The sequence below is a fragment of the Dreissena polymorpha genome, chromosome 15 (assembly GCF_020536995.1).
Source record: "Dreissena polymorpha isolate Duluth1 chromosome 15, UMN_Dpol_1.0, whole genome shotgun sequence".
In the NCBI taxonomy this organism is placed as follows: Eukaryota; Metazoa; Mollusca; class Bivalvia; order Myida; family Dreissenidae; genus Dreissena; species Dreissena polymorpha.
The window spans coordinates 39,633,086-39,705,174 of NC_068369.1; the positions used below are offsets into that span (position 1 = coordinate 39,633,086).

At 40.5% G+C, this 72,089-nt stretch overlaps 2 protein-coding genes across 2 annotated transcripts in view; both read left to right on the forward strand.

Annotated features, from left to right (window-relative positions):
• Window positions 1–19,171: 19,171 nt before the first annotated feature.
• Window positions 19,172–23,563, forward strand: LOC127859700 (FMRFamide receptor-like). Its single transcript, XM_052397207.1, has 3 exons — window positions 19,172–19,211; window positions 21,890–21,912; window positions 22,355–23,563. The coding sequence occupies exons 1-3, from the start codon at window positions 19,172–19,174 to the stop codon at window positions 23,561–23,563; spliced, it is 1,272 nt and encodes a 423-aa protein (XP_052253167.1).
• A 28,748-nt stretch (window positions 23,564–52,311) lies between these two features.
• The window catches only part of LOC127859701 (amiloride-sensitive sodium channel subunit gamma-like), a 21,166-nt gene continuing 1,388 nt past the window's right edge, over window positions 52,312–72,089 (forward strand). The window contains 11 exon segments of the mRNA XM_052397208.1: window positions 52,312–52,324; window positions 54,490–54,703; window positions 55,032–55,231; window positions 56,053–56,092; window positions 59,498–59,758; window positions 60,391–60,484; window positions 60,640–60,656; window positions 60,910–60,929; window positions 67,367–67,530; window positions 67,750–67,895; window positions 68,150–68,215. Of these exon segments, the coding sequence (XP_052253168.1) occupies window positions 52,312–52,324; window positions 54,490–54,703; window positions 55,032–55,231; window positions 56,053–56,092; window positions 59,498–59,758; window positions 60,391–60,484; window positions 60,640–60,656; window positions 60,910–60,929; window positions 67,367–67,530; window positions 67,750–67,895; window positions 68,150–68,215 (1,235 nt within the window).

The window sequence follows — 72,089 nt, forward strand, 5'->3', positions numbered from 1 at the left end:
GTCTATTTCAACAAACCCGATTATTTTTAAGTTTTAAAACGAAAAAAAAACAACGGATTTCTACCTTGTAACCACCAGATATATTCTAATTGGCATGGATAAAATTTAATCTATAGCCTTGTTAGCAAGTAATCTATTATTTTTCAAACGGTACCGATTTTAAAACCGAAAGTAGGATTTCTATACGTATACGTCCATTTCGCCAAACGCGATTATTTTTAAGTTTGAAAGCGCAAAAAGACGGATTTCTACTTTGTAACCACCAGATATATTCTAATTGACATAGATAACATAAAATCTATTGCCTAATTAGCAATTAATTTATTATTTTTCAAACGGTACCGCTTTTAAAACCGAAAGTAGGATTTCTAGACGTATACGTTCATTTCTACAAACGCGATTACTTATATGTTTTAAGCGCAAAAAAGACGAATTTCTACCTTGTAACCACCAGATATATTCTAATTGGCATAGATAAAATATGTTTCTTATTTATACTTAAATTTACTATACCAAATAAGTGGCGTGGCTTTAGATACCATGCCGCACAATCGCAGTATGATGCCACATTTTATGAGATGTCTCCTAAAATACAATTACATCTCAGGGGTCGTTTAGCATTCATTTGAATTGCCAATCAAAGATTCAATAAACAATTTGGATAAGAAAATCTCGGCAAGTCAGTGCATTTATTTTACACATTTTATCCAAAGCAAGACAAACTTTTCACACCATTATAGAAGTGAGGATTCGGGCCAACTTGTTCAGTTCGATCAAAGTTTTAAGAAGTCGTATCACACTCTAATGATTGATCATGGTGTTAAAATGCAAAATCGCAATCTCGCGATTAATCATACTGTTAAAGAATAGCACACTCTGTAATTTGACAATAATATTAAAAGGGTAGAAACATTCCCTTTTATTTTTTCATAATATTGATATATTGAATCACACTTTTGATTTGATCAAATATTGAAGAGAATCGCCCCATTTGATTTAATCAGTATATTGAAGAATCGAATCTTACTCATTGATTTGATCATAGTATTGAAGGATCAAAACACATCCTTTGATTTCATCATAAGATTGAAAGATCATAGAATGACACTCTTTAGTTTGATTTAACATACCAAATCAAAGATTTCGTATCTCAAAATTAAAATACTGTATAAAATGAAACTTTTTGATTCCATCTTATAATAGAAAAAGGTTATCGCGCTCTTTATATTGATCAAAGCATTGAAATCAGTTTAAATGACAAATCGTTACACCAAAATATTCAAGAATTATCGATAATGTCATCACAGTATTATACTACTGACTCGACGTGTTTGTCTTGTTTACAGTATTGAAATAGAACGGATCAGCAGTAGTTCCTTTTAATTTCTACCCCTGATTTGATTGGCCCGAAGTGACCATACGGGAGTTTTTTTTTACAGTTTCAGTAATTTTCAAAACAAGAACACGCTAAATTAGTTGTGCAAGTATATTTTTCCTCCGTCTAACAATTATGTTATCAAATGTATTGCATATATGCATATTTTTATACAATTAATACTAATACGAATTGTAGTCCAAACACATGGTATACACTTAATACATAGTCCATGTCACGTAACGCCACTTATATCTGCTTATATAAATTATGTAGTTCCTCTTTGTTTGTTTATAACAAGAAAACAAAATAAAGGAAATTTTCGTCACGTACACGTATACATAAGAATATAAACGACACCAGTAATTGCCCAGGTAATTATACTATGCATACCTTGAAACGCGAACATTAATTCTTGAGCTTTGATATAACCTAGTTATGTGGGTTTCCACAAGACTTGGCTCTGTGTTAAATAATTGTAAAAGTGTACTTATGTTTAAAATGTAGTTCCTACCGACATATTTTGTTTCGATAGGGCGTACTACTCGGTATACCATTTGTTTCAATTTAATATAGGCCCATATAACCTAAATTCCGCAATACATTTTTTAGAATACTATTCGAAAGTCTCTTCTATTGGGGTAGGTTATATGCAGGGACTATAACGTTGTATATTTACTTTATAACATGTGTATATTTCTATGTGTGATATATATAATTACAGTATATATGCGTATATGTATGTATATGTATTTATTTGTGAATGTATGTGTATATCTATATATAATATACATTTCCGCTCTACTAAATGCAAATGTTGTACAATCTTTTAGCATGTTATTGTAAGAATCGTTTACCACTCGATTATATGCTTACATGTTATGCCAACCAATTGTGCACACACCATTGTTTTGCATGCATTGCAATATATATGTGTCAGGGGCCGGAGGCCTATATCACAAATAAAAAAACTTGAAACTTGAAACTTATACTATTTCCTCCCAAGGCGCCATACTATACTATTCCGGTAGTTTGTGGTTCACTGTGCACATAAACATCATTTACCGTTATGGTGTCTTTACGTAGAGTTGACTCATTCGAATTTCTTTCAATAAGTATAATTTTGTCGCATTTGTTAATGTCTTCGAAGCCAGACTGTGTTATCGGCGTTTATCGATTGCCCATTCCGTCTCTAAATTGCCGATTTACTTAAAAGACAAACAGCAGTGACCCTTAAGTTGTGTGCAACGGTTTGTTCTGCATTTGAAATAAGTTACATGATTGCAAAAGAAAAATACAAATACAGAATAATAATATACACAACCACCAAGCTATTTATCGCATAAACTCCGATATCGACATGTTTATTTATAGCATAAACTCCGATACCGACATGTTAATTTATAGCATAGACTCCGATACTGACATGTTTATTCTTCTAATGTATGTCTCGGAACAAATAACGTGTTCTATGTGTTCTATTGATATTTTTTTCTTTAAAAGATTTGATCTTACAAAAGTAAAGACCCTTTACGATGTTCTGCAGAAAACCGATCCTCACACAGTTTATCACTTGATACCTGCTGAACAGAACATGTTACGGTTTCTTTTCTGCTCAGTTACTTATTTTTTTAACGATCGCGAAAAATCCATCCCTCTTTCGGGTGTATTGGCGGAAATTTTTTCTCCACATTTCATTCGACATAATCAAAAGTACACAAAGACCTAACATGAATAAGACGACAGTTTCGAATAACTTATATTCTCTAGTTCGAAATCAGAAAGTATGGCCGTGCTTATAAGAAAAAGCCGTCGTCCGCAAACGACTGGAGTGGTCGTAATTGCATCCAACTGAACAGAACATGTTACGGTTTCTTTTCTGCTCAGTTACTTATTTTTTTAACGATCGCGAAAAATCCATCCCTCTTTCGGGTGTATTGGCGGAAATTTTTTCTCCACATTTCATTCGACATAATCAAAAGTACACAAAGACCTAACATGAATAAGACGACAGTTTCGAATAACTTATATTCTCTAGTTCGAAATCAGAAAGTATGGCCGTGCTTATAAGAAAAAGCCGTCGTCCGCAAACGACTGGAGTGGTCGTAATTGCATCCAACCTTTTAGCTGGAGCCGCCGCTATAGTATCGGGATATGTGTCCGACGATTTCATGCAAATAAGACATCGTATACAAATATATGTTCTCTTCAATCTGCGTCACCCGCTTGCTGAGATGATTTATTTACCATTTCATGACATTAGAGCGCATGGCGCGACAGAAACACATGAGCATATCGCAGCATATCGCAAGCCGTGGAAGGAAGCATTCAGTTAAGCCGCTTTATCTCAAGTATGGCCAATATGCTTTGCAGTGATTAATGTTATATCGCATGATTGATGGAAGCTCCTGGTAAACTCTCAAGCTTTCCGCTGAATTGACTTGTTTCGCCTGGAGAAATAAGACAGTCTTGGTAATGGATTATAAAAGAACAATTGAGAAAGTGTGAATTGTTTCCCTTAGGTTAATCTATTAAATGTTATTTACTTGTATACTCTCAAAATATATGTGGAATTTCCCTACTATATTTTCAATCTGTTTATTGCAAGGAATAATATATTTTTTTGTAATGAAACACGTTAATAAGCCTGCACGATGGCTTAAGTAGTGTAACAACTCGGAATGTAGTTACGAATTGCCCATTTTCTTTATTGTACTATTTTCATGTATTGTTTTCATCAATCTGTACTTTTAAATTGAATCTTAAGATATTTTTTGTTGTATTTAAAGTAATATTTAGGAAGAACGGCCAATCAGTTACTTGTTAAATTATATATTAATTTAGTAGGTGTATAATGCTGCACGCGATCTTTAAATGATAATACACACACATACACACACTATTTAATTAATGTTTGGAATGGGTATTCTTTATTAAATGCTAATATTAATGAGTCTATTATTTTATTACTTATCGATTTAACTCTTGAAAATCAGCATACTTATTATAACAATTATTCACGTTAATACTTATTTTCTTTTATGTCTTCTTTTCTGAGCAATGAGTTACATTTTTTTCTTCAATTAAAATCATAGACGATACATCACTGCTATGGATATGCCGATATGCCGTCACAAATAGTGTTTGTAACGCGTGATGGAGAGTATTATTATTAAACTAACAAATTGTAAGTTAAAATACATTGTATTTTATTGTTACCTGTTAAATTATTAACGTTTGCGTTAATCATCTGTTAGTTTACACATCTGATGTAAACTATTTATTTAACTAAATTGTCTTATCTAGATATATTTATTTATTTATTCATTCATTCATTCATTCATTTATTCATTCATTCATTCATTCATTTATTCATTCATTTATTCATTCATTCATTCATTCGAAACATACAAAAAATTATAACAGCTTAGCATAGACACGAATTTATAAGAAAGAATTATAGAATTTGTGAGAATGTTAGCTGGTTTATTTGAAGTAAAAATTTACTGTTTTATGTAATACATGCACAGTTATTATTTCCAGGTTGTTGTTTGAAGACCTTATTGATAATAAGACAACCATTGTTTCGGTGGTGATGATGATGGTGTTGTTGATGTTGGTGTTGCTGATGCATATGTGAAACACTGCATACCTGAAACACTGCATACCTGAACCAATGCTTACCTGATCAACTAAATGCCTGAAACACGGCATACCTGAAACACTGTATACCTGAAACACTGCATACCTGAAACACGGCATTCCCGAACAATTGCATACCTGAACCACTAAATGCCTGAAACACGGCATACCTGAAACACTGTATACCTGAAACACTGCATACCTGAACCACTGCATACCTGAAACACTGCATACCTGAACCACTGCATATCTGAACCACTGCATACCTGAAACACGGCATACCTGAAACACTGCATACCTGAAACACTGCATATCTGAAACACTGCATACCTGAAACACTGCATACATGAAACACTGCATACCTGGAACACTGCATACCTGAAACACTGCATATCTGAAACACTGTTAACATGAAACACTGCAAACCTGGAACACTACATACCTGAAACACGGCATACATGAACCACTGCATACCTGAAACACGGCATACCTGAAACACTGCATACCCGAAACACTATATACATGAACCACTGCATGCCTGAAACACTGCATACCTGGAACACTGCATACCTGAAACACTATATACATGAACCACTGCATAACTGATACACTGCATACCTGAAACACTGCATACTTGAAACACTGCATACCTGAAACACTGCATACCTGAAACACTATATACATGAACCACTGCATAACTGACACACTGCATACCTAAAACACTGCATACTTGAAACACTGCATACCTGAAACACGGCATACCTGAAACACTGCATACCTGAAACACTGCAAACCTGAAGCACTGCATACCTGAAACATTGCATATCTGATACACTGCCTACCTAAAAACACGGCATGCCTGAAACACGGCATACCTGAAACACTGTATACATGAAACACTGCATACCTGAAACACTGCATACCTGATCCACTCAATGCCTGACACACGGCATACCTGAAACACTGTATACCTGAACCACTGCATACCTGAAACACTGCATACCTGAAACACTGCATACCTGAAACACTGCATACCTGAAACACGGTATACCTGAACCACTGTATACCTGAAACACTGCATACCTGAAACACTGCATACCAGAACCACTAAATGCCTGAAACACGGCATACCTGAAAAACTGTATACCTGAACCACTAAATGCCTGAAACACGGCATACCTGAACCACTGCATTCCCGAATCACTGCATACCTGAAACACTGCATACCTGAACCACTGCATACATGAAACACTGCTTACCTGAAACACTGCATATCTGAAACACTGTATACCTGAACCACTGCATACCTTAAAACACGACATACCTGAAACACTGCATACCTGAACCACTGCATACCTGAAACACTGCATATCTGAAACACTGCATACCTGAAACACTGCATACCTGAAACACAGCATACCTGAACCACTTAATGCCTGAAACACGACATACCTGAAACACTGCATACCTGAACCACTGCATACCTGAAACACTGCATATCTGAAACCCTGCATACCTGAAACACTGCATATCTGAAACACAGCATACCTGAACCACTAAATGCCTGAAACACGGCATACCTGAAACACTGTATACCTGAAACACTGCATACCTGAACCACTGCATACCTGAAACACTGCATACCTGAAACACGGCATACCTGAAACACTGCATACCTGAAACACTGCATATCTGAAACACTGCATACCTGAAACACTGCATACATGAAACACTGCATACCTGGAACATTGCATACATGAAACACTGCATATCTGAAACACTGTATACATGAAACACTGCAAACCTGGAACACTGCATACCTGAAACACGGCATACATGAACCACTGCATACCTGAAACACGGCATACCTGAAACACTGCATACCTGAAACACTATATACATGAACCACTGCATGCCTGAAACACTGCATACCTGAAACACTGCATACCTGAAACACTATATACATGAACCACTGCATAACTGATACACTGCATACCTGAAACACTGCATACTTGAAACACTGCATACCTGAAACACTGTATACCTGAAACACTATATACATGAACCACTGCATAACTGATACACTGCATACCTAAAACACTGCATACTTGAAACACTGCATACCTGAAACACGACATACCTGAAACACTGCATACCTGAACCACTGCATACCTGAAACACTGCATATCTGAAACACTGCATACCTGAAACACTGCATACCTGAAACACAGCATACCTGAACCACTTAATGCCTGAAACACGACATACCTGAAACACTGCATACCTGAACCACTGCATACCTGAAACACTGCATATCTGAAACACTGCATACCTGAAACACTGCATATCTGAAACACAGCATACCTGAACCACTAAATGCCTGAAACACGACATACCTGAAACACTGCATACCTAAACCACTCCATACATGAAACACTGCTTACCTGAAACACTGCATACCTGAAACACTGCATACCTGAACAACTGCATACCTGAAACACGGCATACCTGAAACACTGCGTACCTGAAACACTGCATACCTGAAACACTGCATACCTGAACCACTAAATGCCCGAAACACGGCATACCTGAAACACTGTATGCATGAACCACTGCATGCCTGAAACACTGCATACCTGAAACACTGCATACCTGAACCACTGCATACCTGAAACACGGCATACATGAAACACTGCATACCTGAAACACTGCAAATCTGAAACACTGCATATCTGAAAAACTGCATACCTGAACCACTGCATACCTTAGCCACTGCTTACCTGAAACACTGCATACCTGAAACACTGCATACCTGAACCACTGCATACCTGAAACACTGCATACATGAAACACTGCATACCTGAACCACTGAATACCTGAACCACTGCATAACTGAACCACTGCTTACCTGAAACACTGCATACCTGAAACACTGCATACGTGATACACTGCATGCCTGAAACACTGCATACCTAACACTGTATACCTGAAATAATGCATACCTGAAATAATGCATACCTGAAATAATGCATACCTGAAACACTGCATACCTGAACCACTGCATACCTGAAACACTGCATAACTGATACACTTCATACCTGAAACACTGCATACCTGAAACACTGCATACCTGAACCACTGCATATCTGATACACTGCATACATGAAACACTGCATACCTGATACACTGCATACCTGAAACACTGCATACCTGAAATACTGCATACCTGAAACACGGCATACCTGAAACACTGCATACCTGAAACACTGCATACCTGAAACACGGCATACATGAAACACTGTATACCTAATACACTGCGTACCCGAAACACTACATACCTGAAACACTGCATTCCTGAAACACTGCTCACCTGAAACACTGCATGCCTGAAACACTGCATACCTGAAACACTGCATACCTGAAACACTGCATACCTGAAACACTACATACCTTAACACTGTATACCTGAAACACTGCAAAAATAGCTGCGTATCTCGCTATGAGTGAAAAAGGTGCACAGATGGTCGCAATGACTCAATATTTATGTCATTCAGCGTAGTTTGTTTTTGACACAATACAGTTAAAATATGAATTTGTTTCAAACTTATTATCATTTACATCTTTAAAATTTACTTATGCTCAGATTTAAGCTTATTTTTATGTATGTAACTCAGTGTCTTAACATGAAGTATTTAAGCAGAAGTACTGAGATCTATCATTATACAGTTGAACCTGTGCTAAGCAGCCATTCAAGAGAGGTTACCACTCTTGGTTGGTACACTAAAAGTATTATCTTCATTCAAAGCAACATACGCCAAAAGGAAAACAATGACAGTCTTCTAAAGTAATATACATGTATATGAACGTTAATATATTATACTTACGTGTACATTAAGTTACTAAAATATATTAAATATCATGTTAAGCTTAGCTAACCAAGTTTATGGACTGAAGTTTTATAAAACATCATTTTCAGATTATTACAACAAAGATTATTTATGAGTTACACAAACGTGTATTTCTAACACATTCATCATTTTTCCATGAACTTTATTAACATTCGATTTTTGAATATTTTATATATTATTTTTATGAAACGATACAAGATTTTTTGTTCAACTTACGAAATGATTAACATTTTTACACAGTGCATACAGAATTATAAGCCAAATAATAAGTAATCAAGTGAAAGTTTGTATTTTGATGTCAATTGACTTGGATTGTGCCAAATAAGACGGAAAACTGATGCATGGGACAATCCAAAAATTAATTTTGTAAAATAAAATAAAATGTGTCCGCCAATCCGCTGTGAATTCGCTACCAGATCCTCTGGATCACCCACAGCCTCTCGAACATTCCATCACAGGCTGAAAACGATAAAACGATATAAAACTTTATATCTCTTCTGTGCAGTTAACACTAAATAGTTGGAAACTAGAAAAGAACATAATTAACACAGCCAATTATCACTGCAGATATAAGCACTTGATTAAAGATAAAATATGTCATGCATGTAACTACTATTATGCATGTGATTTATAACGCACGTTTCTAGAATCAAAAATGGCGCTGAAACATGTTTTTTTTCCTGTTTTTTGATATAATATGAATTCGTCTATCATAACATTTTGAATATTTTGTCAACTGCATTCATGTGGTGGTTAATTATTAAAGAAGTGTAAAGAAAATCTTAAATAAAGCATCAAACAATATATTTGAATTATCAAGCACTTAAAATGTTCGATACTACTTGTTACCAGTCATATCGGTCTCCTACGTGTTATCAGTAATATCGGTCTCCTGCCCGTTATCTGTAATACCGGCCCCCCCTGCTTGTTATCACTAATACAGATCTCTTGTGTGTATTCGGTAATATCGGTCTCCTGATTGTTATTTGAAATACCGGTCTCCTGCTTGTTATCAGTAAAACTGGTCTCCTGCGTGTTATCGGTTATACCGGTCTCCTGTGCGTTATCGATAATACCGGTATCCCGCGTGTTATCGGTTATATCGGTATATTACGTGTTATAAGTAATACCGGTCTCCTGCTTGCTATTGGTATTATCGATCTCATGTGTGTTATCGGCAATACCGGTCACCTGCTTGTTATCGGTAATACCGGTTTCTTTCCTGCTTGCTATCAGTAATACCGGTCTTCTGCTTGTTATCGGTAATACCAGTATCCTGCGTGTTATCGGTTATACATGTCCCCTGCTTGTGATCGGTAAAGCCGGTCTCCTCAGTGTTATCGGTAATAAAGGTCTCCTGATTTTTGTCGGTAAAACCGGTCTCCTGCGTGGTATTGGCAATACCGAATTCCTGCGTGTTATCGGTAAAAATGGTATCCTGCTTGTTATCGGTCTTTTGCGTGTTGTCGGTAATACCGGTCTCCTGTGTGTTATTGGTAATACCCGTCTCCCGGTTATATCGGGTTTTCTGCGTGTTATCGGTTATATCGGTCTCCTTCTTGTTATAGGTAATACCGGTCCCCTGCGTGTTATCGGTAATAACGGTGTCCTGCTTGTTATTTGTAATACCGGTCTCCTGATTAGTATCGGTTATACCGGTCTCTCTCCTGCTTGTAATCGGTAAAACCCGTCTCCTACTTGTAATCGGTAATACCAGTCTCCTGCTTGTTATCGGTACTACCGGTCTTCTGCATTGTATCGGTAATACCGGTCTCCTGCATGTAATCGATAATACAAGCCCCTTTCTTGTTATCGGTAATACTGGTCTTCTGCATTGTATCGGTTATACCGGTCTTCTGCTTGTTATCGGTAATACCGGCATCCTGCTTTTAATAGGTAAAAAAAAGGTCTCCTGCGTGTTATCGGTAATACCGGTCTTCTGTATTGTATCGCTAATACCGGACTACTGCTTGTAATCAGTACTACTTGTCTCCTGCTTGTTATCGGTGATACCGGTCCCTTGCGTGTTATAGGCAATAATGGTCTCCTGATTGTTATCAGTAATACTGATCTCCTGCTTGTTATCGGTTATACCGGTCTCCTGGTTGTTATTGTTAACACCTGTCGCCTATACCGGTCTCTCTCCTGCTTGTTATCGGTAAAATCCGTCTCCTGCTTGTTATCGGTAATTGTTATACCGGTCTCCTGCTTGTTATCGGTTAAACCGGTTTTCCTGCGTGTCATCGGTAATAACGGTCTCCAGCGTGTAATCTGTAATACCGGTTTTCTGCTTGTTATCGGTTATACCCGTCTCCTGATTGTTATCAGTAATACTGGTCTCCTGCTTATTATCGGTTATATCTATCTCCTGCTTCTTATTTGTTATAACGGTCTCCTGCTTGTTATCGGTAATACCGGTCTCTCACCCGCTTGTTATCGATAATACCGGTCTCCTGCGTGTTATCGGTAATACCGGTCTCCTGCTTTTTATCAGTAATACTGGTCTCCTGCTTATTATCGGTTATATCTATCTCCTGCTTCTTATTGGTTATAACGGTCTCCTGACTGTTATCGGTAATACCGGTCTCTCACCTGCTTGTTATCGATAATACCGGTTTCCTGCGTGTTTTCGGTATTACCGATCTCCTGCTTGTTATCCGTAGTACTGGTCTCTCACCTGCTTGTTATCGGTAATAACTGTCTTCTGAGTGTTATCGGTAATACGGGTCTCCTGCTTGTCATCGGGTATACCGGTCTCCTGCTTGTTTTCGGTCATACCGGTCTCTCACCTGCTTGTTGACGATTATACCGGTCTCTTACGTGATATCGGTAATACCAGTCTCTTGCTTGTTATCGGTAATACCGGTCTTTCTTCTTCTTGTTATCGGTAATACCGGTCTCCTTCGTGTTATTGGTAATACCTGTCTCCTGCTTTTTATCAGTTATATCGGTATTCTGCTTGTTATCAGTAACAATCATGCCCTGCTTGTTTTACGTAGTACCAGTCTCCTGTGTGTTATCTGTAATACCAGTCTTCTGCTTGTTATCGGTAATACCGTTGTGTAATTGAAGAAGAAGTTATTGATAATTCTTAGGTTGTAAAAGATTGATCAACATTGAAAAATATGGACGCAATATATCATAATCATCATACAAACATCACCGTTGTGGTAAATCATCATACAAACATCACCGTTGTTTTATTCAAAGCCTCGCATCATTAATAAATGTCGAACAAGCAACCTGTTTTTTCTTCTTCTCATACCCTTTAAAAAATAAATAAATATATGCGACAAATGTATTTCAAAACGAAAGGGAAGAAATTAAATGCAGTTATTCTTGTATCTTTGCGCAGTGGTATAACATAGGGAAAACAATAGGACAATAACCTGTTATCCTCTATATATTCAAAAAATATTCTTGTGAAAGCCTACAAAGTTGGCCGTAGGCAAAATCACATTATTGAAATAACGTTTTGCTCTTGCTCCGAAATGTTAATTTGACAAATACAATTACAAATAATTTAGTATTAAAGATCGAAACTGTACATGCCCGGGAATCATACAAAGTATAGCAAAATCAATTTTATCAAATCTCGCCTCTGAAACTACAAAGTCTCAAAGCTCTGATTATTGGTTTGGTACATCAAATAGTTGTCATGATTGTAGTAAATCGGAAATTCTCGCGTTATTTTCCGATGTCTGCCAATGTCAGAAATTCATCGTATAGACAATCCCAGAAATTGAAACGATTTTATTGAATATATGTATATGAAAATAGCTTATGTTATTGATATGATCATCAAATTATAGCTCATTTTATATGATTAATAGAAACAAGGTTCATCTGCATTCTTTTAAGAAAAATACAACTCAGCATGAACAATGTCTTGATTGTCATTGTACCTGTCATTTGAAGGTGACGCGTGATACCTTACATGTGCAGACATGCGGTGTCAAGGGCATAGACATAAACTCTTTAAAGCAACACATCGCCTCTCATTGAGCGAATGCGTTCGTGCCTCTTTAGCAGATGATTTTTTTTCAAGAACATTACAGCACGTAATTTATTCGTGTTTTTTTTTCGTGAATTAAAACTTATTGAGAAAATTTAATTATGACATGTTTGGTAAATATGGAGTACATCATTGGAGCTATTTAAAATTATTTAAGGCTTCAGCTTTTTCTAGTTGAACAGTTTTATCGAAAATTTAGATTTATTATGAAATCTGTTTAGTTAATACATTTAGTAAATATTGATAACACAAACAAAGTTGATTTCAGGCTATGGACTTTAATCTAACCTATAAAATGTTATTTAAATAATACGTTTGAAATAGAGGTATAGGAAACAGCTGATATGTACATTTCAATAAAAAAAGACTGACATCTTACACAGTTTTGCTTATGAATAACTCCGTTACTTATTCATTTAAAATTACAAAATTCATTTCGGCGAGATTTTGTATTAGCTTAAGAGCGATAAATACAAAATATTAATAAATAAATCTAAAGTTTTAGACTTAACTGGAAACTAGTACATACTTAAATGAAAAAAGTTTGCCTGTACATGAACTCTTACAGAGTTTCGCTATTAAATATTTCCGGACCAGTCTAAGTTAAAATAAAAAAAACTTCATTTCGTCTATAGATTCTTTTATAATGACGCTTAAAGGGGGAAACATTAGTAACGAAATAGAACTTGTCTAGACAATCAAAGATATGTACCATTCAATAAAATCGTCTTGAATCTTACAATATTTCTTTCTTAATATCACCGGAACTATATTAGCACGGCATTTATAAAGATCCTATAGGTTTAAACAAAGGTAGACATCTAATTTTCCATAAAATATACATCGGCCTTAAATCTTTGAAAGTTTCGCAATTAATATATCAGGGACTATTTACGCTTAAATCACAAAGTTTAATTCAGACTTCAGATGTTAATATAACCTGTAAAATTATCCATGAATAATTACATTCCATAGAGACAAATATAGAGAATACGTGGTTGGTGCCAAGATGGAAAAAGTTTATCCGGTGAGGCTTTAAAAAAGGAAATATTTTTCTTTTTCGGGCCGAACCGGATAAGCTTTCTCCATCTCGGCACCAATCATGTATTCGATTTATCATGCTTCATGCCGTTGACACATTTTATCAAACATAAGAATAAACATAAATTTTAGGCAATTCAATAAATTAATTTTTGGCAAAGGCATTACTGTAAAGTGTGCTTTGAAAAGCTAACTCAGCCTAAAACATTACGTATTGTCACTGAATATCCTTGCAGGGATACATATTTTATAAAGCTATCGTGTATTTTGTTAATTTAACTTCTATTCATTAATGATGTGATATTTATCGAAACTTTGTTTCATGTTTCACTTGTTTTCAATCCTTGTGTGCGAATTCATTCAAAAATGTTAATGGAGAGAAGCGCTAGTACACTATGATTACGCTGTAATCTACCAAATTTTTCAGTACCGTAATGACAGCGGGTCACGTGATAGCCAATATGGCGGCGGTCAATTTATCGATCATGGAATTATCGAAGTGAGTAATCACGTGGTAGCTAAGATGGCGACGTCCATGTCGAGGCATGTATTTTTCGCCGTTTAGTATCCTTTATTGCCTGTATTAATTTTTAAAATACCGCTCACTTTTCTGCAACATCAGCAAGAAAGTGATTGCGTTTATTTCGTATTAATAATCGCTCTATATCTCGATTTTACTAGCTACGAATTTCTTGGCAGTGTGCCCTTATTACAGCTCGATTGGTCATTGTCAGTTCGGGTACTACTTACATGTACCCCGGGTACGCTTAAGTATACTTACATGTACCCCGGGTACGGTAAATATACTTAAGCGTACCCGGTCGATATTAGACTGTACCCGATTTGTATTCCCGCCCAAAATCCGAGGTCGTAACACGCGCTACCGATTATCTTAAAAAAGCTTCTCTTTAAAAAAAAACTGCATCGACATGCTTTTTGAGTATGAGTTTCGATAATAAAGAGGCCATTTTAGAAAAAATGGACATAAATATGAATATAATTTATTTTTAAAAAAATTGCCGACAACGACCGATTTAGCGTTGAATTTCCCGGGTACATTTTAGTATATTAACCGTACCCGGGGTTTATGTAAGTATACTTACGAGTACCCGGGGTACATGTAAGTATTACCCGAGCCGACAATTACCGATCGAGCCGTATTACAGCTCCACTAAAAAATTCGCGAGAAGTAAAGTCTAGATATAAACCGAATTTTAATACTAAATAAACGCTAATCACCTTTTAACTAATATGGTTGAAACGTGAACGATTTAAAAATCAAACAAAAGTAATATAGGGTATAAAACGGCGAAAAATAACTGAATCGGCATTTGCGTCGATATCTTTACTATCACGTGATTTTCCTCTATGGTATTGTCTATTCGGGTGTATAAGGCAACATTCGGCGAACACCGATATACATCGTTTGCTCGTAAATGTGTCATTTCCCATTAAAATAATTAATTTATTCATGATTTATAGCGTACTTTGTATTGTATTAGATTTCCTGGATAACTGGTGGCTAAAAAAATGGGCACATTTTTTTTAAATACATATTTTAAACCTTCACTTTATTTCATTAAATGGACATTTTCACGTTTTGGTAGAAAGACAAAATCAATTTCTTTTTCAGATTCTCAAATTTTCGCTGTAGTTATGATATTTGTGAGGCAACACTAATACTCAACATTAACCATGCTCTAAAATTTCCATTCTAGCCAGCTTTTGACGTTTTTTTTAATCCTGAAATTATAAAGCGTTACAACGCGAAACGATTGAATAATTTGGAGAGTGTTGTTGTTGTTATATTTTCTGACACTACGAGGATTACTTATATAGAGTATAAAATACGTAATTATTGTATGAGTACGGATGGCCGAGTGGTCTAAACTTTAGACATTTACCCCAGGGATCAGTGGTTCGAGTCCAGTTGCGGGTTACCTTTTTTCTTTCTTTAATTGTTTTCTTATTTTAGTGGAGCTTTTTAAGATCCAATTTTAACATTTATCAATTAACCATTTTATTTATACGTAATATAAAGAATTTAATGACAAACTTCAATACATGCCAAAATATGTGAAAAGGTTCCTTTGCAAAATTTATCATCAAACATCTTGATTTACCCTTTTTTTTATACATTTACATGTTACACATTTAAGTAGTGTTTTTTTTTATTGCACGTGTATGTTTTCACTCACAGGCTCGATGTATGCACACCGTGTTTAGTGATTTGACGTTGACTTCACCGATCGACGAACTTGACACAGCAGAAGGATTTACCAACGGCAGGGGTTCGTATTTTCTTTAAATAAAAGTAAATGCTTAATAATGCGAATGCGTAATAATAACCGTAAAATAATCGTATGTTTTTCGGTACACAGTTAAATCCCGAGTGAAATAAGCAACTCTGTGAACACGAAAAACAAAATTAACATAAATTGTTTCATCTATTGATAGTTTACGATTAAAGACAATGGTCATTATATGTAAGATTCCATGAGTTTATATTCCAATTTTTATATTTTTAAAACTCATTCATTACAGATAATGGGGTGTTCAAAGTGATCAGGATATTTACATTTAGCAACGACTTTCGTAACACAATCAATTGAAGGCAGTCACAATACGCGTCACGGTCAGCTTTAAAAAACACGTTCACGTTTCGGTAAATTGACAAAAAACTTTTTTTTTCGGATTTGCAAATTTTCTTTGCAGTTAAGCTATTTGCGAGGCAACAATAATACTGAACATTTTCCTTGATCAAATTTTTTTTTATCCTTTTACGATTTAAAAACCAGAAAATTATACAGCGTTACAAAGGCGAAACGATTGAATAATCATGTTCTATTAATATCGTTATATTTTGTTACACTACCTGGATTGCTTGTAAAAAGTGAGAAAAAAAAAACAATAAAGTATAAGAGCACGGATGAACGAGTGTTTAAAGCGCTAGACTTTGCTCCCAATGGCCGGTGTTTTAAGCTCATGTGTGAGTAACATTTTTGCTTTTTTAAATGTTATTCTTGTTTTATGCTGGAGCTTTTAGTGCCGATGTTAACATTTATAAATTTAAAGCATTTTATGACACATCTCAAAACATCCAAAATCTGTGAACAAATCCCGATATGACTGCGTTTGCCAAACTTATATTCAATATTCTTAACAAACTTCAAGAAGTCTGCGATGAATTTATTCAATTTATTGAATTTACGATAGCTTCCCGCGGAAAATATTATCCGCGTAATCTGGGGTCAGTGAAAACCAGTTCCAATGAAATCGTCGCTCATTACAAGAAGTGAACAAGTAAAATGATCGCTAACCCCAACGCAATTAAACAGGACGTACTATTATTGAATATTCGTACATGTAAGTATACTTATGAGTACCCGGGGTATATGTAAGGAGTACCCGAGCCGACATTGACCAATCGAGCCTCACTTTCAAACTTAAATGTTCATGGCAACGCAAGTTTAAATTAAACATTTCACATTTGAAAACAGTACTGAGTGGGTGCCTTAACGACAATTTTATTGCAATGTTGACGCCTTTAACTTAAAAGAGTCCCTTACATTTGTATATATTTAAAATGTTTAGTTAAACTGTTTAATTTGTATAAAAGAACCAGTAAATATATAATAAAATAAGTATTACCTTAAAAAGGACTGTGAGTTTAAAAAAGGATCCCTAGTACACCATAAATTAAGAAAGGGTGAAAGTAGCGTGATTTTTAAACCCTAACTAATGCTCGATTGGTCATTGTCGGCTCGGTTACTACTTAAATGTACCCCGGGTACTATGAAGTATACTTAAATGTACCCCGGTAAGGAAAATATACACAAAGGTACCCGGGAATTTTAACGCTAAATTTTTGTTGTCGGCTTTAAAAAAAGATTATGTGTTTATTTATGTCAATACTCTGTAAAATTGCCTCTACATTATCGAAACTCCTACTAAAAAAGCATATTGAATTTGTTTAAAGAGAATTTTTCGTGTTTCGTGGCGCGTTTTAAATACAACATCGGATTTGGGGCGGGAATAAAACTCGGGTACAGTATAAATTGGCCGGGTACGTATTATTATATTTTCCGTACCTCAGGTACATTTAAGTATACTAAAGAGTACCCGGGGTACATTTTAGTAGTACCCGAGCCCACAATGACCAATCGAACTATAATAGGATGACAAACGTCTTGAAGAGGACATACAATTAAACACCTAGTTGAATTATTTGACCCCTTCATGAACATACAATTTAACACCTAGTTGAATCATGTAACCCCTGCATTACTGCACCAATTCATATCATGTTGTTGGGTGTCATCTTAAAATTATGATCCAACTATACATTATCTGATCACAAACTGGCCACCTGTTCGTGTTAGATTATGATCTAATAGTTTATAAGGCAATGTTTCTCAGCAATACGAAAGCTTGCAGTTAAAATGTAAGAACATTACTCCACACATCAATCCTCAGGCCTTGAACTATAATAAAAGGGTTGTTTGTCATTAGCGACACGTTATCAATATAAAGTCACAAAAGTTTTATGTACCAACTAGTTTTGTATATCATAATTGTATTATTGCTTTATATATATAATTAAAGGAAATATATTATTCTTATCTATAGACAACGATTTTAGAGTCCAGTGCATTTATCTTGTTAAACGGAGATTCTGTTCTGGTTTTGTGTATGAGGTTTATAGTTGGACTTCGCCACAGTTTGCATAATCGGAAATATGGAATTTATTCCGTTGAGTGAGAGTGAAAGAATAATAAGTTTGAGGGATGTGGAGACCTGAGGTAAAATGTAAGAGTTTAGGGAGAGAAAGAAGTGAGAGGAAGGAATCGGAGACATAGTAAATAAAAAAGAGTTAGGGAGGATGGGAGAGTAAATCATAGAGGAGAGAGAGAGAGATTACCTACAGAGATGAGTGAGACAAAAGACAGGTCGGAGGGAGGGAGGGAGGGGTGAGATGGGGGATGAGTGGTGGAGGAGAGAGATAGAGTGAGAGAGAGAGAGAGAATAAGAGAGAGAGATAGAGAGAGATGATAGATAGACTATACGCATCGCGATCTCTATAGATGATAGCATCGAGATATGAGGATCGCTAGCGGAGCTGGTCCCTTCACTTAAGTGGTATAAAGTGGTATTTGAGGATGATCCTAATGGAATAAAAGCGAGAATAATATGAAAGACATCGGGCTTCCACGACCAGTACCCCATGATGGTGGGCTCATAGAGCCCGGATAACTCCGCCTATTGGGCAGAGTTCAAATATTCGCAATAGCGGGTGCACTGTGAGTAGCGCATCCGTAACTCTTTGGTAGCCTTTTTATAGCATTTTGCTATATTATTTGATTTAGTCCTGGTTTCTCAACACATCTGTAGACTTAAATAAAGTCAGCACTGCACATTAACTATTTCATCATAATTGTGTTTGTATATTAAAATGTTTTAAAAGTTCACCTTACAGACTTTTGTATTTCAGTTACTATATATAATGATCATAAGTCTTGCATTTGCGAACAAAATAACCTTTTGTTATACAATGTACATGATTAGTTGTGAAATGCCCTTTTCACGGTGCTAAATATGCTTGTGTCTCTTTTTATGTTATACTGAGCTTTCAGTGGCTAGTGGTAACGCACTGGCATCGCAACACCTTGGGTAGCAGTATCGAGTCCGAACCACAACTTAACCATACGTCCATTGTATATAATATCGCATACCCCTCCCCGGCTGACCCAAGAGCTTATGCACTGTAAATGCGTTACGGTTGAAATTTACATAGCATGCGTACATTTACGATAGTTCAAACCTAAAATAAATTAAAAAATACTGTGTCTGAATTACTAGTGTTATGTTGTTGTGTGTAGTATATCGACTTTGCTTTAAGGACTTACTCGGCAGTTTAGTTTCACGCAAATTTGTTTTTACTGTAACACCGGTTGCGCAATATGTGTTTTCTTTTTCGGATGGTCGTTTCGAATGGGATGTATGTCAAATAAGGGAATAACGTCAAGACATAACGTATAATGAAGCAATGACAATTGATACGCAATGTGTAGCCCCTAAACTACACAATACGAATCAACCATCTTCCCTAAGACCACACAGACCTTTTTATCGCGTGAATGTAACGGCGAGCATGAGTCTCGTGACGGATTAAAGTCGATACACCCTTACCATTGAACATCTTTGTGTTGCAAGTAATACTCGTTTAAAACGGATAGCTTTCCTTAGAATGAAGCACATTGGTATTGAATCATCATATGTTTGAAACATGTCGTACAAATATATTTGATTACATTTAAATCATAGTCAAAATCTTTATATACATATAATATTTGCTTAAAAAAATCGGAACACTTTTATCATTTTAATTTATCAGACAACGGCTTAAGGTATCAACGTCCATGAAGTGTTGTTTGAGACCATTTACTACATGGAATACCTGATGAATTAAAATCATTTATCCACGACGTCTGGACTAATTAAAACATTAATCATTCGATTGATATTGTTTTAAAAATGAATTTGCAGTCAAATTGAATCAGTATGTATAATATATTGTGAAAGGAATAGAGGTTGTTTTTATCAATTTCGTCTTTAATTTACTAAATTTTTATGCTATTACCTTATTTGTTAAAAGAATTATGCTGAAATAGGCTTGTTGTTCAAGTGCTAATAAAAAATTAATAACACCGATGACTCATGATTTTTATTTTACTTTTCTATCCTCAAATGATGGTTCTAGCTAAATACCAAAAATTATCTAATTCTAGATATAACAAAATTTCCATTAAAACTGCAGCATACGTCCTTAAATTGAGTGTAAATTGAATATTTCATGAGGACGTGTCTGAAAGGCATGTAGTTGTGCTTGGAACGATCGTATTAATCTGTGATCATATAAACCATATCAGACGTATTTATCACATAAACCCATCTGTTGTTAAGTTGTATAGTTTATTGACATCAAGATTTTAATTTGAAATTATTAATATATGCAAACATGTACATGCAGTCTTTTCTATACACAATCCCTTTACACATGCGACTGAATTGAAACTGATAGTTTTCTATACATCTCTTGAAATACGTATATTTATCACTGTTTAGTCATTGATATTGTAAATTATAAGATTTCTTTGACACTTTTTGTATTGTTTGTGCTAAAAGTATGACACATGTACCGTAGTAAATGATAAGAAACAGTTCCTCAATGTCTTTCAAATGCTTAAGTTTTTCTCTTTATAAATATACTGACACATTACATTATTTTATTTATGATTGTATGCATTAAAGACGATTTACATATGTATTAGTCTTAAAGGGGCCTTTTCACGTTTTGGTAAAATGACAAAATAACAAAAAATGGTTCAGATTCACAAAATTTCGTTGTAGTTATGATAAACCAGTATTACTGAGCATTAACCATGCTCTAACATATCCATTATATTATGCATCTTTTGACGATTTTAAAATCTGAAAATTAAAAAGCGTTGCAACGCGAAACGATTGAATAATAAGGCGAGTTCTGTTGTTGTCGTTGTATTTTGTGATACTACGAGGATTGCGTATATAAAGTATAGAATACATCACTCATTGCATGAGCACGGATAAGCGAGTGGTCAACGAGTTAGACTTTTACTACATGGGTCAGTGGTTCGAGCCCGGTTGAGGGTTACTTTTTTTCTTACTTAAATTTTATTCTTGTTTTCTTTTACTGGAGCTTTTTAGATTCCATGTTTACATTTATCAATATACAGAATTTAATGACAACCTTCAATACATGCCGAAGTCTGTGAAAAGGTCCCTTTAATAAACGGTCTTTCATGTTCTGTTTTAATCTGTCCATTACAATGGCACTACTTTGTTATACAAATACATTGTATATTTCAGGTGCCAGGGTGCTGATACATGCGGTACACAGTCGCTATGTTATAGTCCCCGCATTGATTGAAACTTGTGTTAAGTTCTAAACAACCACTGCTGCACTAAACGCCAAAAACAAGATATTGGTCATTTTAAAACCCTTGATACAGTTAGAACAAACTATTCTTTTATGGACAGTTGTTCAGATTGTTAAAAAGGTGGATTCCTTGTTAAAAATACGGAACAAACGTCTGCTGATGTTTTTTTATATTGACTTGGTGCATCTATCTGCTGTTAACCATTGGCAATTAATGTCGCATGGAACGACTATCTTCACTGATATGGCTACAAACACTAGTGTTAGTCCTTGCTGTATTCAACATTATAACGACTATCTTCACTGATATGGCTACACTCACCAGTGCTAGTCCTTGCTGTATTCAACATTTCAACGACTATCTTCACTGATATGGCTACAAACACTAGTGCTAGTCCTTGCTGTATTCAACATTTGAACGACTATCTTCACTGATATGGCTACAAACACCAGTGCTAGTCCTTGCTGTATTCAACATTTCAACGACTATCTTCACTGATATGGCTACAAACACCAGTGCTAGTCCTTGCTGTATTCAACATTTGAACGACTCCAGCACGGGAGACGCGTTTTATGACGCAGCACAATTTATAACCGGATTAATTATTTACCCTGTGTTATGCTTTCCGGGAATTTTAGGTAACATGCTGTCACTGATAGTTTTATTTCACAAAGACATGTCTACATCTACGAACGTGTACCTATCAGCACTCGCCATCTCGGACACTGTGAAACTCATAAACGACCTTCTTTATTTTGTCGTCATCTTAATGAAACAAATCCAGGCAGAAAATGCAGGTCAAGTGATGTCGCAGTTATATCCCTATGCACATTACATATTCAATTTTGCTGTATGTGTCACAGCATGGCTCACAGTATCGATTGCAATTGAACGCTATATATCTGTGTGCCATCCGACTCGGGCAAAGTCAATTTGTACAATATCGAGGGCTCGAAACACCAGTATTTCTGTGTTTATTGTAATGCTAGTTTTAAGTGTTCCATCAGCGTTAAGGTATCATGCAGTTCGAATAGAGGATGTGTCAATAAACGTTACATGTTATAAAGTGGAACCGACAGCTTTGGGACAAAACCAATCATTCATGAAGCCATATACTTGGATTCAAAATCTATTCCGCTCAATAGTACCCTTGGTGGTTCTTATATTTCTAAACGCAAGGATTATACGTGAATTGAAGCGAGAGCGGGTAAAAGGGAAAACATTGTCTGGACGGAATCGTATAACATTGATCATGATTATTATAATTATCGTGTTTCTTGTATGCATTACACCTGATGCTGTGATGTCGATGTTTTTTGGATTTGGATACGCAGAGGAAAACAATATTGTTAAAGGTATCCGAGAAATAACCGACTCCTTGCTAGCAGTGAATTCGGCGTTTAATTTCGTTCTGTATTGCACACTGAGTAAACAATTTCGAGATACATTCTGTAAAATATTTGGTGTTAAAAAACTGCTTGCGAGTCCGGCGCCGGAAATGGACCGGTTTCAACAGGTAGTGGTTCAGAACGGCCGGACACAGTTACAGACATCCGACCTCAATGACCTACAAACAATGATTTTACAGGAAACACTAGTATAATCGACCATCAATTGTAGCAGTAGTAGTAGTAGTAGTAGTAGTAGTAGTAGTAGTAGTAGTAGTAGTAGTAGTAGTAGTATTAGTAGTCATCATCATCTTCATCATCTTCATCATCTTCACCATCTTCATCTTCACCACCATCACCATCATCACCATCATCATCATCATCATCATAGTCATTTCATTTTTAATATCATCATATACTACTACTACTACTACTACTACTACTAGTATTTGTTGTTGTAGTAGTAGTTGTAGAAGTTGTAGTAGTAATACTATAATAATCGAGGTTTTGTCGTCACGTGCTTGTATGTTTTGATATGTTCAACTTGTTTTTCGTTGATAATTTTTGGTGCCAAAGGAGACTGTTACTAACGCGCATTATTAAATTCGTTACGTTATATTGTGTTTTTTTGCTGCTTGAAATAACAGTAATTCAATTTTTAGTGATTTACATCTTTAAACGCTAAGGTTTGCAAATGTTGTTTGTTATCTTTGATTATTAGGACTATACTGATATAATAAATATATTGAGCATTTATTAACATAATTTATTTATTTAAAGGGGCCTTGTCACAGATTTTGGCATATATTGAACTTTGTATGTAAATGCTTTATATTGATAATTGTAAACCATGGATCTTAAAAGCTTAAGCAGAAAACAAGAATGAAATTAAAGAAAGTAAAAAAATAACCCTCAACTGGGCTCGAACCACTGAGCCATAGAATTAAAGTCTCTCGCTTAGACCACTCGGTCATTCGTGCTCATACAATGAATGGTGTATTTTATACTTTATAAATGCAATCCTCGTAGTATCACAAAATATAACGACAACAACAGAACTCTACAAATTATTAAATCGTTTCGCGTTGCAACGCTTTATAGTTTTCAGGTTTTCAAAAGATACAAATAATGGATATTATAGAGCATGGTGAATGTTTCCACACGAATATCATAACTTTAACGATAATTTGCGAATCTGAAACTATTTTTTATTTTTTATTTTGTCAATTTACCAAAACGTGAAAAGGCCCCTTTTGATCATTATTTAATGTTTAAATAAAAGCCAAAATAAAACATATTTATTGAAAGTTAAAACGCATGAATGTCTGTATACAATTATTACAATATGTAAAATAGGATTTATATGATTTATTATCTTCCTTTTCCTATTATTCACATTTACTTTTTCTGGGAATTCTCTTTTTCTCCAACAAGGCTGAAAGTTGTTTTGTTTGGACATCATCACAAATTAGCATGATGCTAGATTCTCATCAGCCATTCGATATAAATGTTTTTTTAATTGTCAATTTACTGAACACGCTTGCATTTGCCAAGGCCCTCTAATGGACGCAAGTGCTCTGATACAACCCGTTTTGTAATAAAAACCCGAATTGTAATAATTTTTACAAAGTGGGTTGCGATGCATTATTACATATCGGGTCGACAGTAACAACCCGTTTTGTTATAAAAAACCGAAATGTAATTAATTTAACATGTCCATTAAATCAGAAATACAGATTTGTTTAGAAGTTATTTTCATGTTTACATTAGTTTTAGAGTAGGTATTTACTGTTCCCCCGACCTTTGTTCTTATAGACTCCATCAACAAATCATGAATGTAATAATTTATTACAAAGTGGGTTGCGATGCATTATTACATTTCGGGTCGTGAGTAACAACCCGTTTTGTAATAAAAACCCGAAATGTAATAAATGTTATCATGTCCATTAAATCAGAGATACAGACTTTTTTAGAACTTATTTTCATGTTTAAATAAGTTTTAGAGTAGGTATTGACTGTTCCCCTGACCTTTGTTCTTATAGACTCCATCAACAAATCATGAATGTAATAATTTATTACAAAATGGGTTGCGATGCATTATTACATTTCGGGTCGAGAGTAACAACCCGTTTTGAAATAAAAACCCGAAAAGTAATCAATTGTACCATGTTCGATAAAGTCCCAGATACAGTCTTGTTTAAATTCATTTTCAAGTTTAAATTAGTTTTAGAGTAGGTATTGACACTGTTTAGAGTAGGTATTTAGAGTAGGTATTTAGGGTAGGTATTCCCCCGACCTTTGTTTTTATAGACTCTATCAAAAAATCATGAATGAAATAAATTATTACAAAGTGGGTTGCGATGCATTATTACATTTCGGGTCGAGAGTAACAACCCGTTTTGTAATAAAAAAACCCAAACGTAATAATTGTTATCATGTTTATTAAATCAGAGATATAGACTTTTTAAAACTTATTTTCATGTTTAAATAAGTTTTAAAGTAGGTATTGACTGTTCCCCCGACCTTTGTTCTTATAGACTTCATCAACAAATCATGAATGTAATAATTTATTACAAAGTGGGTTGCGATGCATTATTTTATTTCGGGTCGACAGTAACAACCCGTTTTGTAATAAAAACCCGAAATGTAATAAATTTTATCATGTCCATTAAATCAGAGATACAGACTTTTTTCAGAACTTATTTTCATGTTTAAATTAGTTATAGAGTAGGTATTGATTGTTCCCCCGACCTTTGTTCTTATAGACTCCATCAACAAATCATGAATATAATAATTTATTACAAAGTGGGTTGCGGTGCATTATTACATTTCGGGTCGAGAGTAACAACCCGTTTTGTAATAAAAACCCGAGATGTAATAAATTTTATCATGTCCATTAAATCAGAGATACAGACTTTTTTAGAAGTTATTTTCATGTTTAAATTAGTTTTAGAGTAGGTATTGAATGTTCCCCCGACCTTTGTTCTTATAGACTCCATCAACAAATCATGAATGTAATAATTTATTACAAAGTGGGTTGCGATGCATTATTACATTTCGGGTCGACAGTAACAACCCGTTTTGTAATAAAAACCCGAAATGTAATAAATTTTATCATGTCCATTTAATCAGAGATACCGACATTTTTAGAAGTTATTTTCATGTTTAAATTAGTTTTAGAGTAGATATTGACTGTTCCTCCGACCTTTGTTCTTATAGACTCCATCAACAAATCACGAATGTAATAATTTATTACAAAACGGGTTGCGATTCATTATTACATTTCGTGTCGAGAGTAACAACCCGCTTTGTAATAAAACCCCGAAATGTAATCAATTGTACCATGTTCGATAGAGTCCCAGATACAGTCTTGTTTAAAATCATTTTTAAGTTAAAATTAGTTTTAGAGTAGGTATTGACACTGTTTAGAGTAGGTATTTAGGGTAGGTATTCCCCCGAACTTTGTTCTTATAGACTACATCAACAAATCATGATTGTAACAATTTATTACAAAGTGGGTTGCGATGCATAATTACATTTCGGGTCGACAGTAACAACCCGTTTTGTATAAAACCCCGAAATGTAATAAATGTTATGGTGTCAATTAAAGCAGAGATACAGACTTGTTTAGAAGTTATTTTCATTTTTAAATTAGTTTTAGAATAGGTATTGACTGTTCCTCCGACCTTTGTTCTTTTAGACTCCATCAACAAATCATGAATGTAATAATTTATTACAAAGTGGGTTGCGATGCATTATTACATTTCGGGTCGAGAGTAATAACCCGTTTTGTAATAAAAACCCGAAACGTTATAAATTTTATCATATCCATTAAATCAGAGATACAGACATTTTTAGAAGTTATTTTCTTGTTTAAATTAGTTTTAGAGTAGGTATTGACTGTTCCCCCGACCTTTGTTCTTATAGACTCCATCAACAAATCATGAATGTAATAATTTATTACAAAGTGGGTTGCGATGAATTATTACATTTTGGGTCGTGAGTAACAGCCCGTTTTGTAATAAAAACCCGAAAAGTAATCAATTGTACCATGTTCGATAAAGTCCCAGATACAGTCTTGTTTAAATTCATTTTCAAGTTTAAATTAGTTTTAGAGTAGGTATTGACACTGTTTAGAGTAGGTATTTAGAGTAGGTATTTAAAGTAGGTATTCCCCCGACCTTTGTTCTTATAGACTCCATCAACAAATCATGAATGTAATAATTTATTACAAAGTGGGTTGCGATGCATTATTACATTTCGGGGTGACAGTAACAACCCGTTTTGTAATAAAAACCCGAAATGTAATAACTTGTACCATGTCCGATAAAGTCCGAGATACAGTATTGTTTAAAGATATTTTCAATTTTAAATTAGTATTAGAGTAGGTATTGACAATGCAACAGACCTTAGTTCTAATATTTTTTCATCATTTCGGTCCTTTATATTGCAATTGCCTAACTTACCTCAGGATGATGAAACACATTTACATGTCATAATTGAAAACTATAATTTACGCTCGATGTGTACCAAGTAATGACTTTAATAAAAACATAACAGAAACCTCAAATACATGTATCTGAAAGTAACAGGCAATTAGTACTACGTTAAGAATGGAAGTTTGAAAGATGCCTTCAGTGTGCAACTCAATAAAATTCACGTCAAGGAAAACGTAACAATGCAAAAATTAAACAATTAATGATCGTATTATCAATTTGTAGCACCGATTACAATTATTCGCTAGTCAATGCGCGACAACGTCGTGTAATCAATAGCTTTTAATAATATTTTATTAAAATCGTTGTATTAAAACTTTGATATTTACAACCTTATATGTTTTTTTTTGTTCAACTTAACCTTAGTAAAAAATAACAACTATGTTTGTTTGATTAAGGCCCTGCTTTTGCTGAATCAAGGATAATAATAATATAACATCCTAACATTTAATCAGTGTTCATTATTATTTTTATAATGCAGAAGCATGTATAATTATGCAATTAGAGTAACATGTGAAGTTTACACGAGACCGACTGTATACATAACTAAATGTTCACTGGCCCGACGTAATGTTTCACTTGACCTGAACAGTCAGTCTAGTAGTCATGGCGTCTGTTTAAGTACGATATGTTTAATAAAACATATGAGCCGCGCTATGTGAAAAGGGGGTTTAATGCATGTGCGTAAAGTGTCGTCCCAGATTAGCATGTGCAGTCCGCACAGGCTAATAAGACACGACACTTTCCGCCTAAACTTGATATTTGCTAAGAAGAGACTTTCTTAAAACGAATAATATCATAAAGGCGAAAAGTGTCGTCCCTTAATTAGCCTGTGTGGACTGCACAGGCTAATCTGGGACGGCACTTTACGCGCATGCATTAAACCCCTTTTTACAGAGCAAGGCCCATTTCTATTGTATGTAAACCGCTATGTAGCTAAGCTTACTCAAACAGGAAGATCAATTCATTAGTCTTCTATACATGTCAGTGTCAAATAAACATTATTATATATATTTAACTAAATTTTAAATAAAAATGGCATACGAAAAGGATACAACTCAAATAACTCGAATGAATATTTCTTTTAAAAGTTAATTAGTCTATAACTAATGCTCTATGGAGAAGTCAATGAGAGGAAGGTATCTGTTTTATAAACGCTTTACACAAGAAAAGGCCTCATATTTTCTCAGGCGGGATAAGATAATACAAATATTATATTCATGATAATAAATTAATTTGCTTTTTTTCGTACGAATTAATGTGTTTTCACAGTTATTATCCACAATATTTTTTTATTCGTTGTGTTTCGCTAAGATAATCCACAGTGGAACACGCATTCTAGAAGATATTAAAAATAATACTTAATTAATTAAACTTAATTATTCACATACTATTCTGTTTCGTATGAAATGATTTTGGTACCTTTGACGCAGTAGTGGAAACTGTGGGTCTATTATAATATATCGATACTGACGTTTCATATCGGAATGACGCAGTTGTGAAACATGCCGCCAAGAACATTTAGTATTATACAATACACGTAGTATAAAATATAAGTTGTTAATTTTTGTATGTCTATTAAAACAGATACAATAATAAGTGAATCGTATTAACTATGCTTATTATTTCCTTTTGCCTACTGTTAAAAATATTAAGGTGATCGAATGACTGTATTGGATAGAGTAAAAGTAATCAACTTGTGCGATTATTTTATATTATGTTGACTATTTGTAATGAAGAAGACCAATTCTTTGTATAATTTTCAAAATTTGAAAATGTAATTGTATTGTTTATCATTATCAATTAGAATATTCTAAAGGTAATTGTTTTGTTATCATTATCATTTAGAATATTCAATTTACATAAAAGAGACAGCAAACATATGTTTAATGCTAAATGATTAAATAAATCTACTCATTATTTTTTGTAATTTAAGCATAAGCATTACGTAATAATGTTACTTACGTAAGTCTGTGTAATTGGACAATTTTGAAATTGTTAATTGTAACCAGCATTGAAAATATAATCGATCATTTAAACAATGAGAACTTTTTTTGTAAATGAAATTCACCACCGAAATTATATATTCATTATGTAAATGACTTATTGATTCTATTCTTTGAATGATTTTGACATGCTTTTTTTTTTTTTTGTTTTACCCACTATTTGTATACATCATTTGGTGTTGTACTTCTCAAATACATGTACCATGTCTTTGCTATCTCAAACACATACTGTGTATAGGCTATAAATTTGCAATATGCTATTTAATGTCGAATAAATGTTATGTTATGTTATTTTGAACATAGAATTGACCAAAAAGGCTTTTTAACAGATTTTGGCATGTTTTGAAGTTTGTCATTAAATGCTTTATAATGATAAATGTAAACATAGGATCGAAAAAGCTCCAGTAAAAAAATCAAGAATAAAATTTAAAAAAGGAAAAAAGTAGCCCTCATCAGGGCTCGAACCAGTGACCCCCGGAGTCCTGGAGTACAAACCAAATACACCGCTCGGCCATCCTGCCAAGTATGCATGAGTGACTTTTTTTATACTTTATATAAGCAATCTTCGTAGTTTCACAAAAGTAAACGACAACAACAGAATTCTCCAAGTTATTCAATCGTTTCGCGTTGCAACGCTTAAAATTTTCAGGTTTTTTAAATCGTCAAAAGATGCATATTATGGCTATATTAGACCATGGTAAATGTTCAGTATTACTGTTTCCTCACAAATATCATAACTCAAACGAAAATTTGCGAATATGAAACAACTTTTTTCAATTTTGTCAATTTACCAAAACGTGAATAGATCCCTTTAAGCAACAAAACCACATCAATGGCAAATTTATCTGTCTTCAAATATATAACGAACTTTTCATATACTAGAATGTCAACTTTTTTTTGGGGGGGGGGGTATATAGGAGTGAATTTGTATGTCAGTCGGTCTGTTTGTCTGTCGGTCTGTCCAAAAGCGTTTAAAAGGGCTGTAAAACAGAAACTAACATACTTGTTAATAAATTAATTGTATTCACTAAAATATAACTCGAAAAAACACCAGATTCTGCATATATCCTGACACTTATTCCACTGATCGAGTGTGTACGTTGGCCGGGGTGTTGGTGTGTACGTTGGCCGGAGTGTTAGTGTCTACGTTGGCCGGCGTGTTGGTGTGTACGTTGGCCGGCGTGTTGGTGTGTAGGTTGGCCGGGGTGTTGGTGTGTACGTTGGCCGGCGTGTTGGTGTGTACGTTGGCCGGCGTGTTGGTGTGTACGTTGGCCGGGGTGTTAGTGTGTACGTTGGCCGGAGTGTTGGTGTGTACGTTGGCCGGGGTGATGGTGTGTACGTTGGCCGGGGTGTTGGTGTGTACGCTGACCGGGGTGTTGATGTGAACGTTGGCCGGGGTGTTGATGTGTACGTTGGCCGGGGTGTTGGTGTGTACGTTGGCCGGGGTGTTGATGTGAACGTTGGCCGGGGTGTTGATGTGTACGTTGGCCGGGGTGTTGGTGTGTACGTTTTGAGTAGGTATTGACTGTTCCCCCGACCTTTGTTCTTATAGACTCAATCAACAAATCATGAATGTAATAATTTATTACAAAGTGGGTTGCGATGCATTATTACATTTCGGGTTGACAGTAACAAACCGTTTTGTAATAAAAACCCGAATTGTAATAAATGTAACTTAGTCAGACAAAGTCCGAGATACAGTCATTTTTGAAGTTATTTTCAAATAAACATAAGTTTTAGAGAAGGTTAAACTCCATCCAAAAATTATTAATGTACTAATTTATTACAAAGTGGGTTGCGATGCCTTATTACATTTCGGGTTGACAGTAACAACCCGTTATGTAATAAAACCGAAATTATCCGATGTCCGATAAAGTCCGAGATATATATTTGTTAGAATATTGTTTCATGCTTAAAAACACTTTAGAGTAGGAATTGACTGTTCACCCGACCTTCGTTCTTATACATTTCATCAAACAAACAAATGTAATAAATTATTACTTGGTGGGTTGCGATGCATCATTACATATCGGGATGACAGTAAAAGTAATTCAAACGATATGCGAAAATATTTTCATATTTAAATATAGCGACTGTCCAAATTATTTACGACGACATACATGCGTTTTCAATCTGACTTAAAAATTCGTCGCTCATTGTGCATATATTTGTAAAGCGTCTGTACTTTCAGTTTCTATTATGATGCGAAAAATACAAATGTCTAAGAGAGGTAGAAAGACGTCCGCGATTGTTGCGCCAAAATATCAGTTGACAGTTACAAAGATATCAGTTAACATCAGTTTTTTTATATATTTTTAAGTGTATATCAAGGATTAAAGATGTTATAAAACATCAGTTTATTTAAGTTAATTATGATATTTTACAGTTTTATTGAATCAATAGAAGTGTGCAGCTTCAACAGTAGTTAAGCAGCAATGACTTTAAGGTATGCACTTTTATAACTCATTTCATCCTATTTCAAGAATGAAATCCCCCTATTTTTCATAATCAATAGGTGAAAACCCCATTTCCCAAGTAATTACCTGGGCCACTGTATAAACCTAAATATATACACGACAATAGCCTTATAATTCCTATGATAGCCTACGAATCTTCGACATAATTCTACGTCGAATACACATTGTATTACTAACTTCTAAAAGTATAAACGTAATGTTCAAATCAAAGTAAGAAATTGTCGTCTGTAATCAGCCAGTGCTCATTTTCTAAAAATAAGTAAACACGTAAATGCACTATGGATACTTGTATGGATACGTGTGTTCTAACACAATAATTAACCCGTTTTTACCTGTAAATTTACATCAAACTTAAAAAATCCTTGCCTGCATACGTTCTGCTCAATAAAACGGGGCGTATTTGAGGACTTTGTACCTAAATCACTAGTTGCAATAATACAACTCCCAGCTATGTTACAACCCGTTTTTAAATAAAAACCCGAATTGTAATAATTATTACAAAGTGGGTTGCGATTAAACTACATTTATTCCAACCTGGTGTGTTGTAAATCTGCTTTCATTTATTTATTTTTTTGTGTTATTATTTTATGAAATGTGTATGAATGAGTGAACAAATTGTGATATTCATTTCATTTATAGTTCACAGTATTGGACGATTTCTTCAGTTTTTGTTTTTTCAATATGGTAACTGTTTTTTTAGGTATTTTTTCATCATGCCTATATTGGTCAGCGTTTACAATGAAATGGAAATAAACATCCAGGGACTTGGTTTATCATAATCCCCAACCCTACACCCACGACATGTAATTAAAATAAGTGTTCATGCGTGTTCTATCTGATAAAAGTTTTGGTCTGCAGTTGGTTCAGTGTGACTACTTGATGGCCCACAGATGTGCGTGGTTCAGTGTGACTACTTGATGGCCCACAGACCTGCGTGGTTAAGTGTGACTACTTGATGGCCCACCGACGTGCGTGGTTTAGTGTGACTACTTGATGGTCCACAGAAATTATTAAGTACAGATGTTTTAACAAATTTAATGAAATCAATTTTCAAAATGACTTAGCAAATGCTAATTTTGATATGGTTGAAACAATAGAGGATGCTAATGAGGCATTTGAAGTATTTTATAACATATTAAACTCAGTCCTTAATAAGAATGCCCCTATGAAATATAAACAAGTGAAGAGATTACAACAACCCGGTTGGTACAACGAAAACGTAAAACAAGCAAGGTCTTTAAGGGATAAATATAAACGTGAATCTAATTGGCCACAATATAAGTTGTGGCGTAATAAATGTAACAGTGCAATCAAAATGGCAAAAAAAGAATATTTTTCGAATGCCGTACAAAACAAAACAAGTGCGAAATCGCTCTGGAAAACTATTAAATTAGCATCAAATGAACACACAGAATCCTCTATTTTGCCAAATGTAATAAGAAAGGATGATCAGATAATATCTGGTAAAACAAATGTAGCTAATGCACTTAATGACCACTTTGTTGACATCTCGAAACTTATTAAAAAGACTAAATTTGCTGAACAGGATTTCCACTCATTAAAAACATATCTAGATGCTAAGCTAGAATCTAAGCATTTCTCTGTTCAGTTTATTACTACATCAGAAGTTAGTACTTAAATTAATCAACTTCATTCAAACAAATCTGCTGGGGCTGATGGTATAGGGCCCAGCATTATTAAACTTTGCAAAGAATTCATTATACAACCAATCACTGCTCTTATAAATAACTGTATATCACATGGAACCTTTCCCGACATGCTTAAAATTGCAAACGTAATACCTTTATACAAGGGTGGATCGGTAGAAGATCCCAATAATTATAGACCAATATCAATTTTACCTACTATATCTAAAATATTTGAAACGCATATAGCTAAACAATTGCATATATATCTAGAATCTACAGGTCTATTAAACAAAACTCAGTCGGGTTTTCGCAAATATCATTCTTGTCATTGATTAATATAGTTGATTCGTGGCTTAAACAAATTGATAATGCAAATCTGGTAGGTACAATTTTCTTGGATTTTAAAAAAGCATTTGATCTTGTGGACCATAGGGTTCTTTTACACAAATTAAAACTTTATCATTTTAATGATAGGTCATGCGACCTATTTTCTTCATATCTCCGCAATCGATTTCAGTTTATCAAAGCAGAGAACACTACCTCTACTTGTAAAAGCATCATTGCTGGTGTTCCCCAAGGATCTATTTTAGGACCTCTTCTATTTCTTATTTACGTTAATGATCTTTCGCTAGATCTTACATGTGATTCTGCAATGTATGCTGATGATACAACATTGCACACTGTGGGAACAAATATTCAAACACTTCAAAATAAGCTACAAACAAATCTTTCAATTGTAAATGATTGGTGCCAAACTAATAATATGATTATTAATCCACTAAAAACCACTTGTATGGTATTAGGGTCAAAACGGAAAGCTCAAAATATAACAGATCTAAAACTTAAAATTTCAGATACGGTGATCAAAACAGTAAATTGTCAAAAACTTCTTGGCCTTTATATTGACAATACTCTATCTTGGAAACTACACATTAACAGCGTTTGTTCAAAAATGTCATCACGAATGTTTCTTTTGCAAAAAATAAAACCATATCTAACCCTTGAAATGCGTAAGCTCTTCTATAATGGTTATATCTCACCTATATCCGACTACGCATGCGGCCCAAACGGAAATTAATAGAATAGTCAAAATACAAAAGCGTTGTGGTGCACATATTTTAAATAAAAAGTACAACACTAATTCAAAAACACTATTTAAAGATCTAAAATGGTTGACTTTCGAACAGCGTAATCACTATTTCACGTCAGTTATTGTATTTAAAGCATTTCACAATCAAACCCCAACATACATACGTGACCTTTTGACACCTTCACAAAATAATCACTATAACTTGCGATCTTGCGAAAAGGGGGGTTTAAAGCTAGTGCGAATACCCAAAACAAACTATTTCATACAATCGTTTGAATTTTCTAGCAAAACAATTTGGAATTCGTTACCCCAATATATACGTCAAACAAACAATTTAATTACATTTAAGAAAAAATTAAAAGCTTATCTTTCTTCCACACTTTATGAAATAAACTGAACATGCTTCATGTTGTTTTAGTAAATAACATTAGTTTAATGTTTAAATACTGTTCTTGCATAGATGGTTATTGTAGTTTTATGTCTGTCATTTGTTTTAAATTATAATATATATCATTATATGTGCATGCATATATGATTCTGTATGTTTTGTTCTTATTGCTCAAGATGAAATATGATGTATTTGTTGTAAATTGTATCTTGTTAGAAGACCTTGTTGAAAATAAGATATGTATTATATAAATTGCATATTATGTAATTTCATCTGATGTATTTCTTAACAAGTCTATCTTCTTTAAATAAAGATTTTTATTTTATTTATTATTTATTACCTGCGTGGTTCAGTGGACTACTTGATGGACCACAAACGTGCGTGGTTCAGTGTTACTACTTGATGGCCCACAGATGTGCGTGGTTCAGTGTGACTACTTGATGGCCCTAAGACGTGCGTGGTTCAGTGTGACTACTTGATGGTCCACAGACCTGCGTGGTTCAGTGTGACTACTTGATGGCCCACAGACGTGCGTGGTTCAGTGTGACTACTTGATGGCCCACAGACCCGCGTGGTTCAATGTGACTACTTGATGGCCCACAGATGTGCGTGGTTCATTGTGACTACTTGATGGTCCACAGACCTGCGTGGTTCAGTGTGACTACTTGATGGCCCACAGACATGCGTGGTTCAGTGTGACTACTTGATGGCCCACAGACGTGCGTGGTTCAGTGTGACTAATTGATGGCCCACAGACCTGCGTGGTTCAGTGTGACTACTTGATGGCCCATAGACGTGCGTGGTTCAGTGTGACTACTTGATGGTCCACAGACCTGCGTGGTTCAGTGTGACTACTTGATGGCCCACAGACCTGCGTGGTTCAGTGTGACTACTTGATGGCCCTCAGACCTGCGTGGTTCAGTGGACTACTTGATGGCCCACAGACCTGCGTGGTTCAGTGTGACTACTTGATGGCCCACAGACCTGCGTGGTTCAGTGTGACTACTTGATGGCCCACAGACGTGCGTGGTTAAGTGTGACTACTTGATGGCCCAGAGACCTGCGTGGTTCAGTGTGACTACTTGATGGCCCACAGACCTGCGTGGTTCAGTGTGACTACTTGATGGCCCACAGATGTGCGTGGTTCAGTGTGACTACTTGATGGCCCACTGACGTGCGTGGTTCAGTGGACTACTTGATGGCCCACAGACCTGCGTGGATCTGTGTGACTACTTGATGGCCCACAGACCTGCGTGGTTCAGTGTGACTACTTGATGGCCCACAGTCCTGCGTGGTTCAGTGTGACTACTTGATGGCCCACAGACCTGCGTGGTTCAGTGTGACTACTTGATGGCCCACAGACGTGCGTGGTTCAGTGGACTACTTGATGGCCCACAGACCTGCGTGGTTCAGTGTGACTACTTGAAGGCCCACAGACCTGCGTGGTTCAGTGTGACTACTTGATGGCCCACAGACGTGCGTGGTTCAGTGTGACTACTTGATGGCCCACAGACGTTCGTGGTTCAGTGTGACTACTTGATGGCCCACAGACCTGCTTGGTTCAGTGTGACTACTTGATGGTCCACAGACGTGCGTGGTTCAGTGTGACTACTTGATGGCCCACAGACCTGCGTGGTTAAGTGTGACAACTTGATGGCCCACAAACGTGCGTGGTTCAGTGTGACTACTTGATGGCCCACAGACCTGCGTGGTTCAGTGTGACTTCTTGATGGCCAACAGACGTGCGTGGTTCAGTGTGACTACTTGATGGCCCACAGACCTGCGTGGTTCAGTGTGACTACTTGATGGCCCACAAACCTGCGTGGTTCAGTGTGACTACTAGATGGCCCACAGACCTGCGTGGCTCAGTGTGACTACTTGATGGCCCACAGACCTGCGTGGTTCAGTGTGACTACTTGATGGCCCACAGATGTGCGTGGTTCATTGTGACTACTTGATGGCCCACAGATGTGCGTGGTTTAGTGTGACTACTTGATGGCCCACAGACCTGCGTGGTTCAGTGTGACTACTTGATGGCCCTCAGACCTGCGTGGTTCAGTGGACTACTTGATGGCCCACAGACCTGCGTGGTTCAGTGTGACTACTTGATGGCCCACAGACCTGCGTGGTTCAGTGTGACTACTTGATGGCCCACAGACGTGCGTGGTTAAGTGTGACTACTTGATGGCCCAGAGACCTGCGTGGTTCAGTGTGACTACTTGATGGCCCACAGACCTGCGTGGTTCAGTGTGACTACTTGATGGCCCACAGATGTGCGTGGTTCAGTGTGACTACTTGATGGCCCACTGACGTGCGTGGTTCAGTGGACTACTTGATGGCCCACAGACCTGCGTGGTTCAGTGTGACTACTTGATGGCCCACAGACGTGCGTGGTTCAGTGTGACTACTTGATGGCCCACAGACGTGCGTGGTTCAGTGTGACTACTTGATGGCCCACAGACGTGCGTGGTTCAGTGTGACTACTTGATGGCCCACATACGTGCGTGGTTCAGTGTGACTACTTGATGGCCCACAGACCTGCGTGGTTCAGTGTGACTACTTGATGGCCCACAGACCTGCGTGGTTCAGTGTGACTACTTTATGGCCCACAGACCTGCGTGGTTCAGTGTGACTACTTGATGGCCAACAGACCTGCGTGGTTCAGTGTGACTACTTGATGGCCCACAGACGTGCGTGGTTCAGTGTGACTACTTGATGGCCCACAGACCTGCGTGGTTCAGTGTGACTACTTGATGGCCCACAGACGTGCGTGGTTCAGTGTGACTACTTGATGGCCCACAGACCTGCGTGGTTAAGTGTGACTACTTGATGGCCCACAGATGTGCGTGGTTCAGTGTGACTATTTGATGGCCCACAGACGTGCGTGGTTCAGTGTGACTACTTGATGGCCCACAGACGTGCGTGGTTCAGTGGACTACTTGATGACCCACAGACCTGCGTGGTTCAGTGTGACTACTTGATGGCCCACAGACGTGCGTGGTTCAGTGTGACTACTTGATGGCCCACAGACCTGCGTGATTCAGTGTGACTACTTGATGGCACACAGACCTGCTAGGTTCTGTGTGACTACTTGATGGCCCACAGACGTGCGTGGTTCAGTGGACTACTTGATGGCCCACAGACCTGCGTGGTTCAGTGTGACTACTTGATGGCCCACACACCTGCGTGGTTCAGTGTGACTACTTGATGGCCCACAGTCGTGCGTGGTTCAGTGTGACTACTTGATGGCCCACAGACCTGCGTAGTTCAGTGTGACGACTTGATGGCCCACAAACGTGCGTGGTTCAGTGGACTTCTTGAAGGCCCACAGACGTGCGTGGTTCAGTGTGACTACTTGATGGCCCACAGACGTGTGTGGTTCAGTGGACTACTTGATGGCCCACAGACGTGCGTGGTTCAGTGTGACTACTTGATGGCCCACAGACGTGCGTGGTTCAGTGGACTACTTGATGGCCCACAGACGTGCGTGGTTAAGTGTGACTACTTGATGGCCCACAGACGTGCGTGGTTCAGTGGACTACTTGATGGCCCACAGATGTGCGTGGTTCAGTGTGACTACTTGATGGCCCACAGACGTGCGTGGTTAAGTGTGACTACTTGATGGCCCACAGACGTGCGTGGTTCAGTGTGACTACTTGATGGCCCACAGACCTGCGTGGTTCAGTGTGACTACTTGATGGCCCACAGACGTGCTCGGTTCAGTGTGACTACGTGATGGCCCACAGACCTGCGTGGTTCAGTATGACTACTTGATGGTCCACAGACATGCGTGGTTCAGTGTGACTACTTGATGGTCCACAGACCTGCGTGGTTCATTGTGACTACTTGATGGTCCACAGACGTGCGTGGCTCAGTGTGACTACTTGGTGGCCCACAGAAGTGCGTGGTTCAGTGTGACTACTTGATGGCCCACAAAGGTGCGTGGTTCAATATGACTACTTGATGGCCAACAGACGTGCGTGGTTCAGTGTGACTACTTGATTGCCCACAGACCTGCGTAGTTCAGTGTGACTACTTGATGGCCCGCAGACCTGCGTGTTTCAGTATGACTACTTGATGGCCCACAGACCTGCGTGGTTCAGTGTGACTACTTGATGGCCCACAGACGTGCGTGGTTCAGTGTGACTACTTGATGGCCCACAGACGTGCGTGGTTCAGTGTGACTACTTGATGGTCCACAGACCTGCGTGGTTCAGTGTGACTACTTGATGGCCCACAGACCTGCGTGATTCAGTATGACTACTTGATGGCCCACAGACCTGCGTGGTTCAGTGTGACTACTTGATGGCCCACAGACGTGCGTGGTTCAGTGTGACTACTTGATGGCCCACAGACGTGCGTGGTTCAGTGTGACTACTTGATGGTCCACAGACGTGCGTGGTTCAGTGTGACTACTTGATGGTCCACAGACCTGCGTGGTTCAGTGTGACTACTTGATGGTCCACAGACCTGCGTGGTTCAGTGTGACTACTTGATGGTCCACAGACCTGCGTGGTTCAGTGTGACTACTTGATGGCCCACAGACGTGCGTGGTTCAGTGTGACTACTTGATGGCCGACAGACGTGCGTGGTTCAGTGTGACTACTTGATGGCCCACAGACGTGCGTGGTTCAGTGTGACTACGTGATGGCCCACAGACCTGCGTGGTTCAGTGTGAGCACTTGATGGCCCACAGACGTGCGTGGTTCAGTGTGACTACTTGATGGCACACAGACCTGCGTGGTTCAGTGTGACTACTTGATGGCCCACAGACCTGCGTGGTTCAGTGTGACTACTTGATGGCCCACAGATGTGCGTGGTTCATTGTGACTACTTGATGGCCCACAGACCTGCGTGGTTCAGTGTGACTACTTGATGGCCCACAGACCTGCCTTGTTCAGTGTGACAACTTGATGGCCCACAAACGTGCGTGGTTCAGTGTGACTACTTGATGACCCACAGACGTGCGTGGTTCAGTGTGACTACTTGATGGCCCACAGACGTGCGTGGTTCAGTGTGACTACTTGATGGCCCACAAACGTGCGTGGTTCAGTGTGACTACTTGATGGCCCACAGACGTGCGTGGTTCAGTGTGACTACTTGATGGCCCACAGACCTGCGTGGTTCAGTGTGACTACTTGATGGCCCACAGACCTGCGTGGTTCAGTGTGACTACTTGATGCCCCACAGACCTGCGTGGTTCAGTGTGACTACTTGATGGCCCACAGACGTGCGTGGTTCAGTGTGACTACTTGATGGCCCACAAACGTGCGTGGTTCAGTGGACTACTTGATGGCCCACAGACGTGCGTGGTTCAGTGGACTACTTGATGGCCCACAGACGTGCGTGGTTCAGTGTGACTACTTGATGGCCCACAGACGTGCGTGGTTCAGTGTGACTACTTGATGGCCCACAGACCTGCGTGGTTCAGTGTGACTACATGATGGTCCACAGACCTGCGTGGTTCAGTGTGACTACTTGATGGTCCACAGACCTGCGTGGTTCAGTGTGACTACTTGATGGTCCACAGACCTGCGTGGTTCAGTGTGACTACTTGATGGCCCACAGACGTGCGTGGTTCAGTGTGACTACTTGATGGCCGACAGACGTGCGTGGTTCAGTGTGACTACTTGATGGCCCACAGACGTGCGTGGTTCAGTGTGACTACGTGATGGCCCACAGACCTGCGTGGTTCAGTGTGAGCACTTGATGGCCCACAGACGTGCGTGGTTCAGTGTGACTACTTGATGGCACACAGACCTGCGTGGTTCAGTGTGACTACTTGATGGCCCACAGACCTGCGTGGTTCAGTGTGACTACTTGATGGCCCACAGATGTGCGTGGTTCATTGTGACTACTTGATGGCCCACAGACCTGCGTGGTTCAGTGTGACTACTTGATGGCCCACAGACCTGCCTTGTTCAGTGTGACAACTTGATGGCCCACAAACGTGCGTGGTTCAGTGTGACTACTTGATGACCCACAGACGTGCGTGGTTCAGTGTGACTACTTGATGGCCCACAGACGTGCGTGGTTCAGTGTGACTACTTGATGCCCCACAGACCTGCGTAGTTCAGTGTGACTACTTGATGGCCCACAGACGTGCGTGGTTCAGTGTGACTACTTGATGGCCCACAAACGTGCGTGGTTCAGTGGACTACTTGATGGCCCACAGACGTGCGTGGTTCAGTGGACTACTTGATGGCCCACAGACGTGCGTGGTTCAGTGTGACTACTTGATGGCCCACAGACGTGCGTGGTTCAGTGTGACTACTTGATGGCCCACAGACCTGCGTGGTTCAGTGTGACTACTTGATGGTCCACAGACCTGCGTGGTTCAGTGTGACTACTTGATGGCCCACAGACCTGCGTGGTTCAGTGTGACTACTTGATGGCCAACAGACGTGCGTGGTTCAGTGTGACTACTTGATGGCCCACAGACCTGCGTGGTTCAGTGTGACTACTTGATGGCCCACAGACCTGCGTGGTTCAGTGTGACTGCTTGATGGCCCACAGACGTGCGTGGTTCAGTGTGACTACTTGATGGCCCACAGACCTGCGTGGTTCAGTGTGACTACTTGATGGCACACAGACCTGCGTGGTTCAGTGTGACTACTTGATGGCCCACAGACCTGCGTGGTTCAGTGTGACTACTTGATGGCCCACACACCTGCGTGGTTCAGTGTGACTACTTGATGGCAAACAGACGTGCGTGGTTCAGTGTGACTACTTGATGTCCCACAGACCTGCGTGGTTCAGTGTGACTACTTGATGGCCCACATACCTGCGTGGTTCAGTGTGACTACTTGATGGCCCACAGACCTGCGTGGTTCAGTGTGAATACTTGATGGCCCACAGACGTGCGTGGTTCAGTGTGACTACTTGATGGCCCACAGACCTGCGTGGTTCAGTGTGACTACTTGATGGCCCACAAACGTGCTTGGTTCAGTGGACTACTTGAAGGCCCACAGACGTGCGTGGTTCAGTGTGACTACTTGATGGCCCACAGACGTGCGTGGTTTCAGTGGACTACTTGATGGCCCACAGACGTGCGTGGTTCAGTGTGACTACTTGATGGCCCACAGACCTGCGTGGTTCAGAGGACTACTTGATGGCCCACAGACGTGCGTGGTTCAGTGTGACTACTTGATGGCTCACAGACGTGCGTGGTTCAGTGGACTACTTGATGGCCCACAGACGTGCGTGGTTCAGTGTGACTACTTGATGGCCCACAGACGTGCGTGGTTCAGTGGACTACTTGATGGCCCACAGATGTGCGTGGTTCAGTGTGACTACTTGATCACAGACGTGCGTGGTTCAGTGTGACTACTTGATGGCCCACAGACGTGCGTGGTTCAGTGTGACTACTTGATGGCCCACAGACCTGCGTGGTTCAGTGTGACTACTTGATGGCCCTACAGACGTGCTCGGTTCAGTGTGACTACTTGATGGCCCACAGACCTGCGTGGTTCAGTGTGACTACTTGATGGTCCACAGACCTGCGTGGTTCAGTGTGACTACTTGATGGTCCACAGACCTGCGTGGTTCAGTGTGACTACTTGATGGTCCACAGACGTGCGTGGTTCAGTGTGACTACTTGATGGCCCACAGACCTGCGTGGTTCAGTGTGACTTCTTGATGGCCCACAGACGTGCGTGGTTCAGTGTGACTACTTGATGGCCCACAGACGTGCGTGGTTCAGTGTGACTACTTGATGGCCCACAGACCTGCGTGGTTCAGTGTGACTACTTGATGGCCCACAGACCTGCGTGGTTCAGTGTGACTACTTGATGGCCCACAGACCTGCGTGGTTCAGTGTGACTACTTGATGGCCCACAGACGTGCGTGGTTCAGTGTGACTACTTGATGGCCCACAGACGTGCGTGGTTCAGTGTGACTACTTGATGGCCCACAGACGTGCGTGGTTCAGTGTGACTACTTGATGGCCCACAGACCTGCGTGGTTCAGTGTGACTACTTGATGGCCCACAGACCTGCGTGGTTCAGTGTGACTACTTGATGGCCCACAGACGTGCGTGGTTCAGTGTGACTACTTGATGGCCCACAGACGTGCGTGGTTCAGTGTGACTACTTGATGGCCCACAGACCTGCGTGGTTCAGTGTGACTACTTGATGGCCCACAGACGTGCGTGGTTCAGTGTGACTACTTGATGGCCCACAGACCTGCGTGGTTCAGTGTGACTACTTGATGGCCAACAAACGTGCGTGGTTCAGTGTGACTACTTGATGGCCCACAGACGTGCGTGGTTCAGTGGGACTACTTGATGGCCCACAAACGTGCGTGGTTCAGTGTGACTACTTGATGGCCCACAAGACGTGCGTGGTTCAGTGTGACTACTTGATGGCCCACAGACCTGCGTGGTTCAGTGTGACTACTTGATGGCCCACAGACCCTGCGTGGTTCAGTGTGACTACTTGATGCCCACAGACATGCGTGGTTCAGTGTGACTACTTGATGGCCCACAGACTGCGTGGTTCAGTGTGACTACTTGATGCCCACAGACGTGCGTGGTTCAGTGGACTACTTGATGGCCCACAGACGTGCGTGGTTCAGTGGACTACTTGATGGCCCACAACGTGCGTGGTTCAGTGTGACTACTTGATGGCCCACAGACGTGCGTGGTTCAGTGTGACTACTTGATGGCCCACAGACCTGCGTGGTTCAGTGTGACTACTTGATGTCCACAGACCCTGCGTGGTTCAGTGTGACTACTTGATGGCCCACAGACTGCGTGGTTCAGTGTGACTACTTGATGGCCCACAGACCTGCGTGGTTCAGTGTGACTACTTGATGGCCCACAGACCTGCGTGGTTCAGTGTGACTACTTGATGGCCCATAGACCTGCGTGGTTCAGTGTGACTACTTGATGGCCCACAGACCTGCGTGGTTCAGTGTGACTGACTTGATGGCCCACAGACTGCGTGGTTCAGTGTGACTACTTGATGGCCCACAGACCTGCGTGGTTCAGTGTGACTACTTGATGGCACACAGACCTGCGTGGTTCAGTGTGACTACTTGATGGCCCACAGACCTGCGTGGTTCAGTGTGACTACTTGATGGCCCACACACCTGCGTGGTTCAGTGTGACTACTTGATGGCCAACACACCTGCGTGGTTCAGTGTGACTACTTGATGGCAACAGACGTGCGTGGTTCAGTGTGACTACTTGATGTCCACAGACGTGCGTGGTTCAGTGTGACTACTTGATGGCCCACATACCTGCGTGGTTCAGTGTGACTACTTGATGGCCCACAGACCTGCGTGGTTCAGTGTGAATACTTGATGGCCCACAGACGTGCGTGGTTCAGTGTGACTACTTGATGGCCCACAGACCGTGCGTGGTTCAGTGTGACTACTTGATGGCCCACAGACGTGCGTGGTTCAGTGGACTACTTGAAGGCCCACAGACGTGCGTGGTTCAGTGTGACTACTTGATGGCCCACAGACGTGCGTGGTTCAGTGGACTACTTGATGGCCCACAGACGTGCGTGGTTCAGTGTGACTACTTGATGGCCCACAGACGTGCGTGAGGTTCAGATGTGACTACTTGATGGCCCACAGACGTGCGTGGTTCAGTGGACTACTTGATGGCCCACAGACGTGCGTGGTTCAGTGGGACTACTTGATGGCCCACAGACCTGCTGGTTCAGAGGACTATTGATGGCCCACAGGACGTGCGGGTTCAGTGTGACTACTTGATGGCCTCACAGACGTGCGTGGTTCAGTGGACTACTTGATGGCCCACAGACGTGCGTGGTTTCAGTGTGACTACTTGATGGCCCACAGACGTGCGTGGTTCAGTGGACTACTTGATGGCCCACAGATGTGCGTGGTTCAGTGTGACTACTTGATCCACAGACGTGCGTGGTTCAGTGTGACTACTTGATGGCCCACAGACGTGCGTGGTTCAGTGTGACTACTTGATGGCCCACAGACCTGCGTGGTTCAGTGTGACTACTTGATGGCCCTACAGACGTGCTCGGTTTTCAGTGGGCTACTTGATGGCCCACAGACCTGCGTGGTTCAGTGTGACTACTTGATGGCCCACAGACCTGCGTGGTTCAGTGTGACTACTTGATGGCCCACAGACGTGCGTGGTTCAGTGTGACTACTTGATGGCCCACAGACGTGCGTGGTTCAGTGTGACTACTTGATGGCCCACAGACGTGCGTGGTTCAGTGTGACTACTTGATGGCCCACAGACCTGCGTGGTTCAGTGTGACTACTTGATGGCCCACAGACGTGCGTGGTTCAGTGTGACTACTTGATGGCCCACAGACCTGCGTGGTTCAGTGTGACTACTTGATGGCCCACAGACGTGCGTGGTTCAGTGTGACTACTTGATGGCCCACAGACGTGCGTGGTTCAGTGTGACTACTTGATGGCCCACAGACGTGCGTGGTTCAGTGTGACTACTTGATGGCCCACAGACCTGCGTGGTTCAGTGTGACTACTTGATGGCCCACAGACGTGCGTGGTTCAGTGTGACTACTTGATGGCCCACAGACCTGCGTGGTTCAGTGTGACTACTTGATGGCCCACAGACCTGCGTGGTTCAGTTGACTGATGGCCCAGACCTGGTTTTTGATGGCCCACAGACTGTGCGTGGTTCATTGTGACTACTTGATGGCCCACAGACCTGCGTGGTTCAGTGTGACTACTTGATGGCCCACAGACCTGCCTTGTTCAGTGTGACTACTTGATGGCCCACAAACGTGCGTGGATCAGTGGTGACTACTTGATGGCCCACAAACGTGCGTGGTTCAGTGTGACTACTTGATGGCCCACAGAACGTGCGTGGTTCAGTGTGACTACTTGATGGCCCACAAACGTGCGTGGTTCAGTGTGACTACTTGATGGCCCACAGACGTGCGGGTTCAGTGTGACTACTTGATGGCCCACAGACCTGCGTGGTTCAGTGTGACTACTTGATGGCCCACAGACCTGCGTGGTTCAGTGTGACTACTTGATGGCACACAGACCTGCGTGGTTCAGTGTGACTACTTGATGGCCCACAGACCTGCGTGGTTCAGTGTGACTACTTGATGGCCCACACACCTGCGTGGTTCAGTGTGACTACTTGATGGCCACACACACCTGCGTGGTTCAGTGTGACTACTTGATGGCAAACAGACGTGCGTGGTTCAGTGTGACTACTTGATGTCACACAGACGTGCGTGGTTCAGTGTGACTACTTGATGTCCCACATACCTTGCGTGGTTCAGTGTGACTACTTGATGGCCACATACCTGCGTGGTTCAGTGTGACTACTTGATGGCCCACAGACCGTGCGTGGTTCAGTGTGAATACTTGATGGCCCACAGACGTGCGTGGTTCAGTGTGACTACTGATGGCCCACAGAACCGTGCGTGTGTTCAGTGTGACTACTTGATGGCCCACAAGACGTGCGTGGTTCAGTGGACTACTTGAAGGCCCACAGACGTGCGTGGTTCAGTGTGACCTACTTGATGGCCCACAGACGTGCGTGGTTCAGTGGACTACTTGATGGCCCACAGACGTGCGTGGTTCAGATGTGACTACTTGATGGCCCACAGACGTGCGTGGTTCAGAGGACTACTTGATGGCCCACAGACGTGCGTGGTTCAGTGGACTACTTGATGGCCCACAGACGTGCGTGGTTCAGTGTGACTACTTGATGGCCCACAGACCTGCGTGGTTCAGAGGACTACTTGATGGCCCACAGACGTGCGTGGTTCAGTGTGACTACTTGATGGCTCACAGACGTGCGTGGTTCAGTGTGACTACTTGATGGCCCACAGACGTGCGTGGTTCAGTGTGACTACTTGATGGCCCACAGACGTGCGTGGTTCAGTGGACTACTTGATGGCCCACAGATGTGCGTGGTTCAGTGTGACTCTCTTGATCACAGACGGTGCGTGGTTCAGTGTGACTACTTGATGGCCCACAGACGTGCGTGGTTCAGTGTGACTACTTGATGGCCCACAGACCTGCGTGGTTCAGTGTGACTACTTGATGGCCCTACAGACGTGCTCGGTTCAGTGTGACTACTTGATGGCCCACAGACCTGCGTGGTTCAGTGTGACTACTTGATGGTCCACAGACCTGCGTGGTTCAGTGTGACTACTTGATGGTCCACAGACCTGCGTGGTTCAGTGTGACTACTTGATGGTCCACAGACGTGCGTGGTTCAGTGTGACTACTTGATGGCCCACAGACCTGCGTGGTTCAGTGTGACTTCTTGATGGCCCACAGACGTGCGTGGTTCAGTGTGACTACTTGATGGCCCACAGACGTGCGTGGTTCAGTGTGACTACTTGATGGTCCACAGACCTGCGTGGTTCAGTGTGACTACTTGATGGCCCACAGACCTGCTTGATTCAGTATGACTACTTGATGGCCCACAGACCTGCGTGGTTCAGTGTGACTACTTGATGGCCCACAGACGTGCGTGGTTCAGTGTGACTACTTGATGGCCCACAGACGTGCGTGGTTCAGTGTGACTACTTGATGGTCCACAGACGTGTTCAGTGTGCCTACTTGATGGTCCACTGACCTGCGTGGTTCAGTGTGACTACTTGATGGTCCACAGACCTGCGTGGTTCAGTGTGACTACTTGATGGTCCACAGACCTGCGTGGTTCAGTGTGACTACTTGATGGCCCACAGACGTGCGTGGTTCAGTGTGACTACTTGATGGCCGACAGACGTGCGTGGTTCAGTGTGACTACTTGATGGCCCACAGACGTGCGTGGTTCAGTGTGACTACGTGATGGCCCACAGACCTGCGTGGTTCAGTGTGAGCACTTGATGGCCCACAGACGTGCGTGGTTCAGTGTGACTACTTGATGGCACACAGACCTGCGTGGTTCAGTGTGACTACTTGATGGCCCACAGACCTGCGTGGTTCAGTGTGACTACTTGATGGCCCACAGATGTGCGTGGTTCATTGTGACTACTTGATGGCCCACAGACCTGCGTGGTTCAGTGTGACTACTTGATGGCCCACAGACCTGCCTTGTTCAGTGTGACTACTTGATGGCCCACAAACGTGCGTGGATCAGTGTGACTACTTGATGGCCCACAAACGTGCGTGGTTCAGTGTGACTACTTGATGGCCCACAGACGTGCGTGGTTCAGTGTGACTACTTGATGGCCCACAAACGTGCGTGGTTCAGTGTGACTACTTGATGGCCCACAGACGTGCGTGGTTCAGTGTGACTACTTGATGGCCCACAGACCTGCGTGGTTCAGTGTGACTACTTGATGGCCCACAGACCTGCGTGGTTCAGTGTGACTACTTGATGCCCCACAGACATGCGTGGTTCAGTGTGACTACTTGATGGCCCACAGACGTGCGTGGTTCAGTGTGACTACTTGATGGCCCACAAACGTGCGTGGTTCAGTGGACTACTTGATGGCCCACAGACGTGCGTGGTTCAGTGGACTACTTGATGGCCCACAGACGTGCGTGGTTCAGTGTGACTACTTGATGGCCCACAGACGTGCGTGGTTCAGTGTGACTACTTGATGGCCCACAGACCTGCGTGGTTCAGTGTGACTACTTGATGGTCCACAGACCTGCGTGGTTCAGTGTGACTACTTGATGGCCCACAGACCTGCGTGGTTCAGTGTGACTACTTGATGGCCCACAGACGTGCGTGGTTCAGTGTGACTACTTGATGGCCCACAGACCTGCGTGGTTCAGTGTGACTACTTGATGGCCCACAGACCTGCGTGGTTCAGTGTGACTGCTTGATGGCCCACAGACGTGCGTGGTTCAGTGTGACTACTTGATGGCCCACAGACCTGCGTGGTTCAGTGTGACTACTTGATGGCACACAGACCTGCGTGGTTCAGTGTGACTACTTGATGGCCCACAGACCTGCGTGGTTCAGTGTGACTACTTGATGGCCCACACACCTGCGTGGTTCAGTGTGACTACTTGATGGCCAACACACCTGCGTGGTTCAGTGTGACTACTTGATGGCAAACAGACGTGCGTGGTTCAGTGTGACTACTTGATGTCCCACAGACGTGCGTGGTTCAGTGTGACTACTTGATGGCCCACATACCTGCGTGGTTCAGTGTGACTACTTGATGGCCCACAGACCTGCGTGGTTCAGTGTGAATACTTGATGGCCACAGACGTGCGTGGTTCAGTGTGACTACTTGATGGCCCACAGACCTGCGTGGTTCAGTGTGACTACTTGATGGCCCACAAACGTGCTTGGTTCAGTGGACTACTTGAAGGCCCACAGACGTGCGTGGTTCAGTGTGACTACTTGATGGCCCACAGACGTGCGTGGTTCAGTGGACTACTTGATGGCCCACAGACGTGCGTGGTTCAGTGTGACTACTTGATGGCCCACAGACGTGCGTGGTTCAGAGGACTACTTGATGGCCCACAGACGTGCGTGGTTCAGTGTGACTACTTGATGGCTCACAGACGTGCGTGGTTCAGTGGACTACTTGATGGCCCACAGACGTGCGTGGTTCAGTGTGACTACTTGATGGCCCACAGACGTGCGTGGTTCAGTGGACTACTTGATGGCCCACAGATGTGCGTGGTTCAGTGTGACTACTTGATCACAGACGTGCGTGGTTCAGTGTGACTACTTGATGGCCCACAGACGTGCGTGGTTCAGTGTGACTACTTGATGGCCCACAGACCTGCGTGGTTCAGTGTGACTACTTGATGGCCCTACAGACGTGCTCGGTTCAGTGTGACTACTTGATGGCCCACAGACCTGCGTGGTTCAGTGTGACTACTTGATGGTCCACAGACCTGCGTGGTTCAGTGTGACTACTTGATGGTCCACAGACCTGCGTGGTTCAGTGTGACTACTTCATGGTCCACAGACGTGCGTGGTTCAGTGTGACTACTTGATGGCCCACAGCAGTGCGTGGTTCAGTGTGACTTCTTGATGGCCCACAAACGTACGTGGTTCAGTGTGACTACTTGATGGCCAACTATACGTGCGTGGTTCAGTGTGACTACTTGATGGCCCACAGACCTGCGTGGTTCAGTGTGACTACTTGATGGCCCACAGACCTGCGTGGTTCAGTGTGACTACTTGATGGCCCACAGACGTGCGTGGTTCAGTGGACTACTTGAAGGCCCACAGACGTGCGTGGTTCAGTGTGACTACTTGATGGCCCACAGACGTGCGTGGTTCAGTTGACTACTTGATGGCCCAGAGATGTGCGTGGTTCAGTGTGACTACTTGATGGCCCACAGACCTGCGTGGTTCAGTGTTACTACTTGATGGTCCACAGACCTGCGTGGTTCAGTGTGACTACTTGATGGCCCACAGACCAGCGTGGTTCAGTGGACTACTTGATGGCCCACAGAAGTGCGTGGTTCAGTGTGACTACTTGATGGCCCACAGACCTGCCTTGTTCAGTGTGACTACTTGATGGCCCACAAACGTGCGTGGTTCAGTGTGACTACTTGATGGCCCACAGACGTGCGTGGTTCAGTGTGACTACTTGATGGCCCACAGACGTGCGTGGTTCAGTGTGACTACTTGATGGCCCAAAAACGTGCGTGGTTCAGTGTGACTACTTGATGGCCCACAGACGTGCGTGGTTCAGTGTGACTACTTGATGGCCCACAGACCTGCGTGGTTCAGTGTGACTACTTGATGCCCCACAGACCTGCGTGGTTCAGTGTGACTACTTGATGGCCCACAGACGTGCGTGGTTCAGTGTGACTACTTGATGGCCCACAAACGTGCGTGGTTCAGTGGACTACTTGATGGCCCACAGACGTGCGTGGTTCAGTGGACTACTTGATGGCCCACAGACCTGCGTGGTTCAGTGTGACTACTTGATGGCCCACAGACGTGCGTTGTTCAGTGTGACTACTTGATGGCCCACAGACCTGCGTGGTTCAGTGTGACTACTTGATGGTCCACAGACCTGCGTGGTTCAGTGTGACTACTTGATGGCCCACAGACCTGCGTGGTTCAGTGTGACTACTTGATGGCCCACAGACGTGCGTGGTTCAGTGGACTACTTGATAGCCCACAAACGTGCGTGGTTCAGTGTGACTACTTGATGGCCCACAGACATGCGTGGTTCAGTGTGACTACTTGATGGCCTATAGACGTGCGTGGTTCAGTGTGACTACTTGATGGTCCACAAACGTGCGTGGTTCAGTGTGACTACTTGATGGCCCACAGACGTGCGTGGTTCAGTGTGACTACTTGATGGCCCACAGACCTGCGTGGTTCAGTGTGACTACTTGATGGCCCACAGACCTGCGTGGTTCAGTGTGACTACTTGATGGCCCACAGACGTGCGTGGTTCAGTGGACTACTTGATAGACCACAGACCTGCGTGGTTCAGTGTGACTACTTGATGGCCCACAAAAGTGCGTGGTTCAGTAGACTACTTGAAGGCCCACAGACGTGCGTGGTTCAGTGTGACTACTTGATGGCCCACAGACCTGCGTGGTTCAGTGTGACTACTTGATAGCCCACAGACCTGCGTTGTTCAGTGTGACTACTTGATGGCCCACAGACCTGCGTGGTTCAGTGTGACTACTTGATGGCCCACAAACGTACGTGGTTCAGTGTGACTACTTGATGGCCCACAGACCTGCGTGGTTCAGTGTGACTACTTGATGGCCCACAAACGTGCGTGGTTAAGTGTGACTACTTGATGGCCCACAGACCTGCGTGGTTCAGTGTGACTACTTGATGGCCCACAGACGTGCGTGGTTCAGTGTGACTACTTGATGGCCCACAGACGTGCGTGGTTCAGTGTGACTACTTGATGGTCCACAGACGTGCGTGGTTCAGTGTGACTACTTGATGGCCCACATACCTGCGTGGTTCAGTGTGACTTCTTGATGGCCCACAAACGTACGTGGTTCAGTGTGACTACTTGATGGCCCACAGACCTGCGTGGTTCAGTGTGACTACTTGATGGCCCACAGACCTGCGTGGTTCAGTGTGACTACTAGTAGTAGTAGTCGTAGTAGTAGTAGTAGTAATAGTAGTGGTAGTAGTAGAAGTAGTTGTTGTTGTAGTAGAAGTAGTAGTAGTAGAAGTGGAAGAAGTAGTAGTAGTGGTAGTAGTAGCAGTAGTAGTAGTAGTAGTAGTAGTAGTAGTAGTAGTAGTAGTAGTAGTAGAAGTAGTAGTAGTAGTAGTAGTAGTAGTAGTAGTAGTAGTAGTAGTAGCAGTAGTAGTAGTAGTAGTAGTAGTAGTAATAGTAGTGTTAGAAGTAGAAGTAGTTGTTGTTGTAGTAGTAGTAGTAGTAGTAGTAGTAGTAGTAATATAGTGGTAGTAGTAGAAGTAGTTTTTGTTTTGTAGTAGTAGAAATAGTAGTGTTAGAAGTAGAAGTAGTTGTAGTAGTAGAAGTAGTAGTAGTAGTAGTAGTAGTAATAGTAGTGGTAGTAGTAGAATTAGTTGTTGTTGTAGTAGAAGTATTAGTAGTAGAAGTGGACGAAGTAGTAGTAGTGGTAGTAGTAGCAGTAGTAGTAGTGGTAGTAGTAGAATTAGATGTTGTTGTATTAGAAGTAGTAGTAGTAGAAGTGGAAGAAGTAGTAGTAGTAGTGGTAGTAGTAGTAGTAGTAGTAGTAGTAGTAGTAGTAGTAGTAGTAGTAGTAGTAGTAGTAGTAGTAGTAGTAGTAGTAGTAGTAGTAGTAGAAGTAGTTGTTGTTGTAGTAGAAGTATTAGTAGTAGAAGTGGACGAAGTAGTAGTAGTAGTAGTAGTTGTTGTTGTTGTTGTTGTTGTTGCAGTTGTAGAAGTAGTAGTAGTAGTAGTAGTAGTAGTAGTAGTAGTAGTAGTAGTAATAGTAGTGTTAGAAGTAGAAGGAGTGTTTGTTGTTGTAGTAGTAGTAGTAGTAGTAGTAGTAGTAGTAGTAGTAGTAGTAGTAGTAGTAGTAGTAGTAGTAGTAGTAGTAGTAGTAGTAGTAGTAGTAGTAGTAGTAGTTGAAAAAATGGCGTCATTTCACAGTAAAACATTGAATTATATCAATATTTTTCACTGTTATTTTTCACTGTTTAAAACAGTGAAACATCACTTTTAATTCACTGATATTTCTCTATATACCACCGGAAAGCATAAAATAAAAGTCAACAGATAGATACCTGTAATACATTTTATTTGTGAATCATTGTATTTCAATTCCAAGGAAAGCAAAAAAGACACTACATACGTGTTGTTGTTTAACTGTAATCAATATTGCCTTCATAGCGTATAAATGACAAATGATTACTCAGTCAGCATAGCAATAATTATGAAATACAATACTGTGATTATTTACGTTTTAATAATTTATTGCACTGGTGAAAAATTTGTGTAATTTTGAAGTAAATATTTTCAAAACGACATTTGCATTCACGAGCTTGTTTCCTATACATATAAACATAACCTTAAAGATGAAATAACTCCAAAACATTATCAGTTCTTACAGGCATTTGTCAGACACTCTAAGCTTTAATTACAATATCACTTTGTGAACATGAACTTGCTTTGTATAATTTCTATTATACCATTTTATGTTACCATGAATTTCATTATCTTTTAACAATTCAAAAGAATTCAACCATTTCAGCATAACAAATTATTTTAATATTACATACTTATTTCTGAGGTATTTTATGTGCAGTTGTAGTTATTAAATTATAAAATAAAATAAAAAACTATTAAATATATTAACATATTAATATCTATTAAAATGTATCTATGTAAATGTTGAAATTTTCTGTTTGTCAAGTATTTGTTTTAAGGTGATTCTGTAAAAGTAGTAATTATTCTTCATGTTTTCTCTACAATCACCTGCCTAAACTCCTGGTAAATGGAGCTGAACATTAAAAATACATTGGGGTACCATTTTAGTGAAATCAATATATTTGATAAACAAAGTTGAGGATGCGATTAACATGAACAAATATGACAACCATATAAACATGCACAAATATTACAACCATAACACCATGCACAAATAGAACATCTACGAATATGATCAGGCAGTAGTACCTATATAACGGTTCCCACACGTGCACTCTGTTGTTCCGGACAGATGATGCGGCGGGCAAGATTGCTGCCAGACGATGGATGGGGAAGTCAGCGAGCCAGATCTACAGCGAGTTCTGCGAGGAAACGAGCTTCACGGCGCTCAACAAGATTCACAAGGCAGACTTCCGCCTAAAGCGCGTCAAATGGGCCGTCACGTGCGTGTTCATGACCGCCATGCTCGCCGTGCAGATCACGTGGCTCTTCCAGAAATACTTCCGGTAAGAGCAACTCGCTCAGATATGAGACTCGCTTTAGAAAAACGGTGCGTATTTCTTGTCCGCACAGGCTAATCAGATACGACGTTTTCCGCCTAAACTTGATTTTCGCAAAGAAGGTACTTTCTTAAAATGAAAAGTACAACAAAGCGGGGAAAGTGTCGTCCCTGATTAGCATGTGCAAACTGCAATTACTTTATTATCACCCCATTAAAATTTTAAACTTTTTATATAAATGCTAACTTTATTAACAGCTCATAGACGTAAAAATTAAGCTGAAGATACATAACACTAAAAAATTGCTGTCCATGTCACTGTGTGTCGCTGGCAGGTGGCCAGTGGAGCTGTCAATAGAGGTGAAGGCGGTTCCGGTTCTGCTGTTCCCGAGCGTCACCATCTGCAACATCAACCCGCTGAAGAAGGAAAACATGAGGTCGGGTCAATTCCAAGAAAAGAGCGCGGTGTTAACACTAGGCAAAGACGACATGATTTACGACGACTATTCGGACGATCTCATGAACGAAATGACAGGTAAGGCATTTAATTACATGCTCTTTTACGACTATAAGTACGACCCTGTGGACGAAATGGCAGTTAGACAGACATGTTATATGACGACTAAAATTGGACGACCTCATAGGCGAACAACTGACAAGTAAGGCGATTTGCTCTTTGGTGACTACAAGAACGACAATATTGACGAAATGGCAGTAAGTACGACACGTTCTATGACGACTTTAAAACGATTTTATGAAAGAAATTGCAAGTAAGACCGTATGCTCTATGACGACTACATAAACGATCGTATGGACGAAATGGCAGTAGGGACGACATGCTCTATGACGACAACAGGGACGATCGATAGACAAACTGTCAGGTATGGGTAGGGACGATCGATAGACAAACTGTCAGGTATGGGTATAAACTGTCAGGTATGGGTATAAACTGTCAGGTATGGGTATAAACTGTCAGGTATGGGTATAAACTGTCAGGTATGGGTATAAACTGTCAGGTATGGGTATAAACTGTCAGGTATGGGTATAAACTGTCAGGTATGGGTATAAACTGTCAGGTATGGGTATAAACTGTCAGGTATGGGTATAAACTGTCAGGTATGGGTATAAACTGTCAGGTATGGGTATAAACTGTCAGGTATGGGTACAAACTGTCAGGTATGGGTATAAACTGTCAGGTATGGGTATAAACTGTCAGGTATGGGTATAAACTGTCAGGTATGGGTATAAACTGTCAGGTATGGGTACAAACTGTCAGGTATGGGTACAAACTGTCAGGTATGGGTATAAACTGTCAGGTATGGGTATAAACTGTCAGGTATGGGTATAAACTGTCAGGTATGGGTACAAACTGTCAGGCATGGGTACAAACTGTCAGGTATGGGTATAAACTGTCAGGTATGGGTACAAACTGTCAGGTATGGGTATAAACTGTCAGGTATGGGTACAAACTGTCAGGTATGGGTACAAACTGTCAGGTATGGGTACAAACTGTCAGGTATGGGTATAAACTGTCAGGTATGGGTATAAAACTGTCAGGTATGGGTATAAACTGTCAGGTATGGGTATAAACTGTCAGGTATGGGTATAAACTGTCAGGTATGGGTACAAACTGTCAGGTATGGGTATAAACTGTCAGGTATGGGTATAAACTGTCAGGTATGGGTACAAACTGTCAGGTATGGGTATAAACTGTCAGGTATGGGTATAAACTGTCAGGTATGGGTATAAACTGTCAGGTATGGGTATAAACTGTCAGGTATGGGTACAAACTGTCAGGTATGGGTACAAACTGTCAGGTATGGGTATAAACTGTCAGGTATGGGTATAAACTGTCAGGTATGGGTATAAACTGTCAGGTATGGGTACAAACTGTCAGGTATGGGTATAAACTGTCAGGTATGGGTACAAACTGTCAGGTATGGGTATAAACTGTCAGGTATGGGTACAAACTGTCAGGTATGGGTACAAACTGTCAGGTATGGGTACAAACTGTCAGGTATGGGTATAAAACTGTCAGGTATGGGTACAAACTGTCAGGTATGGGTACAAACTGTCAGGTATGGGTATAAACTGTCAGGTATGGGTATAAACTGTCAGGTATGGGTATAAACTGTCAGGTATGGGTAACAAACTGTCAGGTATGGGTACAAACTGTCAGGTATGGGTATAAACTGTCAGGTATGGGTATAAACTGTCAGGTATGGGTATAAACTGTCAGGTATGGGTATAAAACTGTCAGGTATGGGTATAAACTGTCAGGTATGGGTATAAACTGTCAGGTATGGGTACAAACTGTCAGGTATGGGTAGGGACTGTCAGGTATGGGTATAAACTGTCAGGTATGGGTATAAACTGTCAGGTATGGGTATAAACTGTCAGGTATGGGTATAAACTGTCAGGTATGGGTATAAACTGTCAGGTATGGGTACAAACTGTCAGGTATGGGTAGGGACTGTCAGGTATGGGTATAAACTGTCAGGTATGGGTATAAACTGTCAGGTATGGGTACAAACTGTCAGGTATGGGTATAAACTGTCAGGTATGGGTATAAACTGTCAGGTATGGGTACAAACTGTCAGGTATGGGTATAAACTGTCAGGTATGGGTATAAACTGTCAGGTATGGGTATAAACTGTCAGGTATGGGTATAAACTGTCAGGTATGGGTATAAACTGTCAGGTATGGGTATAAACTGTCAGGTATGGGTATAAACTGTCAGGTATGGGTAATAAACTGTCAGGTATGGTATAAACTGTCAGGTATGGGTATAAACTGTCAGGTATGGGTATAAACTGTCAGGTATGGGTATAAACTGTCAGGTATGGGTATAAACTGTCAGGTATGGGTATAAACTGTCAGGTATGGGTGTAAACTGTCAGGTATGGGTGTAAACTGTCAGGTATGGGTATAAACTGTCAGGTATGGGTATAAACTGTCAGGTATGGGTATAAACTGTCAGGTATGGGTATAAACTGTCAGGTATGGGTACTAAACTGTCAGGTATGGGTACAAACTGTCAGGTATGGGTATAAACTGTCAGGTATGGGTATAAACTGTCAGGTATGGGTATAAACTGTCAGGTATGGGTATAAACTGTCAGGTATGGGTATAAACTGTCAGGTATGGGTATAAACTGTCAGGTATGGGTATAAACTGTCAGGTATGGGTATTAACTGTCAGGTATGGGTATAAACTGTCAGGTATGGGTATAAACTGTCAGGTATGGGTATAAACTGTCAGGTATGGGTATAAACTGTCAGGTATGGGTATAAACTGTCAGGTATGGGTGTAAACTGTCAGGTATGGGTGTAAACTGTCAGGTATGGGTGTAAACTGTCAGGTATGGGTATAAACTGTCAGGTATGGGTATAAACTGTCAGGCATGGGTATAAACTGTCAGGTATGGGTATAAACTGTCAGGTATGGGTATAAACTGTCAGGTATGGGTACAAACTGTCAGGTATGGGTACAAACTGTCAGGTATGGGTATAAACTGTCAGGTATGGGTATAAACTGTCAGGTATGGGTACAAACTGTCAGGTATGGGTATAAACTGTCAGGTATGGGTATAAACTGTCAGGTATGGGTACAGGTATGGGTGGGTATTCGAGAGAATTGTAGATGTGTCCACTTATCCCGATTTCATTGATTTTTAAAAGTGGCAAGCCTTACGTGGTTGATATACAAATTACTCCATTGGTTAAGTGTGTGGTGTTTTTGGTTGAAAACGGTATATAGATTGCGACACATAACCAGTCCAATCAATGGTGGCAAATCAATTCCGTGCTTATATTTCAGCGACATAAACTAGTACCTGGTTGCATCATATTATTAGGTCAGAAATGCGGATGATCAGTACTCGTGTTTGGTGGTGTCCATTATTCTGCGTTATTCCCCCCCCCCTGAAAAATCACAATGGATTATCAATCCCATTTGACCATCATTATACCTCGAACTAATATAGTTTTCTGACGTATTATCGCTTGGAGATTTAAAAAAGGTATCATGAATTGTGCACAATCGTCACTTAAATATATCATGCGGCGTATTTCTGATGGAAGGATCTGATAACCAATATTGATTCAATCAGGAATAGTATTTGATATATAAATGAAGCGAAAACTCATTAAAACGCCTTATTTGTTGGTCATATCAACCCTTCTCATTTTTTTCAAAGCAATCAGCATCGTTTTATATATTCAATTAAACGTATCGAGAACAATTAGATGCTGTTCAATAGCTATGACGAAATATAAATACTGTCGTGACCACTTCGTATAAAGTCGCTCGATATTGCCATGTCACCTGGGTGAGATATATTACCCAGAGACGTTCATTTATTAATGGAACTTTGATGTGAGGAATCACGCGTTTTTTTTAGTTGAGTATGGTAAATTAAACTGTAAACACACCGCGTCCTATATAACAACGTTCGCGGAGTTGCAATGTTAGCTATGTCAAAGGCTGAATTATAAACGTCAAATCATCCCTGACAGTTTTATTGTCCCAACTAGTGTTTACATTTACAATGGTTCCCGGCTCACAAGCGTGGCATTGGTTCCTATAGTTATATTTTAACCAGCAAAGGGAATGTGCAATATGGGTTTATAATTGTATATAGAAATAACTGTCCTACATTTTAGGAAATTCGTGACTGTGCTTCAAGTCTCTTCCATTTTCGTTGTTTCTTCAAGAACCACAAAATGTGTTCTTGCTTTATCTTGGTTTACCATAATAAATCATTGTGTTTTTGTATACTCAGCGTTCTTCTTTTCTACAGCAAATTCACTTTTGGTAACTACAGCGATAACGACATATCGTCGCTGATGAAGAAAAACGACATTAACAAGTGCAACGTGCTGCGCAATAACACGGAAATATCGGAGGCTTTTTACCACTCCATAGACGACAGTCGCGTGGCCATCCTTGCGTACTCGGACGTGGCGGCCAAAATGAGCGGCGCAGAGCTGCGGACGTACGGACACCAGAGCGAGGACATGATCATCTCGTGCACCTGGCAGGGCATGGCCTGCTCGCCGGAGTAAGTCACATGGCAGGGCATGGCCTGCTCGCCGGAGTAAGTCACATGGGAGGGCATGGCCTGCTCGCCAGAGTAAGTCACATGGTAAGACATGGCCTGCCCGCCGGAGTAAGTCACATGGAAGGGCATGGCCTGCTCGCCGGAGTAAGTCACATGGCAGGGCATGGTCTGCTCGCCGGAGTAAGTCACATGGCAGGACATGGCCTGCTCGCCGGAGTAAGTCAATGGCAGGACATGGCCTGCTCGCCGGAGTAAGTCACCTGGCAGGACATGGCCTGCTCGCCGGAGTAAGTCACATGGAAGGATGTGACCTGCTCGCCGTAGTAAGTCACATGACAGGACATTGCCTGCTCGCCGGAGTAAGTCGCTGTGCGCCGCATAGAAACGATTCGGGGAAAGAGGCCGACTGTCAAATAAATGCATGTTTCCGACCCGCCCCCTCAATCTATTTGTATTTTACAATGTTTCATAGAGTCATATTCTGTACAAAATGGGCTTAGTTCGAAATGCTTATGCCCGTAGATCACCCATGTGCATTCAATAAAAAATATAATGCTAGCTCGCAATGTTTTGTATTTAGACCTATTTCAAATAATCACATTAACCCAATTAACCCAATAATTCCGTTTCAGCAACTTCACCTTCGTTCGCAACAACAAGCATGGAAACTGCTACACCTTCAATGCTTTCGACAACGGTCAAGATCTACTGACAACGAACTCACGGGTGCGTGTTTGTCCTAGAGCATTTACCATAGTGAGTTTATTAGCATTGCGGGACCTCTCATGGGTGCATGCTAGTGAATGTTGAACATATTGTACTAGTAGCGCGAACCTCTCATGGGTGCATACTAGTGAATGTTGAACACTTTGTACAAGTAGTGCGGGACCTCTCATGGGTGCGTGCTAGTGAATGTTGAACATATTGTTATAGTAGTGCGGGACCTCTTATGGGTGCGTGCTAGTGAATGTTGAACACTTTGATCTAATAGAGCGGGACCTCTCATGGGTGCATACTAGTGAATGTTGAACACTTTGATCTAATAGAGCGGGACCTCTCATGGGTGCATGCTGGTGAATGTTGAACATAGTGTAATAGTAGTGCGAGACCTCATGGGTGCATGCTAGTGAATGTTGAACACTTTGTACTAGTAGTGCGGGACCTCTCATGGGTGCATACTAGTGAATGTTGAACATATTGTAATAAAAGTGCGGGAACTCTCATGGGTGCATGCTAGTGAATGTTGAACAAATTTTTATAGTAGTGCGGGACCCCTCATGGGTGCATGCTAGTGAATGTTGAACACTTTGCACTAGTAGTGCGGGACCTCTCATGGGTGCATGCTAGTGATTGTTGAACATATTGTAATAGTAGTGCGGGACCTCTCATGGGTGCATGCTAGTGAATGTTGAACATATTGTAATAGTAGTGCGGGACCTCTCATGGGTGCATACTAGTGAATGTTGAACATATTGTAATAGTAGTGCGAGGCCTCTCATGGGTGCATGCTCGTGAATGTTAAACATATTGTAATAGTAGAGCGGGACCTATCATTGGTGCCTGCTAGTGAATGTTGAACACTTTGTTCTAGTAGTGCGGGACCTCTCATGGGTGCATGCTAGTGAATGTTGAACATATTGTAATAGTAGTGCGAGACCTCTTATGGGTGCATGCTAGTGAATGTTGAACATATTGTAATAGTAGTGCGAGACCTCTTATGGGTGCATGCTAGTGAATGTTGAACATATTGTAATAGTAGTGCGAGACCTCTTATGGGTGCATACTAGTGAATGTTGAACACTTTGTACTAGTAGTGCGGGACCTCTCATGGGTGCATGCTAGTGAATGTTGAACATATTGTAATAGTAGTGCGAGACCTCTTATGGGTGCATGCTAGTGAATGTTGAACATATTGTAATAGTAGTGCGGGACCTCTCATGGGTGCATACTAGTGAATGTTGAACATATTGTAATAGAAGTGCGAGACCTCTCATGGGTGCATGCTAGTGAATGTTGAACACTTTGTACTAGTAGTGCGGGACCTCTCATGGGTGCATACTAGTGAATGTTGAACATATTGTAATAGTAGTGCGAGACCTCTCATGGGTGCATGCTAGTGAATGTTGAACACTTTGTACTAGTAGTGCGGGACCTCTCATGGGTGCATGCTAGTGAATGTTGAACATATTGTAAAAGTAGTGCGAGACCTCTCATGGGTGCATGCTAGTAAATGTTGAACATATTGTAATAGTGGTGCAGGACCTCTCATGGGTGTATACTAGTGAATGTTGAACATATTGTACTAGTAGTGCGAGACCTCTTATGGGTGCGTGCTAGTGAATGTTGAACATATTGTAATAGTAGTGCGGGACCTCTCATGGGTGCGTGATAGTGAATGTTGAACATATTGTAATAGTAGTGCGGGACCTCTCATGGGTGAATGCAAGTGAATGTTGAACACTTTGTACTAGTTGTGCGGGACCTCTCATGGGTACATGCTAGTGAATGTTGACCACTTTGTACTAGTAGTGCGGGACCTCTCATGGGTGCATGCTAGTGAATGTTGAACATATTGTAATAGTAGTGCGGGACCTCTCATGGGTGCATGCTAGTGAATGTTGAACATATTGTAATAGTAGTGCGGGACCTCTTATGGGTGCATACTAGTGAATGTTGAACATATTATAATAGTAGTGCGAGACCTCTCATGGGTGCATGCTCGTGAATGTTGAACATATTGTAATAGTAGTGCGGGACCTATCATGGGTGCCTGCTAGTGAATGTTGAACACTTTGTTCTAGTAGTGCGGGACCTCTCATGGGTGCATGCTAGTGAATGTTGAACATATTGTAATAGTAGCGCGAGACCTCTTATGGGTGCATACTAGTGAATGTTGAACATATTGTAATAGAAGTGCGAGACCTCTCATGGGTGCATGGTAGTGAATGTTGAACACTTTGTACTAGTAGTGCGGGACCTCTAATGGGTGCATGCTAGTGAATGTTGAACATATTGAAATAGTAGTGCGAGACCTCCCATGGGTGCATGCTAGTAAATGTTGAACATATTGTAATAGTAGTGCAGGACCTCTCATGGGTACATGCTAGTGAATGTTGAACAATTTGTACCAGTAGTGCGAGACCTCTCATAGGTGCATGCTAGTGAATGTTGAACATATTGTAATGGTAGTGCGAGACCTCTTATGGGTGCGTGCTAGTGAATGTTGAACATATTGTAATAGTAGTGCGTTACCTCTCATGGGTGCATGCTAGTAAATGTTGAACATATTGTAATAGTAGTGCGAGACCTCTCATGGGTGCATGCTAGTAAATGTTGAACATATTGTAATAGAAGAGCGGGACCTCTCATGGGTGCATGCTAGTGAATGTTGAACACTTTGTACTAGTTGTGCGGGACATCTCATGGGTACATGCTAGTGAATGTTGACCACTTTGTACTAGTAGTGCGGGACCTCTCATGGGTGCATGCTAGTGAATGTTGAACACTTTGTACTAGTTGTGCGGGACCTCTCATGGGTACATGCTAGTGAATGTTGACCACTTTGTACTAGTAGTGCGGGACCTCTCATGGGTGCATGCTAGTGAATGTTGAACATATTGTAATAGTAGTGCGAGACCTCTCATGGGTGCATGCTAGTGAATGTTGAACATATTGTAATAATAGTGCGGGACCTCTCACGGGTGCATGCTAGTCAATGTTGAACATATTGTTATAGTAGTGCGAGACCTCTCATGGGTGCGTGCTAGTGAATGTTGAACAAATTGTTATAGTAGTGCGGGGCCTCTCATGGGTGCATGCATGTGAATGTTAAACATATTGTAATAGTTGTGCGAGACCTCTCATGGGTGCATGCTAGTCAATGTTAAACATATTGTAATAGAAGTGCGGGACCTCTCATGGGTGCATACTAGTGAATGTTGAACATTGTTATAGAAGTGCGAGACCTCTCATGGGTGCGTGCTAGTGAATGTTGAACATATTGTACTAGTAGTGCGAGACCTCTCATGGGTGCATACTAGTGAATGTTGAACATATTGTTATAGTAGTGCGGGACCTCATGGGTGCACGCTAGTGAATGTTGAAACATTGTTATAGAAGTGCGGGACCTCTCATGGGTGAACGCTAGTGAATGTTGAACATATTGTTATAGTAGTGCGGGACCTCTCATGGGTGCATGCTAGTGAATGTTGAACATATTGTAATAGTAGTGCGTGACCTTTCATGGGTGCATGCTAGTGAATGTTGAACATATTGTTATAGTAGTGCGGGACCCCTCATGGGTGCACGCTAGTGAATGTTGAACATATTGTTATAGTAGTGCGGAACCTCTCATGGGTGCATGCTAGTGAATGTTAAACATATTGTAAAAGTAGTGCGTAACCTCTCATGGGTGCGTGCTAGTGAATGTTGAATATATTGTAATAGTAGTGCAAGACCTCTCATGGGTGCATACTAGTGAATTTTGAACATATTGTAATAGAAGTGCGGACATCTCATGGGTGCGTGCTAGTGAATGTTGAATATATTGTGCTAGTAGTGCGAGACCTCTCATGGGTGCGTGCTAGTGAATGTTGAACATATTGTTCTAGTAGTGCGGGACCTCTCATGGGTGCATGCTAGTGAATGTTGAACATATTGTAATAGTAGTGCGGGACCTCTCATGGGTGCATACTAGTGAATGTTGAAAATATTGTAATAGTAGTGCGAGACCTCTCATGGGTGCATGCTAGTGAATGTTGAACATATTGTTATAGTAGTGCGGGACCTCTCATGGGTGCGTGCTAGTGAATGTTGAACATATTGTAATAGTATTGCGGGACCTCGAATGGGTGCGTGGTAGTGAATGCTGAACATATTGTAATAGTAGTGCGGGACCTCTCATGCGTGCATGCTAGTGAAAGTTAACATATTGTAATAATAGTGCGGGACCTCTCATGGGTGCATGCTAGTGAATGTTGAACATATTGTAGTAGTAGTGCGGGACCTCTCATGGGTGCATGCTAGTGAATGTTGAACATATTGTAATAGTAGTGCGAGACGTCTCATGGATGCGTGCTAGTGAATGTCGAACATATTGTAATAGTAGTGCGGGACCTCTCATGGGTGCATGCTTGTCAATGTTTAACATATTGTAATAGTTGTGCGAGACCTCTCATGGGTGCATGCTAGTCAATGTTGAACATATTGTAATAGTAGTGCGGGACCTCTCATGGGTGCATGCTAGTGAATGTTGAACATATTGTTATAGTAGTGCGGGACCCCTCATGGGTGCACGCTAGTGAATGTTGAACATATTGTTATAGTTGTGCGGGACCTCTCATGGGTGCATACTAGTGAATGTTGAACATAGTGTAATAGACGTGCGGGACCTCTCATGGGTGCACGCTAGTGAATGTTGAACATATTGTTATAGTAGTGCGGGACCTCTCATGGGTGCTTGCTAGTGAATGTTAAACATATTGTAAAAGTAGTGCGTGACCTCTCATGGGTGCGTGCTAGTGAATGTTGAACACTTTGATCTAGTAGTGCGGGACCTCTCATGGGTGCATGCTAGTGAATGTTGAACATATTGTAATAGTAGTGCGTGACCTCTTATGGGTGCGTGCTAGTGAATGTTGAACATATTGTACTAGTAGTGCGAGACCTCTTATGAGTGCATACTAGTGAATGTTGAACATATTGTTATAGTAGTGCGGGACCTCATGGGTGCACGCTAGTGAATGTTGAAACATTGTTATAGAAGTGCGGGACCTCTCATGGGTGAACGCTAGTGAATGTTGAACATATTGTTATAGTAGTGCGAGACCTCTTATGAGTGCGTGCTTGAGCTAAAACATTTTCCATGGTGGTGTTGTTCGGGGACTCTCATAGGTTGTTTAAGAAAATTTACTGTCATAATTGTAGCATAAGTGCGGGGGCTTTTCATGGGCGTTTGCTTTTACTTTTCTTGCTGAAATGTAGCATTATTTGCACCGTAAAAGCAAGCTTAGAGATATGAATTTTGTATTTTACTGCGTTCAATATGTTTCTGTTTTTAACGACTGGAAAAGCGAGATACTTTATGTGTATCGTTAATATCCTACTCTGCGTATTTTACGAAGCATTTAAAAGATGGTCGATATTTCATGATGAATTTATATCCGTAACGTTCCGAACGACAGAATGAAAACATTATTTCTATGTAATATGTAAATGTTCCAATTTGAAAAAATATATCACTGTTTAAGTTGGTTTCATCGTAAGATGTGATACGTTATTTATGGCACAATACGTGGCTGTGGTGTTCCGGAGTATTAAACCGCACTCATTTATTGTGTGACATTGAATTTAGCTCGCCTTGAGGGTTCGTGGAATACAACATCGCACAATCATTTCGTGGAATGCAAGATAACACAATCGCCGGACTACCACAGTGATGAACATTTTTGTCCCCTACCGGTTTCACCGGAGGGGACTTATGGTTTGCGCTCGGTGTGTCCGTCAGTCCGTCAGTCTGTCACACTTTTCTGGATCCTGCGATAACTTTAAAAGTTCTTCATATTTTTTCATGAAACTTGAAACATGGATAAATTACAATATGGAGATTATGCACGTCATTTTATTTTGTTCCTACGTCAAGAATTCTGATTGCTAAGGCAACAAATAGACTAGAAATACTGCTGAAAATGGTGGATCCTGCACACTTTTCTGGATCCTGCGATAACTTTAAATGTTCTTCATATTTTATCATGAAACTTGAAACATGGATAGATGGCAATATGAACATTATGCACGTCATTTTATTTTCTTCCTACGTCAAAAATTCTGGTTGCTATGACAACAAATATATACAAAAAATTCTGATAATGTGGAGCCGGTAGGGGACATATATTGCTTGACAATAGTCTTGTAATGTCTATTTTTAGATTCATCCATGTACTAATGCGAGTAAATGCGAAAATAGCAAGACCAAAAACACAGTTATCGCACGCGATGCATACACTGTCGCATACGCTACATACACAACCGCACACGCTACATACAAAGTCACACACGTAACATATACAATCGCACACGTTATAAACACAATCGCTCACGCTGCAAACACAATCGCACACGCTACAAACACAATCGCACGCGCTGCCTTCACAATCGCACGCGCTGCTTCACAATCGCACGCGCTATATACACAATCACAAACGCTACATACACAATCGCACATGCTACATACAAAATCAAAAACGCTACATACACAATCGCACGCGCTACATCCACAATCGCACACGCTATATACACAATCGCACAAGCTACTTACACAATCGAAAACGCTACCTACACAATCGCACGCGCAATATACTCAATAACAAACGCTACAAACACAATCGCACATGCTACATACACAATCACAAACGCTACATACACTATAGCACACGCCACATACACAATCGCACGAGCTACATACACAATCACAAACGCTACTTACACAATCGCAGGCGCTACATTCACAATCACAGGCGCTACATACACAATCACACGCGCTACATACACTATAGCACACGCTACATACACAATGACTACACATGACCATGTGCATGCATGTTGTCTCAGGTCTCACACTAGAGCTGAATATAGAGCAGGACGACTACATTCCTGCCCTGGCCCAGGACGCCGGGGTGAAGATCGTTATCCATGAGCGGGGAACCTACCCCATACCGGAAGACGCGGGACTGTCGCTCCCGCCGGGGATGAAGACATCCATCGGGCTGGACAAGGTAAAACGCTCCGGCCATACATAAATGCAACGCCTGTAGATGCCTTTATTATAAAATGTATAATAAACATAAACAAACACATCTCTAGTACCGTAAGAAAAATGTATATTAAACTGTTTGTTATAACCTCCTAGTTTTAAATAAGTCTGTACCGTTATATCATTGTGAGCTGTTCATAGCTGCACATGTTTAAACAAACCTCAATTCGATCCTCACCAGACCGAGTATAAGCGCCTACCGCCGCCTCACGCTGAATGCGACACGAGCGGCCAAGGCGTGGTGGATCTGTATGCACGTGACTTCGGAACCGCCTACACAAAGGAGACCTGCCTCAAGTCCTGCATGCAGGCCGCCATACAAGACCAGTGCGCATGCGCATCCTCCTTTTTCTACGTACCACCTGGCGAGAAAGTCTGCTCCTTGAGTGGAAACGACTTTAAGATGAATGTACCGAGTCCACCACCCATAGTTTGCTTTTCCGGCATGTCTCTTTTGTCTCACCTGGTAATATGCAATATATTATCATGCGTTCGGTTTTGCTAATTTGCTAAACGAGTAGATACACGTTCATCGGTGTCTTGGGCAATGCATTCTCGTATACATTATGTTTTATTTGCAGCAATGTGCTTCTTCATAGTTACTATGGCAATTGTGGAAAGCTGCAACGGGAGATGCCCGACACCGTGTGAGTAAGTGACATGTAGTTACAGTACAATTAGCTTGAAATGAAACTAATAAATGGCAGGACTTCTGTCGACATTTGCATGTACACGTATCAACGTGAGTATACTTGAAGGCTTGTTCGGGTCGACATGTGCAAGTACACGTATCAACGTGAGTATACTTGAAGGCTTGTTCGTGTCGATATGTGCATGTACACGTATCAACGTGAGTATACCTGCAGGCTTGTTCGTGTGTACATGTGCATGTACACGTATCAACGTGAGTATACTTGACGGCTTGTTTTTGTCGACATGTGCAAGTACAAGTATGAACATGAGTATACTTGAAGGCTTGTTCGTGGCGACATGTGCAAGTACACGTATCAACATGAGTATACTTGAAGGCTTGTTCATGGCGACATGTGCATGTATACGTATCAACGTGAGTATACTTGAAGGCTTTTTCGTGTCCACATGTGCAAGTACACGTATCAACATGAGTATACTTGAAGGCTTGTTCGTGGCGACATGTGCATGTATACGTATCAACGTGAGTATACTTGCAGGTTGTTCGGGTCGACATGTGCAAGTACACGTAACAACGTAAGTATACTTGAAGGCTTGATCGTGTCGACGTGTGCATGTACACGTATCAACGTTAGTATACTTGAAGGCTTGTTCGGGTTGACATTTGCAAGTACACGAATCAACGTGAGTATATTTGAAGGCTCGTTCGTGTCGACATTGTGCAAGTACGCGTATCAACGTGAGTATACGTGAAGGCTTGTTCGTGTCGACATGTGCAAGTACACGTATCAACGTGAGTATACTTGAAGGCTTTGTTCATCTCATATATGTTTTTTGCGGCATGGCGACCAGACTTGCACCGCATTTACGATGCACATATAAGTGTGATGGCTTGTCAGTATAGCACTGATAGACATCCGTATCGAATAGCAAGCCTCTATGTGCCTGTCCGCCCGTCAGCCTCTATGGTCTGTAAAGACATCATCATTACATCATCATAATCATATCATCATTATTATCATAATCATATAATCATTTCATCATCATTTCATCATTATTATCATAATCATATAGTCATTTTATCATCATTTTATCATTATCATCATATAATCATTTCATCATCAGTTCATCATTATCACCATTATCATCATTACATCATCATTACATCATCATAATAATATCATCATGTTTACTATACATTTATGCACTTGAACTACACATGTGGTGTTAAAATGTCAAAAAATGTCGTTGCATTTTGCTTTTTGCCTGTTCCGTTAATAAACCCAATACCATAGATTGAAGACTTAAATACTCGAACAACACATGAACAGTTAAAAGCTGAGAACAACACATTGATTAATGAAAACTGCATAAATCACCGATATTACAGATAATGCATTTGTTTCAAGTTGTAGCATACATCACATCTAAAGATGGCCTGATACAATTAATATTTCTCTTGCATGTCTCTACACATTGAACTATTCACTGCAAATGATCAATGTCAATTATAAAAGAGCAATCGTGTAAAGCTGAAATGCTATGCACCACCGGTTTAGGTCGTTAATGCGCTGCTCGGACCACGGTTCGTTGATCATGTATTTTGATCTTTGGTTATGACAAAAATAAACGTCGAATGTCTGAACTATACTGCGTCCATGATTTTAAATCTATCTTTCATAATTAACTAAAATTATTTCTGGGATATTTCCGCACAATGTTTACAATTTCAATTGATGCGTTTCCACTCTGAAAAGGGTCATTGTGCTTTTGTGCGCATCAGCAGATGACTCACTTGTTGTTTACTGGCCGGTAAACAAAGACAAATCAACGGTTATTTATTAATTGAATACCATCTGACATGTTTGTACTTTTACACAGCGACACAGTGTACTCCCTGGTCACATCCATGTCACAGTGGCCATCGGAAAACTACGAGGTAAACATGCAATAGCGAACCGTATCATAGGTTAAACAGTAATAACAAACCTTCACATATGTTCTACTGCAATAGGTTACATTGGAATAGCAAACCTTCACTAAGGTTACATTGGAATAGCAAACCTTCACATTGCTTACAATGGTATAGCAAACCTTCACTTAGGTTCTCCTGCAAAAGCATTTTTTCTCATAGGTTCTCCTGCAATAGCAAACCTTCACATAGGTTCTACAGGAATAGCGATATATATTATTTTATCTACTTAAATTAAATTGGGTTTTCGTTACATTCAACATGCAAGGTCACCTCAATCAGTTTTACCGGAATAGTTGACTGATATTTATCAAATATTTTAAAATATACATTTATTGTTTAGATTAAACTGTAAATACACTTTGTGTAATAAGTATTACATGAACGCGTATAATCACATTAAATCCGTATCTTTTGCGTGTTTCTTCAGGATTATCTGGATTCCAAGATATCTAAAACGTCGAGCTATTTCATGAACCAAGAAAAACGAACCGACATGTATGAAACCTTATTAGTAATGTTTGATATAAAGTTAAGAACGTAAGACATTAAGGAAAGCTCGCTACATTTGAATGGTAGTTAACTGGTGATGTAATATCTAGCAGGGAAAGTGAGATATCTAGTTAGCGATGCATGGTGTCAAGCTAAATATGTTTTATATCTAGTATATATAGCAGTTAATTATAATAAGCTGTAACGTACGACATTAAGCAAGACAGGAGATATAGCTATGTACAATGTATATAAATATGTATTGTTTTGCAGGTAAACGTCTGTATTACGACGTGTCGTATCTTAATTTATTTAATACTTATGAATAATGATTGAACATTCTAGGGGAAATAAATCTGTTATAAAGCGCTCGTGAATATTTAATTTTCTTTCTAAACTGCAGAAATCAATTAACGGTAAGACCCCTTAGGTAAACAACTAGCCTTATATATTGCATTTATAGTATTAAGATAAAGTATTATCTAGAGCAGAGAAGATATGATAATCATGTAAATTTTTAAACTATTTCGTTCGTTAGGAGTTATGCCTAGCTCAACAAAATATGTATGTCTAAGTGATGTGTGAAGTTTGAGGTGAATGGTATCTAGATATGTGTATATGATAAATAGCTGGAAATGTATGGTATCTAGATATGTGTATATGATAAATAGCTGGAAATGTATGGTATCTAGATATGTGTATATGATAAATAGCTGGAAATGTATGGTATCTAGATATGTGTATATGATAAATAGCTGGAAATGTATGGTATCTAGATATATGAATATGATAAATAGCTGGAAATGTATGGTATCTAGATATGTGTATATGATAAATGGCTAGAGATGTATGGTATCTAGATATATGATACTTACAATTTATGTATGGTATTTAGATATGTGTACATGAAAGTTACTACATATGTGTGGTTTATATTTATATGTACATGATAGTGATTATACATGTGTGGTATTTAGATATGTGTATATGATAAATGGCTGGAGATGTATGATATCTAGATATATGATACTTACTATATATGTGTTGTATTTAGACATATGTACATGAAAGTTACTACATATGTGTGGTATATAGATATGTGTACATGATAGTTACTGTATAATTATGAGTGTGGTATTTAGATATGTGTACATGAAAGTTACTATATGTGTGTGGTATATAGATATGTGAACATGAAAGTTACTATATGTGTAGCATATAGATATGTGTACATGAAAGTTACTTTACCTGTGTGTTATTTAGAGATATGTACATGATACTTACTATATATGTGTGGTATTTAGATATGTGTACATAAAAGTTACTATACATGTGTGGTATATAGATTTGTGTACATGATAGTTACTATATATGTTTGGTATTTAGATATGTGTATATGGTACTAA

Excerpts from the sequence above, each read along its gene's own strand:
- LOC127859700 (XM_052397207.1), top strand. The coding sequence starts at position 19,172 with ATGAAAGACATCGGGCTTCCACGACCAGTACCCCATGATG. Across the intron at positions 19,212-21,889 it reads ACGACCAGTACCCCATGATG|GTGCCAGGGTGCTGATACAT; the intron begins GTGGGCTCATAG and ends TGTATATTTCAG. Across the intron at positions 21,913-22,354 it reads CCAGGGTGCTGATACATGCG|TCCTTGCTGTATTCAACATT; the intron begins GTACACAGTCGC and ends CACTAGTGCTAG.